We start from the raw sequence: 57,985 nt of genomic DNA, 5'->3' as shown, positions 1-57,985 counted from the left end.
CCTTTGAAAACGTACCTAAAATTCCATTTCTTTGCAAAGTAGGGTTTTCCGATCATGCTGGCAATTTCAAAAATTGTGTACTTTCAACCTTACTTTTCAAATTCAAACCACAATTTCATTAATCGCAATCCTTGAAGTTTAAAGGTTTGCCCTTTTTACAGTTTCGATTTTTTATAGGCTTAATCTCTTCTGTATGAAACCTGACATGCTTAACTTTCTTTTTGTCATTCATTGAAATTGTAAATTTGTTTTTTTGATATTTTTGAAAATAATTCCTTACCACCTCCTCAGTATATATATGGGTATGTTTTGTGTTTCACATTGACCATTGCATTCTACATTTTCCTTTTACTCAAAGGTCACCCTTACAATGTCTGTGTCAAGACAAAATACAAATTGTGTGAAAGATGTTAATCCACAAAGTGAAAATTGGATCCTGATAGCAAGGGTTATACGTTTGTGGTTTGTTTCTGATTTCAAGAAAACAAAGTTTCCATTCTCCATGGAAATGGTCATACAAGACAAAGATGTAAAATACTTTATCATTTTCTTCCATATTTTTTTTATTACAGTTTAATGTCATTTTTATTAATCATGCTTAATGTTTGTTGCTATCTTTCAGGGTGATAGAATTCATGTTTCCGTTAGAAGAACTCTAATTTATAAATTTCAAAATGATATTTTTGAGGATAAAGTTTATTCCTTCAATTTCTTTAGTGTGTCTTCTAATTCAGGATCTTATCGCACTACCTGTCACCAATACAAAATCAATTTTCAGTTTGGAACCAAAGTAAGCTCTATTGGTAATGATCTGGTCTCATGTCCAAAACCTCATTACACACCAATTTATGTGTTAAAGGCGCCTGGATTTGATACGGACTACTTAGTCGGTTAGTAATATTCTTTTACTTCAACAGATTTGTTTGAACATGTTTTTAAATGAATATGTTTTTACAGATGTTATTGGAATATTAACTGGTGTGGGAACTGAAAGAGAGCTGAATAGATCAGGGTCAACAACTAAGTTAAATGCAATTTCTATTGAAGCTGATGGGTAAGCTAATATTTTGTACCATAACTAATCCAAAATATTTGTTCTTACAATTGTAATTTTAATTTACAACAGCTACCGCATTGAGTGTACTTTATTTGGTAACTATGTTGATGAGCTCAATGCATTTTTGTCATCTGGAGAGCTGGAAAATATTGTCATCAGTGTGCATTTTGCTAAAGTCAAAATTTTCCAGGGTATGTCAAGTGTTGAATTTCTAATTTATTTATATTTTTTATTTTATTATTTTATTTACATTATATTTTAATTTTAATGTAGACAAGGTTTTTATACAAAATTGCTTGGAATGTACGAAAATAATATATAATGATAAGTCCAAAGATGCAACCGAACTCAAGAAAAGGTTAGTTTAATATATTATTTTTCGATAATTAAAATGTATGAACCTTTCTAACTACAACTTTTACATCTGTAGGATGATTGAAAGTACGGATTCTCCTACACAGGGACTCAGTCAATTGTGTGACTTTGGAAAACAGAATGTTGAGGATGAATTCATCACCTTCATTCATAGAAATACTATTCAAGGCCTGAAAGATTGCAAAGAGGTATTACTAATGTTTTTTAACAGTGTATTGAAATCGATTATTAATATTTGAAGATCATTTTTTTTTTCTTTTTACAGGAAAGCACTTTTGTTATCTTAGCTACAATAAAACATATTGTGTCTGATGACGATTGGTGGTACACAGCTTGCTTATGCGGTAAAGCTGTTTACCCTGATTCCAAAATGTTTTTTTGTGAGAAATGTAACAAACATGTTATCAAAGTCCAACAGAGGTAGTGTTTGTACTTGCATGAATTTATTTTTAATTACATATTACATATTTCTTAATACTTATTACTTATTATATTATTATATTAATTATTTTTACTTATTTTAATTAATAATTTGTTAATAATTAACTATTAATTATTTTCGTTAAATTATAGATATAATTTGTAAACCTTTCTGTATTTTATATTTCAGGTATAAGCTGAAGCTGCGAGTGATTGATGAAACGGATTCTACGACTTTCGTTCTATTTGACAGGGATGCCACTACACTGATCAATAAATCTTGCGCCGAATTATTTGAAAGTCATGATAAGGTAAATTATCGAACCATGCATTTGTTTATTTATGCATTTAAGAAAAGGTTATTATATTAATTGATATTTTTTTTTAATATTTAGAACGGTGATTCTGGTGTACTACCAAAAGACTTTGATCTTTTGATTGACAAAGTTGGGTTGTTTAAAGTTGGTTGTGTTAAAGATCAATCTCTTAGGTTTGATCAATCATTTCGTGTCAAAAAAGTTTGTATTGATGATAGTACTATACAAAGGTTTTGTGAAGGTCGTGTTGAAAATGTGGTATGTTTCCTAATTTGAGTGTATTCTTACTTACATTTTACCCTTAAATTCGTTATTTATACTGTTTTTGCTTAATTTAATTTACTTATCATTTTGTGAAGGAACTTCATTCTCAGAAGAAACGACTGTGTACTATTAAAGATGTCCAACAGGATGAGTCTTCTGTACCACTTTCTCAGGTAATTATCATTTAAAGTATTAAGTTAAAAAAGTGAATAATTTACTCTTACTAATATGTTTTGCTATCATCGCAGGATTTATTTAATAAATTCTCCACTGAAGCTGCGGAATTGCAATCTAAAACTATTGATTTAGGCAGTGATAGTGTGTTAGGTACTGCTACTGAATTTGTTGCTCCACGGGTTACAAGAGATTTTGCTTCACCTGCTCACACACCTGATGATGATATCCCGCTTAGGGTATTAAGGAAAAATATCAAGATCGAAAAGGAAGTACTATAATTTCATACTATTTCTCTAACGTTTTGTAACTTGAATGATCTATTTTCATGTATTGTGGGCTTTCTTTAATTTCTATGTAGAACATGTTATGATGTATCATTACAATTCTATTTTTAAAACTGTTTATGTAATATTGTTAGTTTCATATGTTGACATTATCTTTGAGGTACGTACTGATTTTATAGTTCATTTTGAAGTTGTTATATTTTTGTTTTTTTTTTCAATTTTATGTCTACATTTTAATTTATTTAATGAGTTTGTTTTTGTGTAATTCATATTATTGCATACTTTTTGTAATTCTATTTTGTAACAATGGTTCTTTCATTAAATATCAGAATCGTAATGGTAAGTGCCTCAACTTTTACTTTTTCTTTAATTCATAAATTTATATAGAATTATATAATATTTTAATAATTATAATTTGTGTTTTTTTTGTGAAGGTTATTGAAATATTCTTTTCCTTTTCCAGGGAATTTTTTCCTTTATTACAGGTATTGTTTTCCTTTATTAGAGTTATTCTTTTTTTCGTCAATTCATTTTTTATACATAATATCTTAGTATGTGATAAGAAATAAATCTTTGTGTAATGATATGTTTGTCCTTACGAGAAAGAATTTTTTTTAAAAAAAATTCACCTTACACTCAACCTCTAAGAATTCAAACGGATATAGAGGATAGCATTAACTACGTGTCAGAGCAATTAATGCATCACTTCATTTTTTATTTTTTATTTTTGCATAAACTGTCTCTTCTATATCTTTTACACTTTTTTCAAAGTATTCATTTCATCTTCCAAGACTAATTTATTAAAAATTATGGATAGAAGTAATAATTACAGAAATTAAAAATATTATATTTTAAATTCAATATGAAATTATATTTTCAATTTTAAATTTTAATTACATGTATGTTATTTAATTTTAGACGTTAGGGTTTAAGTATTTAATTTAATTATATGTATATATATAATATGATATATTAATAATATTTAATATGTTTAATATATTTTATATTATATTTATTTTATACTTATGTATATATTTATTTATGTATATATTTATTTATTTATTATTTATTTATTTATTTATATATAATACAGTTTTATGTTAACTATTTTAATTTATTATTATATAATGCTAATTAATTATTAATTATACGTGTCATTAATATTCATTTTATTTATCTATTGAAATAGTTGTATTTTTATTAATTTTTTATTTTGTTAATAACTTATTTAAACTGAAAAAACACTGTTGTATAAGGCAATGTAAAATGGAAACGTCAAAGAATAATTACAGCTAACACCTAACCTACTATGCTTTTTAAAGTTTTGTCTTTTCATATTCATTTTTTTTACTTTAATATTATTTCATTATTAATTATGAATATTTTTTCTTAATTTATTTTACTATCATTATTTGATTTTAATTATTTTTTTAATTATTTAATTTAGTAACTGAAAAGACATGTTGCTTCAGAGGAAATTTAGCATAGATTTGGGACTGAAAAGGTATGATTGCTATATATAAGTAACGTAGGGCTTTCTATTACTCAGAAACCTATTGCTATTAGTCTTTTATACTTCTTCCCTACTTCCATTATCTTCATCTTTCTTTTTCTCATTGTCATGGCTGTCATTCCTGAAGAGATCGTAAAACTTTGTGGGAAAGGTTTATTTACAACAGTTAACATTCGTGGGGAGGTATGTTTTTGGTTCTTAAATTCCTTACTTTTCATAGTTTTTTCAGTTCTTTAAGTATTTTTATGGTTTTAAAATGGATAGAATGGACACGTGGATCATGCATTCGCCATCGAGTTTGAAAATGAACTGGAGGAGGAATGGACCCTCAGCGACAGTCAAGGCAATATTCATATAGTATATTATAACAAAGATATACTTTGTCCCCAAATTGTGTATGGATGGTCCCGTCTGAGTGATTTTTATGGGTTTAAAGGTGACCACAATATATTGTTCCGTTACGTGGGTAATAACTCCTTCCATATAACTGTTTTTATGGGGGAGTTATGTGAAATGATTTTGACAAAATTTCTGAAGGAAGTTGAAGGGAGGTTGCCGCTCAACAGTGGCCCCTTTATACATTTTGGCTTAAAGTTGAGTTCAAAACAGGTCTTTGGAGGATATGTGGTAAGTTTACCATCCTTTCTTTTTAAATGGATATTAATATATTCTATTTCTTTTATTAACTAATTATTAACTAATATTTTCGTTATTGTTTAAGGATCTGCCTTCTCCTTTTTCTGAATATATTCGTAGAGGGAAGTTCAAGAAGGTTAATCTACATGGATGGCTAGAAGCTGTTGAATGCACCATTTTCAAGTCCAGGTTTCCTTCCAGAAGCGTTACACTCTGTAACGGGTGGAAACAATTTTTTCGTCTTCATTCTATTCGTGAAGATGACAAAATTATATTTGAATGTAACAAGAAGCCCTCTTCTGATATCAGGGTTCTACTACTGAAGACGTGTCACTACAAAAGACTTAGTGCTTAGGATAATCAGTTATTGTTTTGAACTATATTAGTTTGTTTAAGTTAATTTATTTTTGCAAGTATTGCTTCTTTTTGTTGGGAAGTATCCAGTTTCCACTTTGAGGAAACAAGAACAGTTTATTTTGTTTACTCTTTATTTTTATTTCATTGTGGTTCTGTTTAATTAGCTCATCTTATTTCTTTGTATTTATTGTTTAGTGTTTCTTTCGTTTCAATATGTATATATATATATATATATATGCTTTTAATTTTTCATTTCTTATCTGGCATATTAATAATGCGTTGGCATTTCTAAATATGCTCAATGCTATAAGAATTGCTAGTATATTAAAAAAATCATAAGCCTGTTTTATATTTTTGAATGCATGCATATTAATTGGATTTTCTATACAATGTTTATGTTTATATTTTTTATTATTAATTATTAATTATTAGGTTATTAGTTATTGCTATATTAACTATTTTTTTTTATCTCGAAACCTTTTGATGTACATTTGTTTGTTTTTCGGTATTATTTTTCTAATTTTTTAAAATTTTTATGAATACTATTTCATTTTCAAAATATTTCTTATTTATTTCTAGAGGTGACTTCATAGTTCAATATGAATTTGCCTACAATCTGTTTCTATTGGAAGAAACACACATTTTTTTATTTACAAGGACTTGATTTGATATAATGTAATGAATTATACTTTTACTTGCAATAATTATTTTGCAGTATTTTTTTTGCAGGTTCAACTTAACGAAGGAAGTTGGTCTTTAATACTTTATTTTTTATGTATATATATCTTATGGGAACATAGTATAAGAAATCGTTTTATTTAATTTAAATTAGTTTAAATTGTAATGTATTGTAATTTACAAGTCATTGTAAAATTATGTAATTTTAATGTTAATTTTTTTGTGTATTATATTTAATTTAATTAAATTAAATTTAAACTTCTGAATTTCACTATTTCTATATTTCTATATTTATATATTCTTCACTTTCAGAATTTTTATATTTAACCAGACTTATTATAATGTTAAAGTTCAATAAAAAAAACAGTTAAAATGTTAAATAGCATAAAAATATTATTAAGAAAAATTAAAAAATTCGAAGAAAGGAAATATATCTTATTTTAAAATAATAAAAAGTTGTATAAAGTATTATTTAAGAATTCCAGAACTTTCAAGTAATCATCAGTTCCACTGACTACAAATTTCGAAGTTAAATTAAAAAATAAAAATAAAAACAAATTAAAATAAATATAATATTAGTGCAGATTCAAAATAACTTAAGAACACAATTTTCAGTGTAAATCATTAACAAAATGAATGAAGAAGTTTCTGGGAAAGCACATAAAGTTGGTTCTATTAGTTCAAACTCATTTGTCCCTTATCATCTTCATCTTCTTCGACATTCATAAGCCAACTAATATCTATTTTTTACATTTTAGAAACAATCTTTGTCTCAACATCTTCTTTTTGTTTATTATATTAGATATCAGATACCAGATCTGCTCTCCATGGTGTACTATGTTTCTGCTTGGTTCTGGGAGGTACAACTCAAACGCTTTAGAACGGAAAAGGTAATTAAAGCTTGGATTTTTTTCATTCCGACCATAAATATTAATTAAAGGTGCATGCATTTAAGACATAAAAACTCTTTCTCTTCTTCTTTGATTTCCCAGTATAGAACTTGGTAAAAATAGGCACTGTAGAGGTATCCATGGAATGGAAAAGGTAATTAAAGTTTGGATCTTTTTTCATCCTAACCCTAAATATTGATTAAAGTTTCCATTTTTAAATGTTTTAAGTTCACAGATTTAAGGTATAATAATTATTTTAAGTTCTGTTTTAGTGAAATTAGTAAATACAAAATGAGAATATCTGTTTTAGTCACTTTTTTTTTGCGGTATACATATACTACATGTTTTTGCATGTTGTGTATTATTTCAGATATATCCAATGGAAGAATTCCTTTTTTTTTGTTAAACAGAAAAGCTGTTCTAGAATGGTGCAAAAGATAGTTAGCCAAAGTTCCTTTTTTTTGCTTAATAGGGTTGTCGGATCAGGGTATATTGATGTACTTTATGTTTCTGTTTTTGGAGGTTGCTTCGTTCATCTGTGTTTTAAGAGATGATTGTTCCTAGATAAATGTCCGTCCAGATATATTACTATATTTATTATTTACTATATATATTATTATATATACAATCTGATAAATTTATTCCCTGCAGGTTTCCTCTTTCAAAAGTCAACCAACAATTCATTAATGAGAATGCTTAAAGTAGAACGTTGTTCTTTTGCACTGGAATAGGAATTTGTTTTCATATCTTAAAAGTTAAGTTCCCCTTTTTCACAACAACTTCTACACATGCATTTCTTCATCGAACATTGATACTACCTAAATTTTTAAATTTTTTATTCTTCTTACATTTCGAAGTTTGATTGTTTATTATGCAAAATATAGAAAAATTGTGCAAGTGTTATCCCTTTTGGAAGGTAAATTTTTGGTTTAACATTTTTAAGTATTAAATATAATTATTATATAATTATATAAATAGATATGATTATTATATAAAAATATTACACATTTTTTTTTCAATATTTTAATAGTTAATTAATAAATTTATTATGTCAAAGTAATAACATAAAAGGGAGTCCCGTGCGTGACCATATATCGTCAAAATTGGCGCCAAAACAAACAGCCAAAACAAAGCTACTGTGAACAATATATTTTACATACTTACTGCTGAAAACAGTACATACTTTTATGGCTGAAAATATTTGTTCTTACTACAATACTCCCTGAAGTTCAGTCATTCAACTTTCAATAGTTATGGAGAAACTGAAGGAAAATATTAATAGAAGAAATAGCATTCTTAGCCTTTCTCAAACAAATTCTAATGCATTAGGTATACCAACTACAATGTATATTTATATTTTTAAGTGTCATATATACATACATATAGATATAGATATATATTTCAAAATTATTTTTAGAAAACAATTTCATAGTCTATTATGATCTATATATAATCAACTGTCACGCCAATTTATGGTAAAAATATATAAAAAATAAATGGTATGTTATAGTTCTTAATAGATTTATTGTTTGTTTATGATTTGACCTATTTTTTTAAATGATTTTTATTTTCCAGAGAATCAAAATCCAAACACAACATGCATATCTGAATCCCGCAATAGTAAGCATAAGTTTAAGCATATTGTTTACTTCAAAGTACTCTATGTTATTTATTTATCATTTTCACTGTAATTTTTTTTTTTTTAGTGCTAGCAGCTGATAATGGAAAAGATGCCAGAAGAAAAAGAAAAAATATATTGTATGAATTGCGAAGAGAGAATGTCAAAACAACAGGTAGTCAACATAATTACTTTTTTTTTATCATTAATAATACTAAATGTCAAAATTTATCCATGTATTTTTATTTTTAAACAAGTTAATCCAAATGCAATACACTTAACTCATAATTCTATGAAGTTAACTTTACTGTTATCTAATTTTTTTATTATATATATTTAAAAATTAGGTTCATAAAAGAAGTTAATAATCACTTATGATGTAAGAGTGAATCAACTCTCAACACAATTTATGGTAAAAATATATAAAAAATAGATTGCATGTTATAGTTTTTAACAGCTTATTATTTTACATGGGTTTTATTCTCCAGAGAATCAAAATCCAAACACAACATGCATATCTGATTCCAACAATGGTAAGTATAACTTTAAGAATATTCTTTACTTTCAAAGTACTTTATCCTATTTATATATGATTTTCGTTGTAATTTTTTTTTATTTTAGTTCTCGATGCTGATAATGGAAAATATAACAGAAGAAAAAGAAGAAATATATTATATGAACTGCGCAGCAAAAAAGTTAAAACAACAGGTAGTGAAACCTAAATACCTTATTTTTATATATATTTAGATTTAAATTTAGATTTAAAATATAATTAGCATTATTTGTCATCCCTTTACCTTATTTATCACCAATTATGACTTATTGTTGCAGGTGGAAGTACTCCTAACTCATGTGAAGATCTTGGTTCTCCAACATCAGGAATTATGATAACAAATATCCCAGTTTATGAGAAGTTTACTCCCAACAATCAATTAATGCATTCAGCAACCAAAGTATTGTCATCAATGAGTACTGTTAGTAATTTAGAATTGCTTCAAGGTTAGTGAAAACGTATTATAAATTTTATTCATAACAATTTAAACTAATACTACATCAATAAACATTTGAATTTTTATATATACTGTTTTTGTGGAATCATTTTTTTTTATTATTAATCAGATGTTGCCAAATCTGCAAAGGTAGAAGAGGGAAACTTCATTTATGGTCAGCGAGAAAAGGTTAATCCAACAAGAGGTAATAACAATGACATTTTATTTCATTTAACTCTCGCAATATGTCATTCAATGAAATTTGTAATTATATTACTAAAGTCAAATCTTATGCCTAATTTATTTTTTTGTAGGTCAAACTATTGTGAACTCAAGTAAGAAATTTTTGTGTCAAAGTTCTCAAAATACAAGCATAAATGATTCTATCTGTGCAAAACTGACTCCTGACAATGAATTCAACACCATGCATTCAATTCCAAAAGTATTATCATCAATGAGTACAATTAGTAATGAAGAATTTGGGCTTACGGTGCAACTTCATGGTTAGTTTTAATGGATAATTCAACTGTTTTCATTACAATTATAGTACTAATTTATGTTTTACTATATTTTTTCTAAATCAACTGAAATCATTAAGTAGTAATAATTATCATATATATATGGTTCAAACACACTCAAATGCTAAAGTTCTTCAAATCATTTTTCTAAGATTAAGTTTAATGTAAAATAATTTATAAGTTCTTATATACTGATGTTAATTGATTTATCTTATTCGATCACTCATTGAAAGTTTTTGTTTTAGGTCAAAGTACTCTTAAATCAAGTCAGGATTTTGATTCTCAGACATCTGGAATTACAGGCTCAAATTTCCTTTCTTCTCATCAGCTTACTCCTAAAAATCACTTAAACATGATGAATTCTACTACCAAAGCAATGTCATCAATGCAAACAATTACTCATGGAGACATTACCCTCACTCAACTTCCTCATGGTTAGTTTACGATCAATGATTCGTTATATTTGATTAAAATATCTAGCAATGGCACATTATAATTTTATTTCTTTATTTTTTGAAAAAAAAAAAAAATCTTTGATTTTGTGCACATTTGGGTAAAGCTGCAAAAGGGTGATCAAGCTAGAGGTAGTAGAAATATAGACTGAATGAAAATTCATTTAATGAAAAACACTTTTTTAACAAAAATCATTGTGTTTTGCAATTAGTGACCCCTAAGAGTCATGTGAACGTGATGGATGCAACTTCTCAATCATTGTCATGTTTACAAACAATTTGTACTACCCATAAATTTCAAGGTTAGTTCAGGAAACCAATGTAAATGATTTTTCGTTGATCTTTTTTGTCAATTAAATTTCAAAATCATACTCATGTTTTAGTACTAATTATTTGTTGCTTTGGAACATATTTTCTCCAGGTAATTCAGTTGCAGGGAGTTTAGGGTATGTATTTAGTAACACACTAAACTTACATAACAAGTCCGGTACACACAGTGTTGAAATCATTGAATCAGTGACTCAGAGATTGAATTTTGACCAAGATATCCAAAATGAAGAAAATAATGGTACTAAAAATTGTTAATTTATAATTCTTTTTTTTAATTTTGTAACAACCACTTTCTTTTATTATTTTTTGTTTCAGATGACACCAGACAAGTTTTTAGTTCTGAATTATATTCAAAAGCTAAAAATAAAGGTGCATATCTTTAACTATAACTTCTTCACTTCTTCATCAAACTAAATCAATTTATATCAGAAAAGTAATAGATCACCTTTCTTAATTTTCTGAAAATAGCTATTGTTGAATTTGGACAACCTACTATTCAATGTGAATACTGCTTGGGCGAGGTTTGGTATGAAGAAAGATCTCAGAAATCTAAGATTTATGTTAAGGTTGATTTTTCTATTTGTTGTCAAAAGGGAAAAGTACAACTCCCTTTCTTACAAAAACCTCCTAAATTGCTGTTAGATTTATTAAATGGGAAAGATAGTCGAAGTCAACACTATCTACAAAATATTAGAAGTTACAATAGTATGTTTTCATTTACTTCAATTGGAGGGAATATTCACTCTTCGATAAATGATGGATCTGGCCCTCCTCAATTTATTCTGCATGGACAAAACTATCATAGGATTGGAAGCTTGCTCCCCAATAGTGGATCATCTCCTAAGTTTGCACAACTTTACATATATGACACTCAAAATGAAGTGTCAAATAGATTATCTCACTTTGGGTATGTGTTATTTTTAGTTACTTTAATGACTTACTTTCTATTTACTGGATTAATTCAAAGATTATTTTTAATGATATATTTTTAAAAATTGCATGTAGGTCAAAAGTGAAAAATGTGACGTTTGACAAATCCTTGATTGAAGATCTTACCAAGATGATTGATGACAACAATGTTTTGGCCAAAACTTTTAGAAGAGTAAGAGAATTTCTACATGATGATGTAAATTCAGATTTTGCATTGAGGTTATTTAGACACCGATGCAAAGATCCAAGAGTGTACAATACCCCTACAACAGATGAGATAGCTGCATTAATTGTGGGTGATATGAGCAACATGGAAGTAGGGCGAGATATCATAGTGAAAAAATATTCAGGACAAATGTATAGACTCCATGAAACACATACAACCTTTATTCCATTACAATATCCATTAATATTCCCCTTTGGAGAGGATGGGTATCAAGAACAGATTTCAATACGGAATTCTGGAAGTAACAGCAGAGAACGTAAGAGAAGTCGTATTTCATTAAGGGAATTTATTGCATTTAGAATTCAAGAAAGAAATGTGGAGTTTGGGAATATAGTCCATTCACGTCGATTGTTTCAACAATTTTTGGTTGATGCATATACAATGGTTGAAGCTCAAAGATTGTCTTTTATAAGGCTAAACCAAAAAACAATCCGTTGTGATATTTTGCAAGGCGTACAAGAAGCAATGAATCGAGGAGAAACAAATTCTTCTGCAATTGGAAAGCGGATAGTTTTACCTTCATCTTTTACAGGAGGAATGAGATATATGTTCAACAATTGCCAAGATGCTATGGCCATTTGCAAAACATTTGGATATCCGGATTTATTTATCACTATTACCTGCAACGTAAATTGGTCAGAAATACGTGACTTTGTTACCTCAAAAGGATTAACTGCTGCTGATAGGCCAGACATTGTTTGTAGAGTTTTCAAGATGAAATTAGATCAAATGATGATTGACTTCAAAAAAAATGACTATTTTGGCAAAGTTAATGCAGGTAATCCGCATTAACCCATATTTAACAGTTTGTTTGATTTATTATTATGTATTACATTTTGAAGAATTTTTTTCATATTCTTTCAGGTATGTACACTGTGGAATTTCAAAAAAGGGGTTTACCTCATGCCCACATACTACTGTGGTTGGATGGAGAGAATAAGTTAAGAAATCCAACAGATATTGATGGAGTCATTTCTGCAGAATTACCCGATGCATTTTTATATCCTAAATTGTCAAAGGCAGTGACAACCTACATGATACATGGCCCTTGCGGGGTAAGTCGAATAAGTTCACCTTGCATGATTAATGGTAGATGTTCAAAATTTTACCCAAAGAAATTTAAACTGTTGACTACTATTGATGAGGATGAATATGCATGTTATAAACGTCAAGATAATGGAACATTCATTCTTAAAAATGGAATTAAGTTGGACAATAGAAATGTTGTGCCATATAGCCCTTTGCTACTACTGAGGTATCAAGCCCATGTTAACACAGAATATTGCAACAAATCAAATTCAATCAAGTATTTGTTTAAATATGTGAACAAGGGTCCAGATAGAGCCAATTTGAAAATTACTACTGCTGATAAAGACTCTACAGAGACCCCAGTTATTGATGAAATTAAACAGTATTATGATTGTAGATACATATCTCCATGTGAAGCTGTGTGGAGAATATTTGCCTTTGATATCCATCATAGATGGCCTCCAGTTCAACGATTAACTTTTCATCTATTGTACGAGCAACCAATTGTTTTTAAAGACAATGAAAACATTGATGAAATATTGAACTTCAATCAACATAAAACAACAATGTTTTTAGCTTGGTTTGAAGCTAATAAAATTTATCCACTGGGAAAAAATTTGACTTACTGTGAATACCCTAGATTTTTTGTTTGGATGGCAGACAGAAGAGAGTGGAAGCCAAGAAAAAATGGTCTTAGTATTGGAAGGTTAACATATATTCCAGCAGGGTCAGGGGAATTATATTATCTGAGGTTATTGTTGAATTATCAAAAGGGTTGTTGTAGCTATGATAATATCAAAACTGTTAATGGTTTCATTCACAAAACATATAAAGAGGCATGCTATGCAATGGGGCTATTGGCAGATGATAAAGAGTTTATTGATGCAATTATAGACCAGATGAAGTGTGGAACAAAACATGGAAGTTGTTATCAGATGATATTTTATACCAAAAAAGAAAGGAGTTTGTCCTACCAGGTATAATTTTATTATTTTATTTGAAATTTATAATTTATAATTTTATAATTGCTATATGACATATAATTTCTTTCCTAGGTCTTAGAATTGAAGATGCTCAAATTCAAAACCTTTGTCTTCTACAAGTAGAAGAGTTATTAATTTCAAATGGTAAGTGTTTGAAAGATTTTCCAAGTCTGCCAGAACCTATTCATTCTGATTCCTTTATTTATCAAAATAGATTCATTATTGATGAATTGAATTATGACAAAATACAAATGTCTGAAATGCATTGTTCTCTTTTTCAAACTCTTACTCCTGAGCAAGTGGAAGTTTATGAGAATATAATGACAGCAGTCCTGTCAGACCTTGGTGGATTTTTTTTCTTATATGGTTATGGGGGAACTGGAAAAACTTTCATGTGGAAAACTTTGTCCACTGGTCTTAGATCAAAAGGGTTTATTGTTTTAAATGTAGCTTCTAGCGATATAGCTTCTTTGTTACTTCCAGGGGGAAAAACAGCTCATTCTACCTTTTGCATTCCTTTTGTAATAAATGAAGAGTCAACATGCAATATTCCTCAAGGAAGTCTTAGGGCCAAATTGTTGATCAAAACGAAATTAATTATATGGGATGAAGCCCCAATGATTAATAGGTTATGTTTTGAAGCCCTAGATAGAACTTTAAGGGATGTCATGAGAGCTGTAAGTGAAGAAAATGCTCTTAAACCTTTTGGTGGTAAAGTAATTGTATTGGGAGGAGACTTTCGTCAGATATTACCTGTTGTCAAAAATGGATCAAAGTATGAAATTGTGAAGGCAACAGTAAATTACTCTGACTTATGGAAACATTGCAAAATCTTAAAACTTACAGAGAATATGAGATTAAAGAGTGATACATCAATTCAAAGTAAAACAGAAATAAAAGAGTTTGCTGATTGGATACTTCACATTGGAGATGGAGATATGGAGTTAAATGAGTTGGGACAAGGAATGATTGAAATACCGGAAGAGAATTTAATTTTAGATGTGGAACAACCTTTACTGCAGTTGGTTGAGTTTGTTTATCCCTCCTACATAAACAATGTGACATCTGATGATTCTTTTGATGATGGTGCAATATTATGTCCAACAAAAGAATGTGTGGATCAAGTGAATGAATTCATTTTATCATTAATACCAGGATCTGAAGTTACTTATTTAAGTTCAGACAGTCCTTGCGAATGTGAAGAACAAGAAAATGCTCAAGCTGAGTGGTTTACAACTGAATTTTTAAATGAGATCAAATGCTCTGGAATTCCCAATCACTGTGTTAAATTAAAAGTCGGAGTTCCAATAATGCTTCTAAGAAATATTGATCAAGCCAATGGACTTTGCAATGGAACAAGATTACATGTAACTCACTTGGGAAAAAATGTTATTGGTGCCAAAGTTATTACTGGGAAAAATATAGGTGATCAAATATTTATTCCCAGAATGAACTTGACTCCTTCGGAAACAGGTTTGCCATTTATGTTTCAAAGAAGGCAATTTCCAATATCTTTGTGTTTTGCCATGACAATAAATAAAAGTCAAGGTCAAACTCTGAATAAAGTTGGTCTATATCTATCCCGTCCAGTCTTTACACACGGACAATTATATGTTGCTCTTTCAAGAGTAAAATCTAAGAAAGGGTTGAAGATATTGATTTTGGATGATAATGGTATTCCCACAAATTTCACTACTAACGTGGTTTACAAAGAAATATTCGAAAATGTTTGAAGTATTAACTTACAGCGTTACATATGAGGTATGAAATTTCTTTATTTATTTGAAATATATTTTTATTTATCATATTTTTTTGTAATATATGAACAACAATTTAAGAACTGATATACACTATCTCTTATAGGTTTTGATCAATGCTTTTGTTTGACACAATTATTCATGGTCATCTTGAAAGTATGGTACGTATCTTTTATTTTGACATATCTTTGTCAAGGTTGCTTAATTTAATTAATGTTTTACAGGAATTACTTATAAGAAGTAACAGTTTTGTAAAATTAAAGTTCAGAAATGATGAATCTGTAAAGCACTTGATGAGGTATGTTTACTTAAATTATTAATTACATAATTTATTATTACTATTACAAATTTCGTGTACCTATTTGTGTACTTAATCTTTTATTCAGGCTCTTGAAAGGCAATGTGAAGAAATTCTTGATTTATGGAGTCAAATTCTATTGAGGGTTGCGTACTGGATGATCATATCTCATTCAAGATATTAAGGACAAATATCAACATTGATTCAAAAGGAAGTAATTTTAATGAAGAAATTTGATGTAGTATTAGCACTGCTTGGACAGTTTTGCAGTATATTCATTACTCTCTGCATATTATTTAATTTATATTCATACTATATTTTGATGATTTGTAGAATTACTATTGCACATTTCTTTGTATAATGTTTTGGTCTCACCACAGGACACAATGTTTCAGGTACTGTTAATATTAGAGTTAAAACAATTTCTTAAATTTCAATACGTTTATATATTATATATATAAATTTTTATTATTATCTTATTTTAATCAGTATTTTTTTTATAAGTGATATAAATTTTTTTTATCTAGAATATTTCAGGTGCGTTATTTGTTTCAAGAACCTTTACAGGTATTGTCATCATTTTTGTGTACATTTTAACAGTTTGTTTTATTAGTAATAACTATGTGTTTTATTAATTTTTAGCGTTTTTACTATTTGGACACTTTTAATTTCTTTGTGTAATGTGTTAGTGTGCTCAAATTATATCTTAAATCATAACTTATACCTTAAATGATTATATAAGTTATTGTGCTCATATTATATCAACATTATGGTCAACAAGATAAAAGGTAGATCATTTCTTATTTTCAAGCCTTTTGTTTATTGATAAATGGTTGCATTAAATAGGTATCAGACTAATTAAGTCAATAATTTATTTTATTCTTTTTGAGATAGAGTGTGCCCTTTTTATTTTCCTGATACACTTTTTTCGAAATTTAATTGCTTTTTCCTATGCAGAACTTTTTTCGAAATTTAATTGCTTTTTCCTATGCAGAGTTCGTGAAGCAGGTAATTATTTCATCCCAATTTCCAAATTTAAGGATTTCAAAATTTATTTTTTTAAACAATCATTTATTTTATAAATTATTTAAATTTTAACTGTTGGATTTACATGCTTATTATTATTATTATTATTATTATTATTATTATTATTTATGTCAAATCATTATATGTTGTGAGAATTGATTTTTTTTCTGGGACGAATTCTTTTTATGTTATATTTCTCATCATCAAACTTCTTAAAAATGAACAAATTCATTATTCAAAAATATTTATTAAATAAAACAATTTTTTAAAATAAAAAAAAAAATATTTAAAGGCTTTATTTATTGATACATGCGTGCTTTCCATGTATCTGATAGCAATCAACTCACAATTTTTCAGATTGTACTTTTTTTAATTTAGTCTGACTTGCTTGATTTTGTATTTTTTCAGATACACATGGCTAATGTAATCTCTCTTACACATTTCTCAAAATATTCATTCCTCTTCCCTATCAGATTTGGTAGATATAGATAATCATTTCAACATTAAACATTAAATATTAAATATTTCGCTTCCCAACAACCGTACTCATTTCTACCAAATCTTCTATAAAATATCCTTAACCCTACTTTTTTTCTGGTGCTCTACTACTTTGTTTCTGGTGGTTTCTCTATTATTCTTTTTCTCTTCTACTGAGTTATTGGTGTTTTCTCCACTACTCATTTAATGGCGCCCAGTGCTGAAGAAATCATTAGACTTCAAACAAGAGGAGTCTTTTGGTGCATGAACAGCCGTGGTGAAGTATGTATATTTATTTTTTTTCCAAAATTTCTTCTTTTCAACATTGTCTTCATTTCCTGACCTTTTTTTTTCTTTATTTCATAAAAAATAGCTTGGTTATGTAGATCGGGCTTTCGCCATCGAGTTTCAAAAAGAACTGGGAAAGGAGTGGACACTGGCTGATTCAGAAGGAAACGTCCATATAGTGGAATATAACGAAAATTTATTGTCGCCGGAAATATTGAGTGGATGGTTTAATTTATTTGATTTTTATGGTTTCATAGATGATAACTACATTTTATTCCGTTATGTGGGTCACAACGCCTTCCATATAACTGTTTATATGGATGACGTCCCTCAGAGTGGAGTAAATCGTTATTTGGAAGAAATTGAAGGGAAGGAACCCTTAAGCATTGGTCCCTTTGATCATTTTTCAATAAAGTTATCTCGATTAAGTATCCAACTCAGTTATCTGGTTAGTATAAAATTGATTTATTTCAAAATGTTGTGTATTTTATTCTACTTCATTTCTATTTTCTTATTATTTCGATATTGTTGTAGGATCTTCCTGCTAAATTTTCACAATATATTCGACAAGGGAGATTCAACAAGGTTACTCTGCATGGTCTACTAATGGATGTGGAATGCAAGATCTTGAAAGGGAAGCCTCCTTTTAGACGGATTAAACTTGGAAAAGGGTGGAAGAATTTCTGTAGTCTTCATTCTTTTCGTGAAGGAGACAAGATTATCTTCGAATGTGATACGAGAAATCCTTCTTCTCATATTAGGGTTTTGTTACTTACTTCTATTCACAGTTTAAGTTATCCTGCATAATTTCGGTTATTATTCTCATAGCATAATAGTTACCAAGGACTAAGAAAGCTCATACATATTTATGTTTCTGCTTGGACTTTTTTGGAAAACTGAACAGTTAGGTACTCTTTATGTTTATATTTGATCCGATCGGTCATCGGTAGTCGATGACGTCAGCAGCAGAGGACCACGTGGACCAGGTGACAGAGAGACCAGGGAGGCGATCGCCAAGAGCGGTGATCGGGGGTCAGTGACCAGGTGACCACCGACAGATCAGGCGGCAGAGAGGTCAGGGGACAGATCATCCAGAATGGTGATCGGTGGTCAGAAGCCAGGTGGCCACCAACAGACCAGTTCTCAGACTAACGCCTGGGGGCAGAACGCGAGAAGCAAATAAGCACTGATCAGTCATCGGGTGCATTGTCATCGGGGTCTCGTGTTACACGCAGTTAAACTGGGACTCAGGTTCCCAGCGAGAGCGTTATACATGGACCTCGCATGAGCACATCTCAGTGAATCGCGCACGAGAGTGGCCTGAGGGAGCTAGTAAACTGATCAGTGATTGGTGACTCCCCCAGCCCATTACGTGCGTGAAGGGTAAGTCGTCTACGCAGAGAGCAACGCTGGGTGAGCGTGCCTAGACCAGCCACACCTGGCGTTCTCCTGAGAGTATGCGATTTACCCAGAGGAGAGAAATATCCTAAGTTACTCCGCAAGGGCGTAACTTAGGCACACAAAGAGAAGCGCTAGAGCCCTTCCAGTAAGTGACACGTGTGTGGTTAGATGTGAGTTGCAGGCCTCCACGTGTCATCATCTGAGAGGGGTGCGGTCCAGACAAAAGTGTACTCCGTACCACTAAGGGTACAGACAGGCGCAGCCAAGCGCAGAGACGCGCAGACATGCACAGACTCTCACGCTCCCACTACTGATTCTGCAGGTATATTGTCTCTAAAAAGCATAACAGGGTTCTGACACATGCCAGAAAAGCATAACAGAATTCTGTTATGCCCAGAAACAGAGAGAGAGACATAAAGGAGGGAATCAGGGAGAGATGAGGGATACGAGAAAAAGAGAGAGCAAGAGTTTTTCACACACACTGCTAGTTTTCTCATCTTGGTGGTTCTGTGGACTAACTTGATCGTCGGAGTGCAAACGGCCGCTAGAGGCGTCGTCTGTGTGTTTTGCAGGTCACGTTTGGAGCAGTAAGAGAAGGTTCTGAGGGTGATTATGCAGAAGACGCAGTCGCGTAGACAGGGCAGAGAGTGCTGCGAAGCGATTCCTCCACGTTCGAGTTGCCGGCAGGATCATTTGGCGCCCACCGTGGGGCGCGAGTGAATCGTGGTCCCATATACACCACAGTTTTGAAGCTTACCAGAGTTTTACCAACTTCTTTGACAAGGAAAGATGCCAAGGAACAGACAACCATCACCTGCGCCGTCTGCTGACGAAGGAGCTGTGACAATGGCGCAGGTCCTGGAGATGGTGCGAACGCTGCAGGATAACGCTGCGGCGTCAAAAGCTAAACAAGAAAGGATGCAGACGGAGTTGGCTGCGTCGCAAAGTAGGAACGACGAGCTGAATCGCGTCAACGAAGAGTTGAGAAGGACGTTGCAGGCGCAGAGGGAACACGTGGTGGACGAAAGGATGGCTAGGCAGCCGTCACCACCAAGAGCGTTCCCCATGCCATTCTCCCCTGAAATCATGGGAACCATGGTGCCTCCCAACTTGGTGGGGGTAAAAGCGTCGTTCAAGGGGGTGGAAGACCCGGAGGCGCATCTGACGGCATTCCACACCCAGATGATGCTGTCTGGAGGCTCAGACGCTGTGTACTGCAAAATGTTCATGAGCACATTGAGCGGAATCGCCATGGAGTGGTTCGTGAGTTTACCAGAAGGGCATATCACGTCTTTCTCTCAGTTTTCAAAGCTCTTCACTGAGTAATATATCATCAACAAAGCACCTGCAATGGTGTCATACGACTTGTTCGACGTGCGTCAGTACCAGGGTGAGTCGCTGAAAGACTACCTCAACCGCTTTGGAGCGCAAGTGGTTAGACTGCCCAGCAAAGATGAAGATATGCTGGTGCACGCATTTAAGAAGGGAGTGCTGCCTGGCCCCTTCAGCGAGTCTCTCATCAGGAACCATCCCAGCACCTTTGCAGAGATCCGACGACGTGCGATGGCGCACATAGTGGCAGAAACAGAGGTTTCTGATAAGAGGGGAAGTGTTGCACCACCGAGACCGCGTGGTGGACCAGGAAAACCACAGCAAGCAAGGGTGCATGAAGCCAAGGAGGGGAAAAAGGTGCGGGAAAAACCTCGTCCCTATGCACCAGGCAAAGAGCAGAGCAGGGGGCGTGCAAGGGAGAATAACGCACCCCCAAGATACAACTTCATGGTGGGATTGGCGGACCTCATCGCCTTTCCCGCTGTAGCAGCAAGACTACGAGTACCGGAGAAAACTGATAAGGTACTGGGTAGAAAGAAGAACGAGTGGTGTGAGTTTCACCAGGCCTTTGGCCGCACACTTCACTCCTGTTTAGCGTTGGGGCACCAATTGGCGGAGTTGGTGAAGTCTGGTTTCCTAGCAGATTACCTGCGTGAGCCGCAAGGTGATCGCGTGTCAGGATCCCAGACTGGAGAACAGCAGCATGAAGTCCCTGTGCACGGGGAAGTGCAAACCATCGCGGGAGGCTTCTCTGGTGGGGGATGCACAGCGTCACAAAGAAGGAGATACGCTCGATCGGTGATGGCGATAGATGCGGTAAATGAGAGTCATTACCCTGAAGTAGACATTATCTTCAGGAAAGCTGATCTACGGGACGTTGTCCCGCACGACAACGACCCTGTGGTCATTTCTCTCATCACCGCGGGAAGACGAGTGCACAGAGTACTCGTAGATCAAGGGAGCTCGGCAGACGTCATGTTCCGGCCAACATTCAACAAGTTACAGCTGTCCCCTGATCAACTGAGGCCATATACCGGGTGTCTCTACGGTTTTGCAGGAGATCAGGTAGAGGTGCGGGGATACATTGAGCTGAGGACAACGTTCACTGACGGAACGACAGCCCGCACTGAAAAGATAAAGTACCTGGTGGTGAACGCCCCTTCTGCGTACAACATTTTGTTGGGTAGGCCAACCCTCAATAGGCTGGGCGCAATACCATCAACGAGGCACATGAAGTTGAAACTGCCGTCAATGGAGGGAAATGTGATAACCATCAAGTCGGATCAGGCTGAGGCAAGACGCTGTTATGAGAACAGCCTGAAGCAGAAGAGAAGTGTTTGCCACGTCACCACGAAACCACCACCAGGTTCGCGCGCAGAGCGATCGGTGGTTAGGGAGACAGAGGGCGCTCAGAGGATGGAGAATGCTGCGGTGGGGGGCTCCCAGGTAGCCCAAGTTGAAGAAGAAGAGGAAGGCGCGATCGCTCCTCGCGAGTCAGGGATCGCGAGGGAGGTCATCGCCAGTGAGAGAAGGCCCCACCCAGCTGAAGGATGGGTCGAAGTGGACATCGGGGGGAAAAATTTCAAATTAGGGGGATCCCTCGTTGAAGAAGAGCGAAGGCTGATCGTGGGTGTGATTGAGAAGCACATGAATGCCTTCGCATGGTCAGCATCCGACATGCCAGGAATCGATCCCGATTTCCTTTGCCATCGTCTGTCGATGGATCCCAAGGTTCGACCTGTGCGACAAAGGCGAAGGAAATTCAACGAAGAGAAAAGGAAGGTGATCCACGACGAAGCGCAGAAGCTCCTTGCTGCAGGGCACATCAGAGAGATCCAGTACCCCGAGTGGCTAGCGAATGTGGTGCTGGTTCAGAAGGCAAGCGGCAAGTGGAGAATGTGCGTGGACTTCACTGACCTCAACAAGGCGTGCCCCAAGGATTCTTACCCTTTACCCAGTATAGATGCCCTAGTTGATAGCGCATTGGGAGGAAAGCTACTCAGCTTTTTGGATGCTTTTTCAGGGTACAACCAGATCAGGATGCACCCCATGGATGAGTGCAAGACCGCGTTTATGACGGAATGGTCTTGCTACTGCTACAAGGTCATGCCATTCGGGTTAAAGAACGCGGGGGCTACCTATCAGCGGCTCATGGATAGGGTGCTCTCGCCCATGCTGGGAAGGAACGTACATGCCTATATAGATGAGATGGTGGTTACGTCCCAAGAGAAGAAACATCATGCAGCTGATCTGGAAGAGCTATTCACCACCATTGCCAAGTACAGGCTGAAGCTCAACCCTGAGAAATGTATCTTTGGTGTGGAGGTGGGGAAGTTCTTGGGCTTCCTCTTAACAGAGCGGGGAATCGAAGCTAACCCCGAGAAGTGTGCGGCAATCGTGGCAATGAGGAGCCCAACGACGGTGAAGGAGGTGCAACAACTCACCGGACGCTTGACAGCTTTGTCACGGTTTATGTCCGCTGGAGGGGAGAAGGGTCATCCATACTTCCAGTGTCTTAAACGCAACAGCAGATTCCTCTGGACACAGGAGTGCGAGGAGGCCTTCATCAAGCTAAAGGAGTATCTGGCGAGCCCACCAGTCTTGCGAAAACCCCAGGTAGGCATCCCTCTTCGTCTATATTTCGCTGTGACGGAGAGAGCAGTCAGCTCAGTCCTGGTGCAAGAGCAAGACCAGACCCAGAGGGTTGTTTACTTCGTGAGTAAGGTGCTGCAAGGCCCTGAAACAAGGTACCAGGCCCTCGAGAAGGCTGCCCTGGCAGTGGTGTTTTCAGCCAGAAGACTCAGGCATTACTTCCACAGCTTCACAGTGGTGGTGATGACTGATCTACCAATCCAGAACGTGTTGAAGAAACCAGATGTAGCAGGTAGGATGGTTAAATGGGCGGTGGAATTATCAGAGTTTGACATCCAGTACGAGCCCCGAGGACCGATCAAGGGGCAGGTGTTCGCAGACTTTGTAGTCGAATTGTCGTCGATCGCGACACCTGTAGAAGGATTAGATTTTCGATGGGTATTATTGGTGGACGGTTCCTCTTATCAGCAGGGGAGTGGCGCTGGAGTCATTCTGGAAGGCCCAAACGGGGTACTGATCGAGCAGTCCCTCCGCTTTGCCTTCAAAGCTAGTAACAATCAGGCGGAGTATGAAGCCCTGATCGCAGGAATGTTGTTAGCAAGAGAAATGGGAGCAAGAAATCTGCTGGCCAAAAGCGACTCTTTGCTGGTCACCGGGCAGGTTACAGGGGAGTTCCAAGCAAAGGATCCCCAGATGGCAGCCTACCTGGAGTATGTACTGCTCCTAAAGACGTCCTTCACCGAATTCGAATTGGTACACGTGCCAAGAGAGCAAAATGCCAGAGCAGACCTGCTTGCCAAGCTGGCCAGCTCAGGCAAAGGGGGGAAGCAGAGGACTGTCATCCAGGAGACCTTGAAGGTGCCGCGAGCGTTCGTGTCGGATAATCAGGTATTCCATGTGTGCAAATCAATGGAGCGTCTAACGATCGGTCATCGGTCGTTGACCCAAGAAACGCTGAGAGCACCGAGGGTGGGATCGCGACCGTCGAAGACCGATGAGTCGATGGAGGTCCATGCGGAGAAGGAACCCGACACCTGGATAACGCCATACCAGTTATACTTAGAAGATGGTGTACTCCCGCTCGACGTGGCAGAGGCAAAAAGGATAAAGAGGAGTTCAAGTAAGTTTACTCTAATAGATGGAAACCTCTTTAGATTTGGATTTTCTCACCCTGTGCAGATCTGTGTGCACGGCGAGCAATGCACCAGACTCATGTCTAAGCTGAACGAGGGGGTGTGCGGAAGCCACGTAGGTGGTCGCGCTTTGGCAAGTAGAGTACTCCGCGCGGGGTACTACTGGCCAAAGCTGAAGGAAGATTGCATAAGGTTTGCTCAGCGATGCAAACAGTGTCAACTGCATGCAGACTGGCACAAGGCACCCCCTGAGGAGTTGAGGTCCATCCACAGCCCGTGGCCATTCCACACATGGGGAATCGACATCCTAGGACCTTTTCCCCTGGCGATAAGGCAGATGAAGTTTCTCATCGTGGCCATCGAGTACTTCACCAAGTGGGTGGAGGCAGAACCAGTCGCACACATCACCGCACAGAAAGTCGAGCACTTCGTCTGGAAGAACATCGTCTGCCGCTTTAGAATACCCAAGAGGTTGGTCTCCGACAATGGCACCCAGTTCACGAGTCATCAGCTAAGGAAGATGTGTGAGGAGTTAAAAATACAGCAGGTTTTCGCTTCAGTGGAACACCCACAAACCAATGGGCAGGTGGAGTCAGCAAATCGAGTACTGCTCAGGGGGTTGAAGCGAAGACTAGACAAGGCCAAAGGAGGCTGGGCAGAGGAGGTCCCCAGAATTGTATGGTCTTATCATACCACCCCACAGTCCAGCACCCATGAGACACCCTTCAGCCTTGTCTACGGGACAGACGCCATGATTCCCGTGGAGATACAGGAGAGCTCCCCCAGGTTCTTGAACTTCGTTGCTGAAGAGTCCAATGAAGAACGAAAGGTGAATCTAGACCTGCTGGACGAAGTGCGAGAAGAAGCCAGAGTCAGTGCTGAAGCCGTAAAGAGAAGAGTAGAGCGGAGGCACAACTCTAAAGTGAGGCCCAGGCGCTTCCAGGAAGGTGATCTGGTGATGAGAAAGGCACATCAGAATGACATGCAGAACAAGTTGTCCCCAAAGTGGACAGGCCCGTACAGAGTGGTGGAGACATTGGAGAACGGAGCCTATCGCCTAGAGACTTTGGAGGGAGGAGCAATCCCCAGAACGTGGAACGCCACCCATTTAAAATTTTATTTCAGTTAAAGTTGTACAGTAATGGCGTTCTCGCGCTAAAAGATACATGCTTTGTATGTGGTGGAAACAGTTGAACAGACAAGGGGGCACTCTTTTCCCTAAGGAGGGTTTTTAACGAGGCCACCCAATTAAAGAAAAAATTTCCAGCATATCAAGTGTGCTCAAGTATTAAAGTTAAAGTCATCCTTGCCCCAGGTGCAAGTGCAGGTGATTGGTTAGGCCCTACTTGCCCTAGGCGCAAGTACTGGCACCGATCTAAGTCTTCCTCACCCCAGGTGTGAGCGCAAGCAGTTAAAGGTTTGAAAAGCCAAGGGTGCTAGTAAGACCAAGGGAGGGAAAGGAAAGGTTTTGACAAAATGTCCTTACCCGCTTGGCATGCACCAATATTGGCCCAGTAAAGCTCTTAGTCCGAAACCTTTCTCACCCCAGGAGTGAGGTAGGGAATGAACGACTCAACGCCCCGAAGGGTGATGACCTTGGGGAAAGTAAGAGGGGTTAGCGAGAAACACTTTTATTTCCCCAAAACAAGGCATCACCTCGAGCGATCGATGTCAAAGTTCTCTATGCACTTAGCGCTAGAGCGACAGAGAAGCTAGGTGAAGATCGAAGAACGATCACTGAGGAGTCGTCAGTGATTGGTTAGTGGTGCAAAGCAGCGCACAAGAACTGTTAAACACAAGGCTAAGGGAGTAGCTAGTCGTGATCAAGTAGAGGCTAAGCCTAAGCTGGTTAACACTTAGTCGTGCGCAAAGTGAAAGACAAAGCTCAAGATCGCGCTGAACCTAAGCTAGCTAACAGTTAGTCGCGTGCGTAAAGAAAGGTGAAACTCAAGAAAAAATACAAGAGAAGAAACTCATACAAATTAAGAGTTTATCTTCGTAACCAAGTTTTATACAAATTTTGAGTTCTAAGGAAAGTGGTGCAGAAGTGAAAATTTACAAGAAAGAGAAAAGTTTAAGGGGCAGGAGGGATGAGCTTTCCATCCACCACTTCGTGATAGATGCTGAACTGCGAGAGGTCCAGGTCTGGGAGAACGCATCTGATTTGTTCGAGTGCTAGCTCGAATCCATCAGTTAGGGCATCAGCACCCACGTTCATCAAATCAGCCTTCTCCGCCTCCAGTTTTTGCTTTGAGGCCTCCGCAACATCTCTCTCAGTGGTAACGGCAGCAAGGGAGGAGGCAGCTTCAGACAGTTTGCCCACCACCTCCTCAAGTCTTTTCTCCCCAGCAGCAGCTGCTTCTTTGGTGGACTCGAGCTCCCCCACTAGTTGAGAATTCAGTTGGCGTAGGGAGGAGGTCTCGGCCCGTAGCTCCACCATCGCGCAGTTCAAAGAGCTAACAGTCTGCCCCATCAAGATCTCCGTCTTGATGGTCTCTTGGACCTGCGCTAGGTACTCCCTCCTAGCTTTCTCCACCATGCCCCGCATCAGCTCTACAGACTCTTGGGCAGCTTCGAAGTCACTTCGCAGTGACTCCTTGTCGTGCTCAAGATCCTTCACCCTCTTCTCCAAGGCTAGTTGCTTGCGATGCTGGGTGGAAAACTCCAGAGAGAGCACTACCTGCTTGGCCAGGTGCATGTCCACCTCATCACCATTCCATTCGACGAGCTCCCGGTTGCTTATGAGCTGTCGAACCAGGGTGATGACCCTGCTGAAGTTCTCGTGGCTGGCCCCAGAAGCGCTTGGGCGCGAGCTGGACCCACCACATTCAGCAGTGGCGGTAGAGATTGGCAGCAGTGGTGGTGCACCCCCAGTTTGGGCAGAAGCACCCCCAGCAGGATGAGCAGATGGACCAGGTGATTGGCCTGCTGGGGGGGAAGATGGCAGTTGAGAAGTTGGAGGCAACTGCTGGCATGGAGAAGGAAGGCAGGTGGGCTCTGAGGCAGGTTGAGCACAGGGAGGTGGGGGAGACCCTTCCTCTACTTCCACCACCTCGATCTCTCCAGGCTGGAGAGACGAAGCCCCCTCAACTGTTGGCTTCTTCCTCTGACGGTGTATAAGAGGAGAGCCAGAGCTCTCCTCTTCAGTTGAGGCAGCAGCAGCAGCAGCAGCAAGTGAAGTGGAAGCCTTCACCAGCCTTTTCCTTTTCTTTCCTTGCTCGGGGCCTTCAGCTGGCGCGACCGAGAGTGGAGGGGCTGCAATGGGCTCAGTTGTAGAAGAGGAGGAGCCAGTACCCTTGGTTCCCCGACGCTTGGCAAGCTCTAGCAAGGCCAGCCTCCTGTCTTTCCCCGACATTGAGTCTGCATAGACGAGAAAAGGAAGGGTTAGTTGGCCAAGTTATGCAAGTAAGTCAAAAAACACATAAAAACATGCATGAGAAGAGACAAGTATCCTAAGAGGTGCAAGAAGAGCTACCTATATATTTTTTCAGAGCCACCACATCAAATTCATCCTTGATGAGGCGAGCGGAGTTGTACTTGGCCCCCAGGAGCAGCCCACATAGCTCGCGCTCGTAGGGGGCCATGGTTTCAAGGTCCCTGGATTTCTTGAATTCAACCCCAGGAACCCAGTAGAGGGGGTACCCCTCGAGTAGACTTGGACTTTGTTGGGTGGCAGATATCATGTAGAATCTGCCCTTCCAGTCTTTGAAGGATTGTTGGTATAGGCCCAGGAGCACTCGTCCAGCAACCCCGTTCAGGCTAACCCAGGACCTGTCCCCAGGATTCTTCGCCTCGAAGAAGTAGAGGAACACATCCACGGAGGCGTTGTGCCCAAAATAATTGCAGAGGATCTGAAATGCCCGGATGAAGGCCCAGGCATTGGGATGAAGCTGGCAAGGCGCGACATTCAACTCCATCATCGGCTCCTTTTCGAAGAAGGTGAAAGGGAGGCGCAGCTTCAACCTCTTGAAGATAGCGGAGTAGATGAAGACGAAGGGCACCCCATTGGTGGCCCTATCGTCCGCGCAGATGGGCATTCCTCGAGGAGGAATGCGGATTTGGACATTGAAGTCATTCTCCCTGTCGATGGCGCAGGAAGGATCATCAGGACTGTGGCTCAGCAGGGACGTGAGGTGGCCCTGGGGCAGTAGAGTGGAGGTTTCAGCGAGCAACGCCAGGGGGGCCCAATCGTAGACCCTGGCATTGTCATGGAAGGAGGTAGCAACAGGCGGTGGTGGAGCTGGCGCACTCGCGGAAGGCTGTGCACCAGAGGATGAGGCAATTATACGCGCAGTTTGTTTCAAGCGAGCCATCGCGAGATAGCTGCAAATGGAGGAAAAACGAAAAGTCAGAATGAATGGAAGAAGAGGGAATGATGAATGTTTCAGTGAAAACAGAGAGGGCGAAGGAGAGAGGGATGCCTAGGTGAAAAGAGGAAGAAGAAGAAGCAGAAGTCAGAGCGAGAACGCGAAGAAACCCTAGCGCGGGTCGAGAGAGGAAAAATAGAGAAGATGAATGCATGACAACGAGAAAGACAAATGCAATCGGTAAAGATGACCCAAATAAGCCCAGGAAGAAGAAAAACCATACCTTTGAATGATCGCAAGAGTTCTGGAAGCAGAAAATTTGAAGAATGATAGGTGCGCAGAGGAAGAGTTTGCAGGGGGTCTGAGAGTCGATTGAAGAAGATGAAGTAACAGTGAAGGAGCGCGCCAATTTGAATAAGAGAAGCGCTAGCGACACACCACGCTGGCCGTCGATTGGGCCACGTGTCGCGAGATTAAGGAAGGAAGTTCAAACGTTAAAGAAGCAGCACGTGAGGTGGCACGTGATGCGGCCCCACTTGCCACGTAGACTGAGGGCACGACCACCTTGTCTCTTCGCCGAGAACGAGTTCACGACTCGAGACTGGGGGGCTTGTGATCCGATCGGTCATCGGTAGTCGATGACGTCAGCAGCAGAGGACCACGTGGACCACTCGCAGGGTGACACGTGGACCAGGTGACAGAGAGACCAGGGAGGCGATCGCCAAGAGCGGTGATCGGGGGTCAGTGACCAGGTGACCACCGACAGATCAAGCGGCAGAGAGGTCAGGGGACAGATCATCCAGAATGGTGATCGGTGGTCAGAAGCCAGGTGGCCACCAACAGACCAGTTCTCAGACTAACGCCTGGGGGCAGAACGCGAGAAGCAAATAAGCACTGATCAGTCATCGGGTGCATTGTCATCGGGGTCTCGTGTTACACGCAGTTAAACTGGGACTCAGGTTCCCAGCGAGAGCGTTATACATGGACCTCGCATGAGCACATCTCAGTGAATCGCGCACGAGAGTGGCCTGAGGGAGCTAGTAAACTGATCAGTGATTGGTGACTCCCCCAGCCCATTACGTGCGTGAAGGGTAAGTCGTCTACGCAGAGAGCAACGCTGGGTGAGCGTGCCTAGACCAGCCACACCTGGCGTTCTCCTGAGAGTATGCGATTTACCCAGAGGAGAGAAATATCCTAAGTTACTCCGCAAGGGCGTAACTTAGGCACACAAAGAGAAGCGCTAGAGCCCTTCCAGTAAGTGACACGTGTGTGGTTAGATGTGAGTTGCAGGCCTCCACGTGTCATCATCTGAGAGGGGTGCGGTCCAGACAAAAGTGTACTCCGTACCACTAAGGGTACAGACAGGCGCAGCCAAGCGCAGAGACGCGCAGACATGCACAGACTCTCACGCTCCCACTACTGATTCTGCAGGTATATTGTCTCTAAAAAGCATAACAGGGTTCTGACACATGCCAGAAAAGCATAACAGAATTCTGTTATGCCCAGAAACAGAGAGAGAGACATAAAGGAGGGAATCAGGGAGAGATGAGGGATACGAGAAAAAAAAAGAGCAAGAGTTTTTCACACACACTGCTAGTTTTCTCATCTTTGGTGGTTCTGTGGACTAACTTGATCGTCGGAGTGCAAACGGCCGCTAGAGGCGCCGTCTGTGTGTTTTGCAGGTCACGTTTGGAGCAGTAAGAGAAGGTTCTGAGGGTGATTCTGCAGAAGACGCAGTTGCGTAGACAGGGCAGAGAGTGCTGCGAAGCGATTCCTCCACGTTCGAGTTGCCGGCAGGATCAATATTATATTCACTATATGTTTCTGTTTAGTACTGTTCATATTCTATTTGTTCATCTGTTTATTATAAATTTGTTTCATTATCTGGTATATTTATAATAGGTTGGCATTATTACATATGCTTAACACTATAACAATTGCCAGTATATTAAAGTCAGAAAATTCTTTTATCATATTTTTTATTATATATATTTTGTGTTAATATTAGAGAATGCTTATATTCGTTTTATTCTTTGTATATTGTCTATTATTAATTAGTCATTCAAGTATCAATTGTTGCTTTTTTTTTTTATATAGAAACATGATGATGTATATATGTTTATTATTGTTGTATGGTTTTTAAGATCTTTAGTTATTTATATAATAGTATTTCATTATGTGTTTAGTTGTATTATATTACATTACATTTTAATTTAATTTAGATCATAAAAGGTGAATTCATAATTTAATATGATTTTGCCTACAATCTGTTTCTTGAAGAAACACACATTTACTGAGTTTTTTTTGTAATAATTGTACTTGGTATAATCTCCTGAATTCTATTTTTTAATTGTAAAGATTTTTTGGAGAGTTTATTCTATTTTTTAATTACAAAGATTTTTTGGAGAGTTTTTTGCAGATAAAATTACAGGTTGAAGATAGCATGAGGTTGGTGAAGAGGACTTCAAAACGAGAGGACTTCAAAATGAGAGAACTTCAAAATGGATACATAGTATTAGATAATTATTTATATAATAATGTATTTGTTCAAAATATTTTATTGTATTGATATTGTAATGTATTTATTATGGCCAAAATATATTCATGAATTTTTAATTATGTTACATTATATTAAATTCATTAATATACTAAAATTATATAAATTTATACTATTGCAATATATTTAATTTCATTTCATCAAATTAATAATTTATATATATCTAAATAAATTTATTATTTTTAATATTAATATTTAAATATAAAAAATTCGAAAAAGTCACGTGCGTTTCACGGGTCAACCTACTAGTATTTAAATAATACAGTGCCCTCTTTTCACATACTCGTGTACATTTAGTTTTAGTTAAATATACAAATGAGGTAGGAAAAAAACTAAAAAAGTACCTTAATTTTGTTTAAATTCCATATAAGCATAATTATAATTTATTTTATTTTTATCAATAATTAGTGTTTACTTTTATATCTCCTAGATAAATTAGTTTTTTTTTCTTATCAATGATTAGTTTTCACCTAAAAACATTACTAAATTTAGTATTTAATTTTATTCAAACATTAAATAATATTTTTGTAGTATTTATTTAAACCGATAATTGGTTTGGAAAATAAATAAGTTTAATGTTTCTTATTTTATTTAAATCTTGAATATTTTGTACATGTTATAACCCAACATATAAAGGCAAGACAATACAAGACTACTTATATTTGCAAGTGAACACCACTGCCTTCATTCCGTGCTTTTCAGATCATTCCTTCTCTGTTGCTAACGAACTAGACAGCAAGAATTGCACCGTGTTCCACCTTCCAAACTTCAAATCGGTGAAGCAAATTGCAAGATCTAATAAAACATCAGCTAGAGACTTCTTTAGATTATAGTCCCTTTAGCTCTCTCACGGTTTGATATTATTGTTGATGCTGTGGCCACTCGTATCTTTGTTCAATTCAGATGATTGATTGATCTGGTTCTGTGTGAACAAGAAACCCTAATATGATGGCACAAAGCAATTGCAGGGCACAGATTCAACATTTCCAAAATCAGTACCAACTACCACCAGGTCCCCCTTGAGCAGCAGCAACTTTGCGTGCCAGATATTGAGGCTTTGTCTGAAGTCCATTAGCACCTTCAATTCCTTCAACTGCCCTCTCATTTTTACAATTTGGGTTTCTTCTTGGATAAGAACAGCTTTGAGCAGCATACTTGGCAGAAACAGATGGATTTCTACCCGTCCTCCGCTGCTCAGTCTCAGTTGTAACTGCCACTCCACAGTTGTTGTAACGCAATACCGTACCTACAACTTTTCCGGGACGAGGAGCAACACCTGAGGCATGTGCACCAAATCAGAAAGAACCAAGCTTGAAATACACTCATCAAAAGAATCTCAAAAAATCCACAAATATATTTCAGGAATACAAGTCCTGCTGTTTTCAGCCATTCACACATAATTCCCCATCAAGTGACAGAAACATACTTATTGGGTATGTAACAAGGCAATGAATCAAAATGAAACAAGCCTATGAACACACACTCTTTGAAGACAATGTCTGCCTTGCACATATATGAGATCAGGAAAGAAAGAGGGAAATGAAGAAGCAAAATACTTACTACGATCAGTCATCACACCTCGAATATTTTGAGGAGCTTGTTGTAAAGGAGGCCTGGTCATTGGGATAGCACCAGTCTTGTCTATGGCTGGCTTGTCAACTTCTTTGATGCTACACTTGGAGAGATCATCTGCAACCACTGCCATATTTTGCCTTGGGTTATCTGAATACAACACACACGGCCTGCATTTACAGTCTCAAATCAGCACTGTTGGCGTGCAGTTCAAGAGAAAATAAATGGGTACATTGACAAGATAAAAGAGCAATAGCGAAAGACAAAAGCCATGTTTCCAGAACCATTATAAAAAATTAGGATACCTGGGTAATGATGATGCATGTTGCCTCTCAGGTGGAGTAACAGTTCCACCTTCTCCATAGTGCTCCTCAAGATATGCAAATTGTTTTTTGAAGTGGTCCACAGCACTATTTGAAATAGGTGTTAGCATAAAAAACGAGGTAAAGTGATATACTATATAAAGTAGGATTGAAAATTTACATAACTATATAAGCATGAAATCGCAGTTAAACTTATATTTCATCAAGTAAACTCCAGGTAAAGTTTTAAAAAGTAGGTATCCAAAGGAAATGTTTATGAGGCTTGAGGATCTATAATGGAATGCAGATCAAATAACAGAGACAATCAGCAAGAAAATGGATATCTCCTTTAGGATTCCTGAATCAGGTAACTAATACCATGTATCTCAGCAGGAAAAATAAGGAAATAACAATCTAACAGTAATTGGTAGCAAGCTACCAATCCAGAGCCACAGGGCCTCTACAATTCACGTTTACAGTGAATCCACTTCTAACAGAATTCCCGATACTCTCTCTCTCCTCTAACCACCTATATATATTACTAATGCTTATACCCCTTATATCCTCCATACATATCAAGCCTGATTCAGGGCCACGTCATTCCTCTTGACCCCTCTCTTATTCTTCCTCACATACACTCTCCAAATCTTGGGCTTAGGACCATATTCCTGGCCCAGTTGTACCTCAGCATTTCTATCAATCTAGAGCAGAACAACTTAAGCATATATTTGGTGGAGGAAAAAAAGTATAATCTTTATATCAGAATATGTTTTATGGTTCACAACTATCAAATTCTATCTTACGGTAAACAGGGAATTCTTTAGAAGAAGGTGAAAATGCAGAACAAGTGGAGAAGAATAAATCCTCCAAGCACCTATATATGAAATTAGTTAAAGGGTAGAACAAAAAGGTTGACCAAACGTTATTATTTGATTGTTACATAGTATATCACTCCATAATGAATTTACATATCTCATCAAGTGCTCAAACTAGTGCAAAAGAGCGAGAAGTGAAATAGAAATTTCAGTGCAGGTTCGAACAATAGTACCTTGGATACATGAACCCTGTTGGCTCTTCTCCGTCTAGATGTTCTTTTAACATCTTTGGATGGTACTCCAAAATCTCTCGGTATATAAGCTCTCGCACGTCTTCCTTTGTTATCCTACGTCTCTCAAATTCAAACTCCATCTTGGTAACTGGCTGAGCAGAAGGCTCTCTCTCAACCTTCGCCAAGCCTTTAAAATATGGATCTGCTAGAGCCTAATTATATCATACACAGTATTCGGATTAAAACTAAACATCATGTGTGGAAAGGTAATAGATGGATGGAAATCTAACCTCTTCAGCAGTAGGTCGATCCTTAGGTTCAAATGCCAGCATTTTTTCTAACACCCGAAGAGCAAGGGGATCTACATTAGGAAACTTTTGAGAGAAAGGAACTGGCTTCTTCTTACGCATACTACTCAAGTATCTCCGAGCTTTCTCATTCCGTACCTGTTAATATACTGCCAAAGTCATTTTAAGTAACAAAATAAAGGACACAAATTTGCTAGAAGAATTGGAAAATGAACAACAGACCCTGGCAATGGCTTCAGGAGATGGTGTTCCAAGAAAATCAGTCATAAGGTCCAATTGATGGACAACATTCTTCCCTGGGAAAAGAGGTTTCCCAGTTAAAAGTTCTGCGAAAATGCAGCCAATGCTCCATATGTCTATAGCCGGGGTATACTGAAAGAATAAAATATTGTAATAACATTAATTATCCATCGTCATTTCACAAACAATAACAAACAACCATTTCTTTTCTTTGACTACAAAGTAAACAACACGTAACCAATAATGATTTAAGTGTCAAGCTAAACCTTTTCAACTGGAACATATTAGCCTATGAAACAAAGATTGCTGAAATATCTCAAGTCTCAACACAGGTTCTTTTGTATGTTCCTTATAAGTTAACAGCAGTTAAAAAACATAAAATTCCAAAACAATTCCTGGAATGCCAGCATATTGGCTTGAGGAAAGAGACAAGAAGGAAGAAAGGAAGGAAAGCATGTTCCCAACTTTTAGATTCCAAGCAATGATAAATAAGTATAAGATAAAGAGAGTAGTGATCCAGGATAAAAGAGGTAATAGATATTGAACCTTGGAGAAAAAGGATCCACACAATTCAGGAGCTCTATACCACCGTGTAGCAACATAATCCTGTGAGGAAACAAGTGGAGAGCATAAACAACATGTGATGACCAGAGAAGGAAAACTATGTTTAAGGTGAGTATTTCATAGGGAAAAGATTCTTACTGTCCAAAATATAGCAGTTGGTGTATCATTAAAAGCCACTCTGGCAAGACCAAAGTCACAAATCTTCAGTTTGCAGTCAGCATTTGCTAAAATATTTTTTGGCTTCAGATCTCGGTGAAAAACATTTGCTACAAACCCATTAACAAGTTTAAATCAGCCACAATGGTCAAGTGATTTAGCAACAGTTATTGTATAAAAACATTAACTACGAGAAAGGTACATTAAGAAACTTAAACATAAAAGTTAGGGAAATATAAAGATCATAACCTGTGTGTATATACTTCAAGCCTCGGAGAAGCTGATAGAGAAAAAACTGGTAATGCTCTGCAGTCAAATCATCATTTGCTTTGATGACCTGATGTAAATCGGATTCCATAAGTTCAAAAACAACATATATATCTTTGAATTCCCTTCTAGAAGGAGGTAATAAAATATGCTTGATCTCCACAATATCAGGATGGCGTAAGAGTCTAAGAAGCTTGATCTCACGAAGAATGCGTGTGGCATCAGAAACGTGTTCAAATATGTCATTGATTTTCTTTATTGCAACCTTCTCTCCTGTGTGTGTATCATATGCAGAGCAAACAACACCATAGCTTCCTTTACCGATTACTTCCTCTATTTTGTATCTACTGCCTTCGCCATATTCTGTAAAGAAGTCTACATCTACAGATGACTGCATAAACACAAAAAAATAGACTATGCATGAATATACCAAGTAAAGCCAAAGTCATGATTTAAATGAGCAGCAACACACACATGAAACCAGAATGAGGTTTCATACCTTATACAAGTAGCAAGCACAGCATCTAAAGTTTGTGTTCATATACAAACAAACAGAAAAGAATAAAGCCAGACAAAAGCTTTTAGACAATGGATATAACTTTAGTTAATTTATACATGAGATTTTATAAATCACCCAGAGCACAAATGAAGCAAATAGAAGCTCTATTTGTTTCATGTAGTTTTTCACAAAACCATTCATGAAAGCACAATTTGAAGTACCCAGTGAAAATATAACGAAGGAAAAGGGAAAAGGAATACTAAAACTAACTACAACACCGACATACTTATTCTGGTTGTAGTAACAACAAGTATCTCACATATTGCTCGGGCTCTAAAGTTTAGGTAAAATTTAAAAATAACATATTAAAATATAAAAAAATGTTTAAAACTGTAGAATGTATGCACGTTTCATTCACAGATCAAATCTAAACAAAATAATTAAAGGGAAAATGTTTAAAATTATAAATTAAATAAACATAATTTATTTAAATAAATTAGACTAAAAATGGTAAAAAGAAAAGAGAGAATTTAGGAATAACATATGCCATTTTTGAAGAGAGAGTAAACTAAAAAATTGAGCTCCTTTCAAATCTGTTGCACAAGATCCTAGTTCAAACTTTGTTATTGCCATTGTACATCATGAGCGGTGTATCTAATATTTAAAATATAAACATTGATGGTTGTTGAAAATATCAATTGAGATCTTGTCACAGCCGGTACCAAGCCCCAGTAAATGATGAAGGTGTTAAGCCATTGATAGCCAACCTAGTATTGCCCAAGCTCCCAACATATAATGAAAGTTAAATCAGACCAAAACAATCAGTGTTTTCTAGTTAATAAGCGATGTATTTGATGGAGAAAGAGAGAATGTAAAGACCCTATCGCAAGAGTAATAATTCATATTTATTATATAATGGCGGATTATTCAGCATTCAGTTTCATGAAAAAGGTTCCTATTTGTTATAAGATTTAAACTGACATGAATAGTGAACAAGTTTTTAAAAGTATCCATTGCAATGGTCTGTGCTCAGTAGATAAGATATGAACCAAAATTGCTGACAAGAAAGCTTAAAAGATGAAAAACTTGTTACCGGACATCTCACAAGCCAAAATAACTCTGAGAACCATAATGTCATATGTACCAATACAGTCAAAAATAAAAAAGAGATATGAAAAAAAAAGTATGCAGTGTCAGGGAACAGGCAATACTGGAAGGTTTGAAAAAACAAAACTGAATACAAAGGGTACAAATCCTACCTATATTATGTATAAATGCAGAAATCACAAAACAAGGAGTAATCATTGTCTTCACAAAAGTGTACCATGCTAATGCTTCATAAAAATAAATCTACTAAAAAGCGGTTATGTTATGTTGATCCAGTAACTATACCTTTTTTCTCTGATCATGAGGCATATTGGAAACTAAGCATAAAACTCTTGAATGATCGAAAAGCCCCTCAACCGTAACCCAAATTCAAATCACCCAACTCCCACTTCCAGTTAGTTTAGAATGGCACAAGAATCTCCGGATCACGAGGGACGATCAAAATGGAAAAGTCAAGTAAAACTGCAAAAAAAAAAAAAAAAAAGGAGAAATTAAGAAGAATAATATTAAAAAAAAAAAACCTTAGAGCTCAATAATAGGAAGGCAGACCCAATAAAATTTGTTACTAAAATAACAACCACGAATTACAACAAAGGAACGCACTCTACACTAGACAGCACTGTATATGAGACGGAGAATTCGAAAGTGGAAACATGAACAACATGGACAATTTGGCGGAAGTACCAAAAGTGTAGTTGTAAATGCCTAGTTACAGATCACGTAGGAGAAGAAGCTGGTCTAATGAATTAAGCAGAGAGCCAGCGGAAAAAACTAATCTTGTGACGATAATCACTAAGGCGGCTAAAGGGGATGAATAAAAAAGAGTAAACAGTGACAGAAGAAAAGGAAATGGTGGGGATTTGAGAATAAGATTGGTTTTTGGTGTGGAGAAAGGGGAATTGAAGGAGAAGTGGGAGTGAGAAAAGAAAAGGTTTTGGATCTGAAAGAGAGAATGGGAGAGAAGATGTAATGAGTGCAATGTAGTTGAAGTTGGAGAAGGGTGTGGTGGTTGAGTGTGATTTGTGTATTAAGCTCCCAAACACTCTGATTGAAAGGAGTGTGGTGTGTGTATAAAGGGAACAAGGACAGGAAATTAATTACAGTTGTTATATTCCAACATCACTCTGATTTAAAACACATGTACTACAATTATTTGTTTACTCTCACATTTTCATATATAATAATAATACAATTATTTGTATTGCAATTATTTCAAAAATTATATTCGAAATCAATTTTAATTAATAGCGTAAAAAATAAATTCTTTCAAGTTTAAATTTGATTTATTGTTATATCAATCATTTTTAGACAACCACTGAATTAACTTTTATGAAATTTATTATAAAAGTTCATGATTTTAGGTATAAGATAAGTCATGATTATACGAAAATATAATATTAATGACATTTTAATTAAATTCTGTAAGACCGTGATGATTTTAAATTCAATAACAATAATATTTAGATCTTTAAATTCATTGAATGTTTTGAATTGAAGTTTTTCTCTCTCCGGTGAAACTTCCATTTTTTTTTTCATACACATGCTTTGATATACTAGAAACCAATTGTATTATACCCTTACCAGTATATAAAATTTGAAAAGATGTACAATAATGTTCAAGCAATAAAAAATTAACTTAAACAAAATTCTAACATAAAATCAATATTTAAGCATAAAATTCTACAAAAACACGCACCAAAACACAACAAGAAATACAAAACAAAATTACGGTATCAATTTTTGGAGTCACCAAAAATAACTAGACCTACCAAAATTCAACCAATAACAAAGAATATTTAACTCAAAAAAATATAAAAACAAAAAAATAAAGAGAACATAGGGAGATACTATTGTGGAACAATATAAAATTCACAAAACAAGAACATAAATTATAGTATTAATTATTAGAGCAAAATCAAACCACAATCCAAACCTACTGAAAAAAATTTTAAAAAAATAGAGACCATCTTAAAAAAAAAATTAGATTAATAAAAAAAACTATAAAAAAAATCTAAGGAAGTTAGTGATGTTAATTGTAACACAATGTATGATATGGTGATGTGTTGGCATGGTGGTAGGTTTTGGGTGAGGTAGAGGAGGAAGATAAATTAAAGAAAGGAGAATGAAAACTGGATGTTTAAATATTAACATGTAAATTTACGTTCTTTTCAATATTATTAATGTGTGTTTGTATCTACTGATTGATCGAAAGAGAACAAATAGTGATGATTAAAATAAAATAAAATTATTGAGTGCATATGAATTACTTTCTTGACCGAGAGGGAGATTGGTTGAGGGTGTCGTTGAGGTTTATTACATCCATAAATATGTAACCTTATTCATCTACATTGTTGTTAAGTTTGAGTTTGATGGTGAAGTGTATGGTTCGGTGTGGTTCTTGATAATTTTTGGTGGTGCTGTGTGTGGCTCGTGTGTGGTGCTCGGTGGATGTGAATGTAACAACAAGAATACATGATTCTTTGACATTCTTAGGAGCAACTTGAGTTGGTCATAAATGGCACCTTACTTAGAATTGGATCAATGTTCTAATTCAAGAACTCACCAAGACTTAGCACCAATCAAAACTCATATGGAAGTCCATATATTGTCAAATGGAATCAAACACAAGGAATGAAGAACAAGAAATGAAAAGCTGGACAGAATTGAAATGCTAAGCTACTGAACCGAATAGAATCAAAGAAACAAAGCTGGAAATACAACTTTAAAACGATGCAAATGAAAGGAAAGACTAGGAAACTAAAAACTACCGAATGAAAATTGAATAAAAGGAAGAAGAACACTTATAGAAGAAGCTTGCTGGACTTTGAGAATTGGAGAAGTCATTCACGCCACTTGGTTCCTTGTTCCAAGATAAGTGATGGAGTGCCGCCACTTGAAGCTCACCATTGCTCACAAGATAAGGCAAAGGAAGAAGAAAACCCAAGACTCACAATTTCTCTCCAAATTTGAGTATAGTCTCTCTACTATAAAATTCCAATCTGAATTGTGAAGGACCTAAGCCCTCCTTTTATAGGAGTAAGGACTGGTCATTTACATAGCTTATTCCCTAAGCTACCCAAAAAACTCCTAAGATCACACCCCCCTTACTAAGCTCACTCCCCAAGCTTCTAGAATTTGCTAAACTAAAGCCTAAAGATGCTTTTACAAAAGAGGTGTCTCATGTTTCCCTCTAAGCACCTTTCTAAACATTACTCTATATTATTTACAATTTAAAAGAAACTATAAAGAAAGATATTTAATATGAAGCCTATTATTTAAGAGTTTGTAGACTTCTTTATCTTTAAGCTTGATCTTCTCTTTGACTTCTTTTAATTTGTGAGAAGACTAGAAGGAAGAACTTCAAATGTGTAGGTGAAAATCCTCTTCCTTCATTAATAAAATCCTCTCCTAGTGGATATCCATCAGTGGTTGTGTTCTTTGTGCGGTGATAGTTTGGTCGGTGGTGGTCCGTGGTCATTGACCGTGGTGGTTTGTTCTTCAACCTGGGTACACAATCATTTCAAAATCGATTTTGAAACTCGAGAATCGATTCATAGACTCATCTTTATTGGACAATCGATGTTGGAGATATACCATAATCAGTTTCTGAGATATTTTGTGAGAGATAATCGATTATCTGCATGCAAAAACAATTATCCATACATTTTTGTGCTGAAATCGATTTTGTGTCATCATAATCGATGTTTATTGTGTTTTTCATATGCTGTAATTTGATTTATGTATATATGCAAAAAAAAAAAATTGGTTTGGCTGACTGAATAATTTTTTATTTTGTTTTTTATTTTTATTTTTTATTTTGATATATATATATATATATATAATGGTAATTAGGTGATTAGTTTTTTTTTAATAAGGTGTATTATTTTTCACAAAGTAATCTAATGGGATGGTGATTGATAATAATAATTAGGTTTAAAGATATAAATATTTTTAAAATAATAATATTAAGTAGAGTTAATTACAAAATTAAAATTTATTTATATTAACTGCCACAAATATTTGTAAAAGTGATTTTGATAGAGATATAATATAAATAAGGATATAATTGAATAGACTTTATAAATATTATTTTGAATTTATAAAATAATTATAAATATAAAGAATATTTAAATATTTAAAAATACTACTTTACATATGAAAAAAAACTACTTTACATATAATTTTTTTTATAAAAAAAGCACAAGTAAAAAAAACTTTATAAATATTATTTTTAATTTATAAAATGATTATAAGTATAAAGAATATTTAAATATTTAAAAATACTACTTTACAGATATTTTACATATAACATTTAATATTTTTAAAAAAATCAAGTAAAAAAAATTTCATAAATATTATTTTGAGTTTATAAAATAACTATAAGTATAAAGAATATTTCAATATTTAAAAATACTACAGATAATATTTAGAAAAAACTACTTTACATATAATATTTATTTATTTTTTAAAAATTCAAGTAAAAAAACTTTATGAATATTGTTTCAAATTTATAAAATAATTATAAGTATAAAGGATATTTAAATTTTTAAAAATACTACTTTACAGATAGTTTACATATAATATTTAATTAAAAAAACAAGTAAAAACAAAACTTTATAAATATTATTTTGAATTTATAAAATAGTTATAAGTATACTGAATATTTAAATATTTAAAAATACTACTTTACAAATAATATTCGAAAAATACTACTTTAAATATTATATTTAAGTTTTTTTTAAAAACTCAAGTAAAAAAAACTTTATAAATATTATTTTGAATTTATAAAATAATTATAAGTACAAATAATATTTAAATATTTAAAAAATACTACTTTACAAATAATATTTGAAAAAATACTACTTTACATATAATATTTAATTTTAAAAAAAAATCAAGTAAAAAACTTATAAATTTTATTTTGAATTTATAAAATAATTATAAGTATAAATGATATTTAAATATTTAAAAATACTACTTTACAGATAGCAAAAGACTACTTTACATATAATATTTATTTTAAAAAAAATCAAGTAAAAATATATTTAAAGAAAAAGTTAGAAGTAAAGGAAACACAAACATGTAATCCTTTATATTTAGTGTAATTTAAAAGTTATCGGATAGCAAAATATAATCTTATTAGTTGAAATGAATTATATAAAAATCTTTAAAGTATTATTTCCCTCCTCACTTTTTTAATATAAAGGTTTTTTTTCTTCTACTTTTTAAACACAATTCAAACCTCGCATTAGTTTTACACTAATAACGTAAAATTAATTATATAATTTAATATTTTATTTTACGTATTATTATTTTTCTAAAATGTGGTTCTTCATATTTAGTGGTTAAACATATATAATTATCAATGATTTGTGACCTTGGATAACGATAACCATTGGTTTATGTATTTTGACAATGTCGAGATGTCTAACATGAATGAGATGTGTTGGTGTCGATTTCACATTAATTTCACAAATACAAGAGCAAATCAATTTGTGGACGCAAATAGCAACAATGACAATCCTTTGCATGATTGGATATGGATTGAATGTGTCGTGTGTGTTAACGGAGACAAATAATGTAATGTTGGAGTTGGTTCCACAAAAAGAGTGTTGTTGGCAAGAATTGATGGCATACTTGTTCCATACTGAAAGATGTCGTGACATTATTCGCATGGGTCCGAAAACATTTATTAATTTATGTCAACGAATAAGAGGGACAAGGATAGTTAAAGATGCATTCTGATCTACAGTTGAAGAACAAGTGACTAAATTTTTACACATCATTGGTCATAACTTCAAGAATCAAAGTGTTTCGTTCTTCTTTCATCGGTTTGAGGAAATGATATCTAGTCACTTTTATAATGTTTTGAAGGCAATATTGATGTTGTAGGAAAAGTTCTTAATTCAACCATCTGGGACCAAGGTTGAACCTCATATCTTAAACAAGAGTCAATTTTTTTTCATACTTTAAGGTATGAATATGAGAAACAATACTTAAATATTTAATTGATGTTGTATGCAATGCAAGAAGTTATTTATAAATGTAAATTTGTTGTGTATTAGGATTGTTTAGGTGTCATAGACGACACTCATGTCCGTGTCAAAAGTCCCACGAGTTGATGCTCCTTGTTTTCGCAGAAGAAAAGAGTGGTCAACTTAAAACATATTTTTTGCTTGTGATTTTGACATGAAATTCACATATGTTCTTGTTGGGTGAGAAGGAAGAGCCTCTGATTCCAGGATATTGAAGGATGCGTTTGTACGAGAGGATTCATTGGTCATTCTGAAAGGTTAATTCAGTTTGTTTTCGAGTGCAATAAATATTCATTTGGTCACATTACTTATAAGTAATAAGTGTTAATGGATGGTTGTAGGCAAATACTATCTTGGAGTTGCGGGTTTTATGCTCAAACCCCAAGTTATAACTCCATATCGCGGAGTTTGATACCATCTAAAAGAGTATTCCTGAAGAGGTTCACAAAATGTGCGTGAGTTGTTTAATCATCATCATTCCTCACTTAGAAATGTTATCGAAAGAACATTTGGTATCCTCAAAAAATGATTCCCAATTATAGCTAGTGAAATAGAGCCTCATTACTCTGTGGACACTATTACCGATATTTTTTTAGTATGTTGTATTCTACATAACTTTCATAGGGTGGATAATGATGATTCTTTGTTGGAAGAAGTTGATCATGACTTGATGCAAGGAGATATACATGTTTCACACACGCAAACTCGTGAGAATGACTACAGGCTCGGGTAACAAATTGGGGATACTATAACAAATGAAAAGTGGACAAGTTATTGTAATAATTAATTTTATGTAACATCCATGAACTTATATTTATATTATCGTACGAACATTTGATGGTGTTAACATTCAACCTTTATTAATCTTTATGTTTGGAACTATTTATTTTATTGCAAGAGTTCAACTTTTCATTAGGTTTTATCATGGATCGTGGGAAGGGTATTGCTTCGGAGTCATCTGCAGGTATTCGTGAACACAAAGAATGGACTACAAACATGAATTTCTTATTGTTGACTGCCATGGTCGATGAGGCACGATTGGGTAACTGCATTGACGGTAGTTGGACAACCTAGGGTTACAAAAACATCGTTAAATCCCTACATCATAATGGATTGAAAGGGATTAGAAAAAATAATATGAAGAACGGACAGAAAAACCTTAAGGACAGATGGCGTGAGATCCATTATCTATTTAGTGGACTGAGTGGTTTTGCTTGGAATCAAACTTCAAAAATTTCCTAGGCTGAGAATGAAGTGTGGGATGTGTTGATACAAGTAACGTATTCAACCTGATGTTGACTTATGGTATACATTAAGCAGTAATTATGAATATCAATGTATTTCTTTTCATTAATGAACAAGCAAAGCCCTCAGCCGCAAAGTACGCATTAATTCCATCTGGCACTATAACTTAATGGAAGACTTATGGGGCTTGATCATGCTACCGCAACCATGGAGGAAGAACAACACTACAGGAAACAACTCAAACTAGGTCTCATCATTTAAATGTAGATCTTAACGATCACAATATGGAGTACATCCCGAAGGAGTCAGAAATTGATGCGACTCAATGTGAAACTCCTTGCTCACATACGCCTAATGTCAATTCATATAGTCCTGACCCTAATCTGACACCCCCATCGGTGCCACCTCACTCATCCCAACCATTAGATGATACTTCTTCTTTTAGGGGCTAAAAAAGAAAATCCCCCGTGGTGGATGTCATTGATCTACAATTGGAAAGGCTTAATACATGGTTCGAACGATTAACTAATATTATTAGGAGGGGGTAGCAATCAATCAGATAGGTTATGTCATATTGTTGAGCGACAAACCATTTCATTTGAGGTTGTCACTTAGTCTTCACAATGAGTGGCTAATGATATGGAAGAAAATCTGCAATATAACAGATTCCATGTTGTTGCAGAAGAAAAACGGAACTCCATATTTTGTGAACACACACGCACACTCTGTCGTACATCGACTTTATAGTACTCTAAATTTCTTATCTAAGAAATGTTAGTGGAGATGAACATACAGGACGAAAATCTGTTAGATAACTGTTATGACTTCCTAGGTGGTAATCCTAATGCAGTGAAGAAACTCTTTGGCCTACCTCTCGAGCGACGAATGAGAAAACTCTGGAGGCAGGGAAGTTCTTGAGATTTATGCTCACTGAGAGGGGAATAGAGGCGAACCCTGATAAGTGTGCAGCTATCATCGCCATGAGAAGCCCAACATCAGTTAAAGAAGTTCAGCAATTGACTGGGAGGATGGCAGCTTTGTCAAGGTTTGTGGTTGTTGGAGGGGAGAAGGGCTACCCCTACTTCCAGTGTCTGAAAAGGAATAGCCGTTTCGCATGGACAGATGAGTGTGAAGCCGCATTCCTCAAATTAAAGGAATACCTGGTGACGCCACCTGTGCTTTGCAAGTCGCAAATAGGCGTCCCCCTCCGATTATACTTCGCGGTAACAGACTGGGCCATTAGTTCTGTGCTGGTCCAGGAGCAAGACAAAGTGCAGAAGCCCATCTACTTCGTAAGCAAGGCCTTGCAAGGCCCGGAATTGAGGTACCAATCATTGGAGAAGGCGGCGCTAGCAGTAGTGTTCTCAGCCAGAAGGCTCTGCCACTATTTCCACAGTTTCACAGTGGTGGTGATGACGAACCTCCCCATCCAGAAAATACTTCGGAAGCCAGATGTAGCGGGGAGGATGGTTCGTTGGGCGGTGGAGTTGTTAGAGTTTGACATCCTGTATGAACCCAGGGGATCCATCAAAGGGCAAGTCTATGCTGACTTCGTGGCAGAGCTCTCACCAGGAGGAGACCCTCAAGAGGTGGAGTTAAGGTCACAGTGGATGCTCTCAGTGGATGTGTCTTCCAACCAGCAAGGGAGTGGCGCTGGAATAATCTTGGAGGGGAGTGTTGATCGAGCAGGCTTTACACTTCGCTTTCAAAGCAAGCAATAACCAGGCGGAGTACGAGGCGTTGATTGCTGGGATGCTTTTGGCCAAAGAAATGGGCGCTCAAAGCCTCTTGGCAAAGAGTGACTCACAATTGGTCACAGGGCAAGTAACGGGGGAGTATCAGGCAAAGGATCCACAGATGGCCGCATACTTGAGGTACGTCGAGGTGTTGAAGGGAGCCTTCACCGCGTTTGAGCTGGTGCATGTCCCTAAGGAGCAAAATGCCAGAGCTGACCTGCTTGCCAAACTGGTCAGCTCAGGCAAGGGGGAAGGCAGAGGACCGTCATCCAAGAAACCCTCAAAACGCCGCGAAAGTTTGTGGCAGACAACAGGGTGGATGTCCTCCACATTAGTACAGCAAGAGGAAAGCCAAGGAGTCATCGCTCTCTGAGTCAAGATACGACGAGGGCACCCTGCATCAGTACTTACGCGACCTCGCCGGAAGAAGAGAAGGGTGTACAGGTATGCGCCATGGAGGAAGGCGACACATGGATGACCCCTTACAGGCGATACATAGCGGATGGAATCCTCCCAGCGGAACCAGAAGAAGGCAAGAAGATCAAGAGGAACGCCGCAAGGTACACCTTAGTGGATGGGATATTATTCAGACACGGGTTTACGCACCCTATCTTGACGTGTGTAAGTGACGACGAGTGCACCAAGATAATGGCTGAACTCCACGAAGGTATTTATGGTAGCCACGTGGGAGGAAGATCCTTGATATCCAAGGTAGTACGATACGCCCAACGTATTTTTAGGGTTTAGGGTTTAAGGTATTTTTACTGGCCGACGGTAAGAGAAGACTGTGTTCGATACGCCCAGCGTTGCAAGCAGTGTCAGATGCACGCTGATTGGCACCGAGCGCCACCGGAGGAACTGAGATCCATATACAGCCCATGGCCTTTCCATACTTGGGGAATTGATATCTTAGGCCCGTTCCCACTGGCGATAAGGCAGATGAAGTGTTTGATCGTCTCCATCGAGTACTTCACCAAGTGGATAGAGGCAAAACTAGTGGCACAGATCATTGCGCACAAGGTACAACACATTGTGTGGAAGAACATTGTGTGTCGTTTTGGGGTGCCGAGGCGTCTCATTTCAGACAATGGCACCCAGTTCGCGATCCAACAGTTGGGGAAGTTGTGTACAAAAGTAGGAATCAAGCAGGTGTTTGCATCAGTCGAACACCCCCAGACGAATGGGCAGGTGGAGTCAGCGAATAGAGTTTTGTTAAGGGGTTTGAAACACAGATTAGAGAAGGCTAAAGGGGAGTGGGCAGAAGAAGTACCAAGGATCGTATGGGCTTACCACACCACGCCTCAATCTTCCACCATGGAGACGCCTTTCAGCCTAGTGTACGGATTGGACGCCATGATCCCAGTGGAGATCCACGAGAGCTCGCCTCGTTTTCTAGGCTTCGTGGCAGAAGAATCTAATGAAGAAAGGAAAGTGAACTTGGATCTGATAGACGAAGCTAGAGAAGAGGCGAGAATAAAGGTTGAGGCTGTGAAGAGAAGAGTGGAGCGTCAGTACAACTCTAAGGTGAAGCTGCGACAATTCCATGTTGGTGATCTAGTCATGAGGAAGGCTCATCCTTACGAGTTGGAAAACAAGTTGTCTCCCAAATGGACTGGGCCGTTCAGAGTAATCAAAGCCAAGGGGAATGGTTCATATAAGTTACAGACTCTAGAAGGAGGCCCCATCCCACGTAGTTGGAATGCGGCGAATTTAAAGTTTTATTTCAGTTGAAATTTTGTAAAGGGGACACTCTTTTTCCCTCCCGGGGGTTTTTAATGAGGTCACCCGAATAAAGAAAAGAGAAGTTTAAGATATTTCTGCCTTAGTTTTTCCCTCTCATGTAAGATCAAAGATTAAAGAAACAAAGACAAAGGTTCAAGGCATTACCCAGATGAGGCGTTGCCAAGATAAGGCATTGCCGGTTCAAGGCATCGCCAGGATGAGGTGTCGCCAGGATAAAGCGTCGCCAAGATAAGGCGTCGCCAGATAAAGGAGCGGAGGTCAGATGCAAAGCAAGATAACAGGTATGTTCTGTATAAGTTAAAAATTCGGATGCCTAGTCCTTGAGCAGGGGTTAAGGGAATCCTATGGGACACCCCCTCCTCAGATATGAATAGTTAGCCCCGGTACCAGATGTTAGACATAAGTTAAAAAATCCAGGTGTCTAGTCCTTGAGCAGGGGTTAAGGGATTCCTTCGGAACACCCCCTCCTCAGGTATGAATAGCTAGCCCTGGTATCAGACGTTAGACAAAGACTAAAATCTGGGTGCCTAGTCCCTGAGCAGGGGTTAAGGGATTCCTTCGGGACGCCCCCTCCTCAGGTAGGAACAGCTAGCCCCAGCGTCTGATGTTTAGAACACTTCGCCTTGGTGTTTTCAAACACCCTGAAGACGATACGGCGTTGCTGTAGTAGGCCTCTCCTCAGGCGTGGGCACCAAGCGCAAAGAGATAATGGCTAAGTTGTCTTGGCGTCTTAGACACCCCATGGATGATACGACACTATTGTGTAGGCCTCTCCATGGGCATGGGCACCAGAGCGCGATTTTTGTCCCAAGTGTTTAGACACACTGAGGACACCCATAGCAGGTCTCCCCTCGAGCGTAGACACCCAACATAGGTAAGATAAGTCCTCCACGCCCTCGAGCGATATCAAGGCCACAGAAGAACAAATAAGTCCTCCTCGCCCTTGAGCGATGTCGAGGCTAGAAAGGAGACGAGGCCCCTATGCATCTTAAGCGGTGATAAGGCCAGCAATGCCTTTGGTAGTAAGCGCCTTAGGGCTCAAGACAAGTAAGTAAAGAGCAAGGAGAGGATGAAGCATGAAGGCACGAGCCACCAAAGACAAGGAAAATGCGCGAAGTTAAATCCTCCTTTGCTTTTGGGCGATAACGAGGCAGGCGACGCCTCCATGAGGAAGATTCCTCGCAGATACGAAGGCCAGACAAGTTTCTGAGTGAAAGACCAAGAGAAGGGTATGCGTCACGATTTAGAAGGAAAGAGTGAGAAAGAAAGTCACGTGCTACCTAAAAGAGGTAAAGGTGAAGCGATGAAAAGATACATCGATGGTGAATACCCGTAGTGTCTTTGATATAGATAAAAAAACAGAAGCAGGTAAAAGGTGCAAGAGAAGTTAAAGCAAACAAGGATGTAAAGACAAAAGTCGAATAAACATTTAAACAGAGCCAATTGTCAGAGTTACAAATAAATTCAAATGTATATACCAAGTTACAGGGAAAAGGTTCAAAATATGCATCAGTTCACTCCCCAAGGTCGAGAGGAACGACCTTCCCATTGACGATATGGTTGAAGGGGTTGCAGTTGGAGGTATCAATCCCCGGGTTTTCACAGGCAGCTTGGGCTAGGGCCTCCTTGAATCCCTCTGCAAAGGTGTCGGCCATGTCATCAATAAGCTTCCCTTTAACCTTCTCTAGTTTTTCAATTGTGGAGTCCCGGATTTCCCTCTCCACAATGAGCTCTTTTTTGGCCCTCTCCAGCTCTTCAATCGTGGAATCTCCGGAGGCTAGCTGCTTCTCGAGAACTTCCTTCTCCACCTGAAGCCTGTTCAGTTCAGCCTGGAACTTACCATGCTCAGTTTGGAGAAGGTTGAGCGCTTCCATCTTTGCAGTTAGCTCCCCTTCAGTTTTTTCCAGCGATTGCTCCCGGTCAGCGCACTGGTCGGTAAGTTGTTTCTGTTGTGCTTCGGAAGTTTTCACCGTCGTTTCAAGATCGGAGATTCTAGATTGCAGAGACGCCACCTGATTGAGGAGCTTCGCGTTATCTTGCCCTGCACCATACAGTCGTTTGCAGGCTTCCTCATTGGCCTCTTGGGCCCTCTTTAGAGAGGCCTTATAAACCTCCTCTTGGCACGCCCAGCCACGACACAGGCTCTCCTTTTCCTCTTTTAGGGTAACCACTTCCTGTTGGAGAGTTTGGAGGGTGCGTGCCTCGTCAGCCTTTGACTTTGCTTGGGCGCGCCACTCAAGGGCGACAACCAAGAAGGCCCCCAGATAGTAAGGCATGCCCTCTGACCGTGGCACTCCAGAAGGCTCACCCGGTGATAGCCTCTCGTTGAAACCCCTCATCAGCTGCATGATGGGAGGGGGAATCGCTATAAGCTCTGGGGTAGGTGTTGGAGCGGCAGGTGTTGGTGTTGGTAAAGGCACAGACTCTACCACCCCCTCCTCCTGGACTGTTTGTGGCGAGGGAGATGTGGCGCTGGGAGGGTTGTTCATCAAAGACCCCCCATGCAGAGGTGAAGGGGAGCATGAGTAAACGATACAGTTGGTCCTCCTCCTTTTATAGGCAAGTCCCACGTCCGAGTCTTCATCCTCGGAGGAGATGGTGAGCACCCTCTTGCCTTTGTCAAGGGGGGCTGTAGGAGGAGTGCCAGCTACAGCCAGTGGGACTGCAGCAATGGGAGGGGGTGATTTGGGTGTTTGGATTGTGAGATGAGAGTTTGGTGTTTGTAGGGAATGGGGAGAGCTGGGTGTTTCGGTAATGTGGCGTGGTGGTGATGGTGGCAGTGGGTTGGACTCGATGGCGGGGTAATGGAGGCGCCAGCCTTTCCAGGTTGATGTGATTCCAATAGCCACATAGAACAAGATTCTTGACACTTTGAGGAATCACCTTGAGCTGGAAAATGTAGAGGCACTTTCTTAGAAGTTGGATCATAGTTCTAAGATCAAGAACTCACCAAAACAAGTACCAAATCCCAAACTCATTTGGATGAACCAAATATTGTCAAATTGAATCAACAAAGGAGAAGGAAAAGAACAAACCGAACAGAATTGAACTTCAAAACAAAAGAACCGAACAGAATTTAAAAACTAAACAGAAAATAGGTGCTGGAAAATTAAAGGAACCGAAACAAAAACAACTCAAAACTCAAGGCAATAAGAACAAATTGAAGAAGAAGAAAGGAAGGAGAAGAGAATGCTCATGAAGATGGAGGAATGGTTGGATGATCACGCCACTAGAAGAATGGATGCTCCTAGATGAGTGTGGAAGCCGCCACTTGAGGAAACCATGGTCCTTCAAGATAAGACTAGAGAAGAAGCTCAAAGCTCTCCAAATGCTCACTCCAATTTTGAGTATAGTTTCTTTAGATAAAATTCAAATCTGAATTTTACAAAGGAAGCACCTCTATTTATAGCCTAAGGTGCTGAAAAATAGGTGGGAAATTTCAAATAAACTCATTTGAAATTCCCACCAAAAACAAGTCACATGGGAGGTGTGACCTTTTTCTACTATGACACCTCCCAAAAACTACACATACACCACTCTCCTAAGTCACATGGACAATGTGACTTTATTTTACATTTTCACACACCTTTATTTAATAACCAAACCTCCTAAAACTATACAAGAGTATTTCAAAGCTTGGCCTTGCCCCTCATGGGATGGACTTGGGCTCTTTGGGCTTTGGCCTTCTTGGGCTTGGGCTTAGGGCTTGGGCCTCATCTTTATTTTATGTCTTCTTTTAATTTTGAGAAGACTAGAAGGAAGAACTTCAAATGTGAGGGTGGATGTCCTCTTCCTCCATTAATAAAAGCCTCCTTTATTTGATTCTCATCATACTCCTCGAGTTGGAGAGAATTCGTCCACGAATTCTGAATCCCTGCATATAACAAAGTCAGTTTAGTTTTACAATTAAAAGTGGAAGAAAAATGTAAACATGACTTAGTATTTTTAAATAATGGGATTTCAGAAAAGGAGGTTCTATTAATCGACCAAGTTGGTAAAATTTGTTTGGGAATGATGTGATGTTTTGGAAAAAGACCTCTTAAATGGTGACAACCATTAGGAGGTATGAACAAATTATCCCTAACAGTTTTTAACCAAGATGGTGGTGAAATAGGAACCTTGGGTAAGGAAAAAGATAAGAAAGGAAAACACCTTGGAGGTGAAAGGATTAGATCCATGTCAACTTGGCCTTCTTTGTCTTTTTCATTTTTACTTGTGGGAAGTGGGTGAGTTAGGTCTTGTTTTACCTTCTTTATCTTTAAGATTTGCTTTTGTGGACAATGAAGAGCGATGTGCCCAAAACCTAAACATTTAAAACATTTGATATTTGAAGTTTTGGTAGGTGATTTAGGAGTAGAAGGATTTGTAGTAGAAACTTTTTTTGGAAACATGGTTTGTTTGGAAAAAGTGGAAGGAGAAATTTGAGTAGAAATTTTGTTTGCATCCTTCCTAGAAGAGTTGTACAAATCATCATCATGAGTATTTTTGCAAGTTTTTTTCAAAAGATATGATTCTACCTTGATGGCTTTGTGAAACACTCTCTTTAAAGAAGAATATTCTTTTAATTCTACAAAGTCTCTAATATCTCTTCTCAAACCACGTACAAACCATTTAATCTTTGACTCTTCATTAGCATGCATATTCATTTTAGTCAAAGTTGTTTCAAAATCTTTAAAGTATTCATCTACCATCCTATGTCCTTGAGGAAGCCTTTGGAACTTCAACAAGTGTTCCTTCCTAGAAGGAGGAACAAACCTCGCGCGCATACACTCTTTCAAAGCATTCCAAGAAACCACGGGAGGTTTCTTGCGATATATAATGTCCATTACAATTTTATGCCACCATTCTTTGGCATAGCCCAAAAAGGATGAAGAAACTATTCTAAGTTTTTGGTCATCTTGGACCTTATACACATGAAAATAATGATCAACCTTAGTCTCCCATTCTAAATACACATTAGGATCACTATCACCATTAAAACTAGGGACTTTTTTACAAGCAATGTTGAACACTTGGTGATATCTTTGGTCACGGTTATAGCTCTCTTCATGAGAATGATGGTGATGCCTCCTTCTTCTATGTTCTTCTTCACCAAGGACTGAAGCTTTGGAAGGAGAATGCTGTTTGTAAGATGCACCACTTGAATAGCCAGCCATTTTGCAAATAAAAAACAGCAAACACACAAAAACAGCAAACAAGTTAAGAAACAAAATTAGCAATAACAGTGAGCTTGGCAATGAAACTGCCGAAGTGAAATGAGGCTGAAAAAAGAGATCACTCTCAAAGAAATAATGTTCTTGCACCAATCTGATCTTGAGGCCTTGGAATCCTCAAATGAAATATGTCAAAGCAAGCACACCAATCTTAAGAGCAAACCACCACAAAACCAAAGAAACAATAAAGACAAACAAGAAAAGGTATAAGCAAGGAAAGGTAATTGCAAAAGGAATACTATATGTAAGACAAACTCAAAGAATAAGAATGAAAGACAATCAAGAAAATAAAGAACTCAATGAGAAAAGTAGGCACACAAAAGAATACCTAAGGAAAAGCACTAGAGTAGATGAAGAAAACAAAAATATTAGCTACTGGAAAAAAAAAAAAATTTATGCAAACTGTGTTTGATATTCACTGATTTAACTGGAACGTTGTAGAGCGAACTGGATTATGAAATTTATACCACAGAAACTTCAAGATGTTAACTCAATAATGGCACTGGAATCAATTAAAAACAGTAAGCCAATTGAGAGAAATAAATTTTTTAAAATCACTGCCAGATTACCGTATTTTTTTCGGCAGGAATGTACACTTTTTTTATTTTATTTATCATTTTTTGTGTACTTCATATTTTTGAATGATTCTTTTTTCTATTCTTTTCTAACACTTTGAATATCTCAAATCCAGAATTTCAGAATTTTAAAGTACGTAAATCAGTTGCAATAAGGAAAAACAGTAAGCACTCTTTTCAGAAACAGAGGAAACCTAATAGGAATAAAAAAAACAGAATGATGAACTAGCAAAGACATAATAGAAAATGATGTATTGGAACTTGTATAGGTCTAGAATACAAGTATGAACTCAATTCTAAAAAGAAAATGCACAAAGGATCAACATCAATTCAGAAAATTATATGACACTAAAGCAAGAAACAATCAAAACAATAAAAGTACTACTAGATGTAATGACATATATGGAATAACATGACTAAGACAAAACTTGACAAGATTCAAAAATTAAAAGACACAACACAAATTGTAACAAGTGAAAGGAAGCTTAAGGTAAACTCTAGGAAGGATAATGCCATTCCAAAAGAGCAACCATACTCATAAGAATTATGAGTGCTATAAACCTTTCCACAAACACTTGGAGCAAAAGAAAAAAAACAGCAAGAATACTCAATTAAAAATGCAAAAACAGAAACTTAAATTGCAAGAAATTAAAAAGCTCTTGAAATAAAGTGCACACAACTCAACAATTAAACAAGAATGAACCTAAGACTCATGATACCACATGATGTGATTCCAATAGCCACATAGAACAAGATTCTTGACACTTTGAGGAATCACCTTGAGCTGGAAAATGTAGAGGCACTTTCTTAGAAGTTGGATCATAGTTCTAAGATCAAGAACTCACCAAAACAAGTACCAAATCCCAAACTCATTTGGATGAACCAAATATTGTCAAATTGAATCAACAAAGGAGAAGGAAAAGAACAAACCGAACAGAATTGAACTTCAAAACAAAAGAACCGAACAGAATTTAAAAACTAAACAGAAAATAGGTGCTGGAAAATTAAAGGAACCGAAACAAAAACAACTCAAAACTCAAGGCAATAAGAACAAATTGAAGAAGAAGAAAGGAAGGAGAAGAGAATGCTCATGAAGATGGAGGAATGGTTGGATGATCACGCCACTAGAAGAATGGATGCTCCTAGATGAGTGTGGAAGCCGCCACTTGAGGAAACCATGGTCCTTCAAGATAAGACTAGAGAAGAAGCTCAAAGCTCTCCAAATGCTCACTCCAATTTTGAGTATAGTTTCTTTAGATAAAATTCAAATCTGAATTTTACAAAGGAAGCACCTCTATTTATAGCCTAAGGTGCTGAAAAATAGGTGGGAAATTTCAAATAAACTCATTTGAAATTCCCACCAAAAACAAGTCACATGGGAGGTGTGACCTTTTTCTACTATGACACCTCCCAAAAACTACACATACACCACTCTCCTAAGTCACATGGACAATGTGACTTTATTTTACATTTTCACACACCTTTATTTAATAACCAAACCTCCTAAAACTATACAAGAGTATTTCAAAGCTTGGCCTTGCCCCTCATGGGATGGACTTGGGCTCTTTGGGCTTTGGCCTTCTTGGGCTTGGGCTTAGGGCTTGGGCCTCATCTTTATTTTATGTCTTCTTTTAATTTTGAGAAGACTAGAAGGAAGAACTTCAAATGTGAGGGTGGATGTCCTCTTCCTCCATTAATAAAAGCCTCCTTTATTTGATTCTCATCACAGGTGATGCATCAAAGCGAGCCTTCAAGGACTTAGCCAGTTCGACTTGCCTTGAAGAGTCCATCACTGATGCTGCAATAAGACAAACCAAGCAACAAAGGTTAGTTAAGCGTGAAGTGTCAAATACATATGGCGATGCATAGAAATGTAGAGTTAAGATTTGAACTCAGGGCCAAGTACAGAATATCGACTCTACTACTGAGCCAAATTCACAGTTCAACAACACGTATGAAAATTAGAGCAGATAAACATTGCTTATGATAATCAGAAAAAGCACAATTAAGAATCAGATATAAAGAAGACAAACAAGGGGCGAGATTCCCTACCAAAATACGCAGAAAGGGTGTTGGCATCAAATTCGCGAGCTATAAGTGTCGAGGTGTGGAAGACGATCTTCAGGCTAGCTAAGGCCACACACAACTCCCTATCAGCAGAGGATAGCTCGTCCAAAGATTTGGGCTTGGTCGGATTGGGCTTCTTCGTCCAGTACAGAGGAAAGCCTCCAAGGCTGTAGGGTTGTGTTTGGCGCAACACACCCTGAAGAAATTACCTTTCCAGCCTTTGAAAGAGTTTTGGAAGAGGGTGAGGAGGATTCTGCTAGCAACTCCGGAAAAGCTCACCCAGAGACTTTTTCCTTGCTTTTTCACTTAAAAAATGAAGGAAAACGTCTACTGAGGGTGGGATGCCCAGGTACCCACACAGGATCTGGAAAGCCCTGAAGAATGCCCAGCCATTGGGGTGTAGTTGGGCGGGGGCTATATTGCTCTCTGTGAGCAGCTCCCTCTCGAAGGCCGTAAAGGGGAGGCGCAGACCGACACGCTTGAACACCGCTTGGTAAAAGAAGAAGAAGGGTTTCCCCCCATTGGACCTGTCGTCCACACAAACTGGCTCCCCAGGGGTGCCATGACGAATGGAAATGTGAGAATCATGGGTTCTGCAGAAGGCGTTGAAATTGTACAATCGCAGATCACCCAGGTGTTTCTCTACGTCTTCAACAGTAGTTAAGGTGGTGCATTCATTCAAGAGTTCGTCGGAAGCCCATGAATAAAGGGCCTTGTAGTGGACCTTTGGGGGAGGAGGATTGGGCGTTGTTTTTGTACGCGCCATGGATTGATAAAGAAGCTGAAGAAGGAAGAAAAAGCAAAGGCTTAGTGAAGGAGTTTGAAGAAGCGAAGGGGATGAAACCCTAATAAAACCCACCCACGCGAGAAATCCAGAAAAGAGGGGAGAGCGAAGAAATGCAGAGAAAAGGAGAGGAATACAGAAATACAAGAAACATAAACAGGCCTAGGCAGTTAAGAGAGCGGTACAACTAAGTATGAGGGAGATAATAGCAGAAAAATCGTACCTTTAGTGATTTGGAAATGGAAAGGCACGAGCTTTGGTGAACGAAGAAGGGAGGGAACGTGAGAGCTTCAGAGAAAAGAAGAGTGAACAGTGAAGAAGAACGCAAGAGTGAATAGAACAGTAGTTGAAGTGCGAGATTTCGAAGACTTAAACATTACGACTGAAGCGCAAGAGGCGCTAGATTGGAACTGTGCGATTGAGCCACGTGTCGAGAGATTAAGCGCTAACTTGCAGTGCAAGAGGCACCAAGCGTTGGCCATACGATTGAGCCACGTGTCAAGAGATTAGAGCGAGACCCAAAGCGTCACTTCTCCCGCTCAGAGAATGTTACATCTTCAGCACAGAGAATGTCACGTCAGCAGTATGGAGAATGTCACGTCAGCGGTACGAAGAATGTCACGTCAGCTGATCAGAGAATGACACGTCATCAGAGTGCCATGTGGACAATAGGGTGAGGCCTTAGTCTTTTTGCTGAGAACAAGTTATCAGCTCAAGATTGGGGGGCTTGTGTACCGTCCCGTCCCCGGGTGTTGACCAAAGTCAAAGTCAACATATAGTGGGACCACTCAAGGAGTCCAAAGAAGGAAGTCAACAGACTGACCGCTTGAGGCGTCGCCAAGATTGGGCGTCGCCAAGAGAAGGCGTCGCCAAGATGAGGCGTCGTCAAGAGAAGGCGTCGCCAAAGTAAGGCGTCGCCAGGAGAGGGTGTCGCCAGGTTAAGACGTAGCCCAAAACAGTAACAAAGAGAAGAGAAAGGTGGTTTCAAGGCCATAGTTCTAGTACCAGTAGGGAGTAACCTGACTCGTGAAGTACTCATGCCACCGCTGGGAGGCCCCTGGGATAGATACGACCCATGAGAGGGCCACGCCCAGGGGCAAACCACGTGCGTAGTGCAAGAGGAAGGTAGATACACTCCCAAGGGAAGTGACTAGAGGTTGGGGGTCTGAGTTGGCACCCAGAAAGTCACCCCACGCGCCAGATGCTCTTCGAGGAAAGAGGACTCGCACAATGGAATAACCCTAAGTTGGGTTACGACACTGTGAGGCTCTCTGCGTAGAATAACGATCAAGTCAGAAGAACACGTGGCAATA

At 37.4% G+C, this 57,985-nt stretch overlaps 2 protein-coding genes across 7 annotated transcripts; one reads left to right on the top strand and one right to left on the bottom strand.

The window, feature by feature from the left end:
- The first annotated feature begins 370 nt into the window (after positions 1-370).
- Positions 371-15,776, top strand: LOC137839208 (uncharacterized). Its single transcript, XM_090300091.1, is given in 27 exon segments — positions 371-529; positions 623-803; positions 958-1,054; positions 1,127-1,248; positions 1,331-1,415; positions 1,488-1,620; positions 1,698-1,852; positions 2,043-2,163; positions 2,248-2,427; positions 2,529-2,606; positions 2,682-2,846; positions 4,444-4,590; positions 4,672-5,034; positions 5,129-5,232; positions 6,881-6,968; positions 7,379-7,490; positions 8,675-8,761; positions 9,418-9,585; positions 9,706-9,780; positions 9,890-10,078; positions 10,339-10,527; positions 10,967-11,113; positions 11,344-11,782; positions 11,881-12,809; positions 12,896-13,954; positions 13,957-14,037; positions 14,116-15,776. Coding segments are annotated over 27 exon segments (7,314 nt in total).
- Positions 15,777-31,778: 16,002 nt separating this feature from the next.
- LOC137806781 (mitogen-activated protein kinase 15) lies at positions 31,779-38,382 on the bottom strand. 6 transcript variants are annotated; one of them, XM_068607057.1, is made up of 11 exons: positions 37,959-38,382; positions 37,560-37,736; positions 35,651-36,059; positions 35,384-35,511; positions 35,228-35,287; positions 34,664-34,813; positions 34,424-34,579; positions 34,134-34,345; positions 33,089-33,193; positions 32,772-32,953; positions 31,779-32,487 (listed from the first exon to the last, which is right to left on the bottom strand). In XM_068607057.1, the coding sequence occupies exons 2-11, from the start codon at positions 37,581-37,583 to the stop codon at positions 32,204-32,206; spliced, it is 1,710 nt and encodes a 569-aa protein (XP_068463158.1). In that variant the 5' UTR covers positions 37,584-37,736; positions 37,959-38,382; the 3' UTR covers positions 31,779-32,203. The 6 variants fall into 6 exon arrangements, with proteins under 6 accessions (XP_068463158.1, XP_068463160.1, XP_068463159.1 ...); XM_068607059.1 differs by having other exon boundaries at positions 37,824-38,378; XM_068607058.1 differs by having other exon boundaries at positions 37,878-38,378.
- Between the last annotated feature and the right edge of the window lie 19,603 nt (positions 38,383-57,985).

The sequence above is a fragment of the Phaseolus vulgaris genome, chromosome 3 (genome assembly GCF_051622355.1).
Source record: "Phaseolus vulgaris cultivar YP4 chromosome 3, ASM5162235v1, whole genome shotgun sequence".
In the NCBI taxonomy this organism is placed as follows: domain Eukaryota; kingdom Viridiplantae; phylum Streptophyta; class Magnoliopsida; order Fabales; family Fabaceae; genus Phaseolus; species Phaseolus vulgaris.
The sequence above is the reverse complement of the archived record's forward strand: the minus strand, read 5'-3'. Positions and strand labels throughout refer to the sequence as shown.

Excerpts from the sequence above, each read along its gene's own strand:
- LOC137806781 (XM_068607057.1), bottom strand. The coding sequence starts at position 37,583 with ATGCCTCATGATCAGAGAAAAAAG. Across the intron at positions 35,512-35,650 it reads CTTGAAGTATATACACACAG|CAAATGTTTTTCACCGAGAT; the intron begins GTTATGATCTTT and ends ATGGGTTTGTAG. Across the intron at positions 34,346-34,423 it reads ATCGACCTACTGCTGAAGAG|GCTCTAGCAGATCCATATTT; the intron begins GTTAGATTTCCA and ends TGATATAATTAG.